Source organism: Cetorhinus maximus, unplaced genomic scaffold, assembly GCF_964194155.1.
Source record: "Cetorhinus maximus unplaced genomic scaffold, sCetMax3.hap1.1 HAP1_SCAFFOLD_1205, whole genome shotgun sequence".
NCBI classification, from domain to species: domain Eukaryota; kingdom Metazoa; phylum Chordata; class Chondrichthyes; order Lamniformes; family Cetorhinidae; genus Cetorhinus; species Cetorhinus maximus.
Genome location: NW_027597147.1, coordinates 4791 through 76879, shown reverse-complemented (window position 1 = coordinate 76879; position 72089 = coordinate 4791). Strand labels below are relative to the sequence as shown.

Here is a 72089-nt window from a genome sequence, read left to right as displayed (position 1 = left end):
GAGTTTAAGATCTAAAGTTGTTGAATTCAATATTCAGCCCGGAAGGCTGTGAAGTGCCTAGTGATTTGTGATTTGCGACAAATGATTTGTCGTGTCTTAAAAACATGCTGGGAGCTGAGAAGAATTCAATGCAGAGTCAGCACAGAGTAAGTAAAGGCTGTAATGATGACACACAGAGAGTGGGTAGCAGGCAGAAAATAATAAGCAGCCTTTGGCAGAGCCAATATTAATTGGGGCTGTGACAGATCACTCCTGGGCACCATTTCATCTGGCTTTCATTATCTAGCGTAGGGAGCTTTTTAAAGCAGAGCTGAATTATTCAGTGCTTCCCTCCTCTCGGCAGCTTCATTCAGACTTTTCTCCCCTCCTCGCTGACCACAGCAGAGCTTGGCTTTGATGCCCCACTTCCTCCCCACGCAGCAGTCTCTGTCCGCCAGGAAAATGCGGCATTTTCTTCCCTTTCTGCTTCTCCTTTCCTTCCCCCACCCCCCCCTCCCTCCTGAAGGTGCGAGTCACCGCCCTGGGGGTGGGGGAGGAGGGCGAGGGAGTTTCCCACCTGGGTCGAACTGCCCTCTGTCCCCCCCACACAACCCTGGGCAGCGAGGTAAACTCCACCAGTCTCCACCTCTTCTTGCATAAAGTCACCCGATCCACGCAGATTGGGGGGTTTGACTCGTCCGGGTGACTTTGGGCACCAACCGGGTTGGGCACTGAAGCAATGCCTCCCCCATTTGCCAGCTCACCATAGCTCCCTAAGCTGCCCCAGAGACTAGAAACAGCTACCTGGCGAGAGAGTAGACTCAGCACTGTCACGATCCGGCGTGTGGGGCACTGGATGGATTTTGTTGCCCCCTCCTTCACTCACAAGGGAGATCAGGATAGGTCTGAGTCGAGAGCCCTGACCACATAACCCAGACCAGCACCCCCCACCCCCAGCACTGAGGGAGCACAGCACGGTCCGATGAGACATTAACATAAATAACATCATTTGAAAACGACCAGGGGAGTTCTCCCCAGTGTCCCGGCCAATATTTAATCACTTAAAAATGATGAAAAACAGATTATCTGCTCATCATCACATTGCTGTTTGTGGGATCTTGCTGTGCACGAGTTGGCTGCGCCATTCCCCACATTACCACAGTGACTACACGCTGCAAAAAGTACACGATTTGGCTGTAAAAGGGTTCTGCAATGCCCCGTGGCTGTGAAAGTAACTATATAAAGGCAGGTTGTTGTTGTTGTTGCAGAGCTGGTGCGTACGTAACTGAAACTTACAGAGCGGTCGATAAATGAAACAGCTCCCTGGCTAGAATTGCAATCGAGCTGAAAGGCAGCCCCCATTTACTCAGCGGTCATTGTTTGGATCCGACATGTTTACATCATTGTTCCTGAGTGAGTGACATAGTGTGATAAACATCAGCCCCTCTGAGCTCCCGTCCTCCTCACAGCAGGTTCCTGTTGACTTGGCCAGGGGTTGAATGGCAGCTTTCAAACCCAGCCAGCTAATTTTCTTTTATTAAAACCATATTTTTCATAAAGGGAAAGATACCACTGTTGATAAGTGACATTTTTTTTTGCTTTTACATACACTGTCCCAACAAACACTCCCAGGACAGGTGCAGCACAGGGTTAGATACAGAGTAAAGCTCCCTCTACACTGTCCCTATCAAACACTCCCAGGACAGGTGCAGCACAGGGTTAGATACAGAGTAAAGCTCCCTCTACACAGTCCCCATCAAACACTCCCAGGGCAGGAACGGCACGGGGTTAGATACAGAGTAAAGGTTCCTCTACACTGTCCCCATCAAACACTCCCAGGACAGGTGCAGCACGGGGTTAGATACAGAGTAAAGCTCCCTCTACACAGTCCCCATCAAACACTCCCAGGGCAGGTACGGCACGGGGTTAGATACAGAGTAAAGCTCCCTCTACACTGTCCCCATCAAACACTCCCAGGACAGGTGCAGCACTGGGTTAGATACAGAGTAAAGCTCCCTCTACACTGTCCCCATCAAACACTCCCAGGGCAGGTACAGCATGGGGTTAGATACAGAGTAAAGCTCCCTCTACACTGTCCCCATCAAACACTCCCAGGTAGGTACAGCACGGGGTTAGATACAGAGTAAAGCACCCTCTACATGGTCCATTCAAGAGCCAGGGAAAAGATGGAGGGAGAAATGAATCTCCCCCGACCCCCCATCCCAGTCCTCTTCCCGCCTACCGTGCCGACAGCTCACGTGTCTTTTGGGCCTAGGTACAATAGTGGTTTTGAATCCTGGATTTGCAGTACAAAGCAGGCAGCCTCTGCAGAGACTAACTCTCAGCCTGATGTGCTGACTCAGTTTCCCTTGGGCCGAGATCCAGTATTGAAGGCACCCAGTCGGCAGAAATCACTGCCGTTGTTTTCCTGCAGGTCGCCCATTTCCGTTTTTTAATTACCTGCCTTTGCCAAGAGCTAACTAGCCATTAAGACCAGCATCTAGGAACCTAGCAACGATGACCAAGGCACAGTGGATGAGGTTCAAAATGACCCATGATTGCCACTTCTGCACTGGCCTGTGTACAGGGATCATTCCTGGGTTGGCACGTCCTGATTACACATCACAGCAGAGGCATAGATTCTGTCAGTTATAGCTCACGAGTCTTGGTTGTTCTCCAGCAATGAGCAAGGGGAATCCTCGAGAGCCTGGTCTCCATCTCACTGCCCTGGCGGGACATCAACTGACCTTCATTCCTGAAAGAGGGACTCATACTGATGCACAGCCCAATCATTTTTATTCTTCATTCTTTCATGGGCTATGTGAGCATTGCTGGCAAGGCCAGATTTGGTTGCCCATCCCTAATTGCTCCTGAACTGAGTGGCTTTCTAGACCATTGTAAAGGGCAGTTAAAGAGCAAGCCACATTGCTGTGGGTCTGGAGTCACATGTAGGCCAGACCGGGTAAGGACGGCAGATTTCTTTCCCTAAAGGACATAAAGTGAGCCAGATGGGTTTTTACGACAATCGATGATAGCTTTATATTCCAGATTTATTAATTGAGTTTAGATTCCACCAGCTGCTGGGATTTTGATTGGGACCCATGTACCCACAGCACTAGTCTAGGCCTCTGGGTTACGAGTTCATAACCACTATGCCACCATCTCCCCTCTTGCTCCACTCCGAGGAACAAGCCCGGTTTGCCTCTCTCTAACGCCAGGCATCAGTCAGAATCATTCCAATCACCTAGTGCTGTGGACTGGGTCCTTAACACTCTGGGGTAACTTTGAAAGAGAGACCCTGCATTTGTACAGCGCCTTTCACAAAAAGTGTTGAGGTGGTGGGTGGGTGAATGGGACTTAGTGAAAGGGTGGAGGTTAATGGAATGTTGGCTTTTACCTTAATGGGGCTGGAATACTAAAGGGAGAGAGTAATGCATCAGTTCTAGAGTCTTGGTCGGTCTCGATCTAGAGTAAACGTGTTGTTTTGGACACTCCATCTGAGGAAGGAGATATTCTGTACCGAAGGGTATGAGGAACAGTAGATTTACCGGTATGATGCCAGGATTTGAAGGGTTAACTTACAATGACGGATATGTATACATTTGGTTTGTCAAGTTTAGAAGGTTGAGGGGTGATCTGCTTGATGTCCAAAGAATGATAAAGGATTTGTGGGTGGGGAAGTTGAGAACAAGGAGATCAAATCTTAAAATTAGAGCTAGCCTGTTCAGGGCAGAGGTCAGGAAGCTATTCTTCACAGAAAAGGTAGTGGGAATCACTCCAACGGCTATGGTACTGAGGCCAATTAACATTTCTAAAACTAAGGTGGGTAGATTTTTGTTGGGCAAGGGCCTCACACCATATGAAGCAATGATGAGTTAGTGGAACTAGGACAGTTCAGCCCTGTGCTAATGGAATTGCTCAGCAGGTTCGAGGGGCTGAATGGCCTCCTCCCATTCCTATGATGCACTGGGCTGTGAAAGCTCTCATGGATTATGATAGCTCTGTTAGTCTGGCTCCTGTCCATCTCCCAACTCCCTTACACTTCATTAACAGACAGATGGTGAGCTGCTGCACAGACATTACACTATCGCTGCGAGTGTGCTAAATTGCAAGGTGGATCTGAGAGAGTTCGAATGCCACGTTTAAATTAACTTTGAAACCACCACATGACTTAAATACAGATTTTGTCCTAAAGTTGGTTTGTGCCTGGAGAGTATTTTGAGCTGAATAATGGTAGGGTAAAGTACTAAAAAAAAACGAGTGAAAGAGTTGCATTTCTATATCACCTTTAATGATGACCACATGTCTCAAAATGCTTTATAGCCAGTGAAGTATTTTTGGAAGCGTAGTTATTGTTGTAACATAGGAAATGGCCAGTGTAGATGTGATGGGCCAAATGGCCTCCTTCTACGCCATAACAGTTCTGTGATTCTGTAAAGCACAGCAGCCAATTTGCGCACAGCAAGCTCCCACAAACAACCATCTGATCATTATCAGGTAATCTGTTTTACTGAAGTTCGTTGACAGATCAATATTGGCCAGGACACCAGGGAGAACTCCCTACTTTTCCTTGAAATACTACCATGGGATCATTTACATCCACCCAAACACACAGATGGGACCTTGGTTTAACGTCTCATCTGAAAGATGGCACCACTGACAATGCAGCACTCTGATCAGTACTTCACTCGAGTATTAGCCCTGGTATTTTTGCTTAAGTCCTGCAGTGGACCCTAAACAACAGAACCTTGTGGGTCTGAGGCAAGAGCACTGCCCACTGAGCCATGGCTGACTTGGCAACACAAGATATCAGTGGGCACGGGTCTGCCACTGTATAACACAAGGTATGGTACTGGTGGGGACAAGTCTGTCACTGTATAACACTGGGGTACAGTACTGGTGGGGATAGGTCTGTCACTGTATAACACTGGGGTACAGTACTGGTGGGGACAGGTCTGTCATTGTATAACACTGGGGTACAGTACTGGTGGGGATAGGTCTGTCACTGTATAACACTGGGGTACGGTACTGGTGGGGATAGGTCTGTCACTGTATAATACTGGGGTACAGTACTGGTGGGGACAGGTCTGTCATTGTATAACACTGGGTTACAGTACTGGTACGGACAGGTATGTTGCTGTTTTCTTTGAGATGGTGAATTAATGGAACTCTAATGTGTTGCTTGGATTCCTTCCAACATGGACTGGAATATACCCAGTGATATGACACTCAACGAACATTTTACAAGAATGTTTCTGGCTCATCCTTCGATTAAAATGCTTTTCGGATCCTGCTCAATATGACTCAGACTCTGAGGGTGATAGATTCCTTCCAACTGTGAGAAAAGTCCGTGTGAAATAAGATTGTGTATCTCAGTCCGGCCCCAGGAACATGAACCCACAGTACAAAAGTGACAGTAATTTGGCATTCACACTCAAAGGCCACAACACGCCCAGCCAGAGAATTAGAAACATTTAAAACCAATACTTATGACTGAAAAACATTGTTGGACAGTATTGAGGGAGTTTGACTGTTTCAAGCCGGGAGGAGCTACCAACCACAGATTTATGCCATCCTAAGGCCGCCTATTGTCACCTTGGTAACTTTACCCCGTCTCAGCTCATCTGCTGACGAAACGCTCATTCATGCCTTCGTTACCTCTAGATTCGACTGTTTCAACACACTCCTCCTGGCTAGTCCCCCACATTCTGCCATCTGTAAACGTCAGCTCATTCAACAACTCTGCTGCCCGTGCCCTAACTTGCACCAAATTTCGTTCATGAATCAGAACTGCGCTTGCTGACCTACATTGGCCAGCTAATTTTAAAATTCACCTCCCTGTTTCCAAGTCCATCCATGGCTTCACCTCCCCCGATTCACTGTAATCTCCTTCAGTCCACAACCCTCTGAGATGACTGCACTCAGCTCATCCTGGCCCCTAATGTATCCCCAATTTTAACTGCGCCACCATCGGCAGACCCTGAATTCTGAAATTCCCTCCCTGCACCTCTCCACCTCACATTCCTCCTGTAAGACACCCCTTATAACCCAACTCTGACCAATGTTTTGGTCACTTGATCCAATACCTCCTAATGTGCTCGGTGTTATACTTTGTTTGATAAAGCTCCAGTGAAGCACCTTGGGCTGTTTTATGATGTTAAAAAGTGCTATATAATTATAAAATAACAACAGAAAATGCTGGAAATAGTCAGCAGGTCTGGCAGCATCTGTGGAGAGAGAACCTGAGTTAATGAAACATTAACGCTGTTTGTCTCTCCACAGATGCTGCCAGGTCTGCTGAGCTTTTTCAGCATTTTCTGTTTTTATTTCAGATCCCCAGCATTTGCAGTATTTTGCTTTTATTTTCTTATATAAATATAAACTGTTGCTTCTGTTGTATCTAACTCTGTGCTGTATTTGGCCTAGGAGTGTGTGATGGGGACAGTGTAGAGGGAGCTTTACTCTGTATCTAACCCCATGCTGTACCTGCCCTGGGAGTGTTTGATGGGGACAGTGTAGAGGGAGCTTTACTCTGTATCTAACCCCGTGCTGTACCTGCCCTGGGAGTGTTTGATGGGGACAGTGTAGAGGGAGCTTTACTCTGTATCTAACCCCGTGCTGTACCTGTCCTGGGAGTGTTTGATGGGACAGTGTAGAGGGAGCTTTACTCTGTATCTAACCCCGTGCTGTACCTGTCCTGGGAGTGTTTGATGGGGACAGTGTAGAGGGAGTTTTACTCTGTATCTAACCCCATGCTGTACCTATCCTGGGAGTGTTTGATGGGGACAGTGTAGAGGGAGCTTTACTCTGTATCTAACCTCATGCTGTACCTGTCCTGGGAGTGTTTGATGGGGACAGTGTAGAGGGAGCTTTACTCTGTATCTAACCCTGTGCTGTACCTGTCCTGGGAGTGTTTGATGGGGACAGTGTAGAGGGAGCTTTATTCTGTATCTAACCCTGTGCTGTACCTGTCCTGGGAGTGTTTGATGGGGACAGTGTAGAGGGAGCTTTATTCTGTATCTAACCCTGTGCTGTACCTGTCCTGGGAGTGTTTGATGGGAACAGTGTAGAGGGAGTTTTACTCTGTATCTAATCCCGTGCTGTACCTGTCCTGGGAGTGTTTTATTCTGAAACTGGCTGCTCAAATTGGAAAGTAATCCAGCCCCAGCATTGAACAACCAGCCTGTGATAAAAGCAAAATCCTGCGGATGTTGGAAATCTAAAACAAAAACAAAAACAAAAACAAAAATTGCTGGTAAAACTCAGCAGGTCTGACAGCAGCTGTGGAGAGAAAGACATAGCTAACGTTTCGAGTCCGTATGACTCTTCATCAGAACTAAAGAGTAGTACTGTGGTGAAATATAAGCTGTTTAAGGGGGGGTGGGATAGGTGGAGCTGGATAGAGGGCCAGTGATAGGTGGAGGCAAAGGAGAGATTGCCAAAGATGTCATAAACAGCCTGTGATAAAACTTTTTACATGTGTTTTGTGTTTAAAATGATCGAAAATTAAATTTGGGGGAGGAGAGAGCAGAGTATGACAATTAAGGCCTGTCTGTTTTCCTGTCTACTCGAAATAACTCATTTTCAGTTTTAAAAGACATTTCCCTCTGGCATGGTGACAGGGTGGAGTATGTATCATTTTAGAGCTTGCTTCTAATTTTCTCTGTTCCCCCCAACCAACCCCCACCCCTTGGTTACAATGCCAAATGTAATGTCTGGTGTTTTGCAGAGCCAAACACAACAACAGCTTACATAGCACCTTAGATATAAAAAAATGTCGCAAGGTGTTTCACAGGAGCATTATGAAACAGAATGTGACACAAAGTCACTTAAGGAGCTATTTAGTTAGGTCAGATGAGCAATCACAGTAAAACATTCAGCTCCAATCCTGGTCAGCACTAAGTTATCTGACCCAGACTGGTCTGGGCTGGCCTAGTCAATATGGACTGGGCTGGGCTGAGCTGAGGAAGGAAAAATTAGACGGAAATCTGTCGGATTCCCTGTTCCTGATTGACAGTCAGTGACCACCAAAGAGGTGAATGCACGATCATACTTGGGGGGGGGGAGAAATCTGGCATGACTGTGATGCCACATGTAGTTGAATAGCTCATCAATATTCACTGGCCCAGGCTCACACAGAAGAGTTAGGCAAAGTATATTTGAGTGGGGACGAGCGGATGGTGGAGTGTTGTGACAAATCCAAGGAATCGAAAGGGTTCAATTTTGAAGAAAGTATTTCTCAGTAAAGTTAGAATCCACAGTGGTGGACCACCATCGCTATGACAACAGACTTCCATGCCCGGTGGGTCAAGTTCCTCCATCCACTAAGGTTAACATTGCTAATAACTCACTCAATGCGAGGTGGGGGGGCTTGTCTTTAAATTTCTTGGTGGTACCGAAAGCTCTCTCTTCTCCCTGACCCTGTCACTGCTGTTGAATACAGTATTTATCCCGCTGTTTCCCTTTTTGCCCACCCTCCTTCCACTTTTGTGGCCTCTTCGCTCACGGGGTTTGCCAATCGGTTTCTTGTTGCTGTCCACCGCCCCTGCGCCACCCTCGCCACAATGTGAGTGCCAACGGGCTATTGAACCACAGGGGCATCGCTCCTGTCCTGAGCCGGGGGTGTGAGGGAGAGCGGGCACACCCAAAAAAGTCATTTGAATGAAGTGCTCGGTAAGCAGGGACAGGAACATCAGCTGGACCTCCCCACGCCACCTCAGGGCAGAGGGCATATGACAGGGGACCAGTTAACTCTCCACAAACACATACATACGGGGTGGGTGGGGAAGCCAGGACCCACCTTGCTTAAACCTTGCACATTGGACAATTAGAGGAGAGAGCCCCCCCGAACGATTTTAATCCTATCAATGCAATTGAAACACATCACCATTTGACTCCTTGCCGCATTGGATGATCAGCAGAACGGGTGCGAAACCAAGACACAAAGAATCATTCACACTGCAACAATTTTAAAAGTAGGACAGCTCCCCCCCAACCTCCCCCCCCACCCCCCGCACCAGCACCAAAAAAAAACCACAAACTAGAAACAGGAGAGATAAGGATAGGTCGGGATTTAGAAGACAGTTGCGATGATCTTATGCATCTGCGACGCATTATATTCCACCAAACTGTGGTACAGATACACTGACACATCTCAGCACTGGCACCCACCCCCACCCCCCCGACAACACGGCAATGTGTGTGCAAGGTGGGGTGGGAGAGAGGGATCCTGTTGGGAATGTTTGTACCCTCTACCCTGGGAGGGAGGGAGGGAGGGCGGGGTGGGGGGTAAGTGCTGTGTCCTTACCTGGGCTCCAGCTCAGCACTGAGTCTGAAACGGACGCTTCCTCCGCCACAGGGATCCTGCCGATTTGTTACATTCCCCAGTGGAACTTTGATACATTCCCCGCTGGTCTGTTACATTATGTCAGGCTCTGTGCGTCATGACCTCAGCACGCAAACCTCAGGGTCCTGACCATATTAAGGAGGGGGCGCGGCTGGGAAGCGGGGCAGTCCGCAGAAGTCCTGACAGTTATTTTAACTGTTGCCATGGAAACAGTGTGTGTTACAGATCACTCAGGAACACGCTGGGGCAACATGCACCTACATGTCTGTTGCTGTGCTTGATTTATCCCTTGTTTTTGTTAATTTAGTTAATTGTTTTAACTCTACAAGAGTTACATGTCTGTTGCAGCCCGGAGCTAGGGATAGTGATAGGAGAGGGTTCAACTTTCTTTCCACCTCATGGCTGACCAGGAATCTCTCCCACTCTTACTGCCTGCCATCCGCGTGTGTTGGAAGGATTTGCAGGTTGATGATTAACCTGCTTGACCACATTTGGATGCACCAGCTGTGGCTCAGTTCATAGCACCCTCGCCTTTGAATCAGAGGGTTGTGGGTTCATGTCCCACTCCTGGAAACCAAGAACTGTGATTGTACTCGAAAGAGTTGCAATCTGTGACTGTTGATAACTCGAAAGAGTTTCCATGGTCATCAAGTCCTGGGGTGGGAGTTGAATCTGGAGGTTTTGGCCCAGAGGCAGGGACTCCACCCACTGCACCACAAGACCTCCTGGAAACATTGTATATGTATCTGAAAAATAATATTCAGAAATATTAATCACCGGCCCTCCCCCCCCCACCCAGGAATTCAAAGTTACAATACAATAAGGAGTCTGTCATTTAAGATAGAGGGGAGGAGAAATGTTTCTCTCGGAGGGTCGTTAGTTTTTGGAACTCCCTTATCCAGAGAGCGGTGGATACTAGGTCACTGAATATTTTTAAGGCTGAGATAGATGGATTCTTGATTAAGGAGGGAGTCAAAGAGTATAGGAGATAGGAAGGAAAGTAAAGTTAAGGCCACAATCAGATTAGCCATGATCTTATTGAATGGCGAGTGGGCAGGCTTGAGGGGATGAATGCCTACTCCTGATCCTAATTTGTATGTTCATTTGTTCGTACATCCTCAGCACATTTCAAAACACAAAAAGCCAATGTGTAGCTACAAGAGCAGGCCAGAGGCTAGGAATCATGTGACGAGTAACTCACCTCCCGACTCCCCAAAGCCTGCCCACCATCTACAAGGCACAAGTCAGGAGTGTGATGGAATACTCCCCACTTGTCTGGATGAATGCAGCTCCCACAACACTCAAGAAGCTTGACACCGTCCAGGACAAAGAAGTCCGCTTGATTGGCACCACATCCACAAACATTCACTCCCTCCACCATCGACGCACAGTAGCAGCAGCATGTACCATCTACAAGATGCACTGCAGGAATTCACCAAGGCTTCTTCGACAGCACCTTCCAAACTCATGACCACTACATCTAGAAGGACAAGGGCAGCAGATAGATGGGAACATCACTACCTGGATGTTCCCCTCCAAGTCACTCACCATCCTGACTTCTTGTTCCTTCACTGTCGCTGGGTCAATATCCTGGGAACTCCCTTCCTAACAGCACTGTGGATGTACCTACACCACGGGGACTGCAGCGGTTCAAGAAGGCAGCTCACCACCACCTTCTCAAGGACAACTAGGGATGGGCAATAAATGCTGGCCCAGCCAGTGAAGCCACATCCCATGCATGAATTTTAAAAAAAGCACTTATGAAGTGTAGTCACTGTTTGTAATGCAGGAAACAGCACAGTCAATTTGCGGACAGCAAGCTCCTTCAAACAGCAATATGCTAATGAGTCTCTTTTAGTGCTATTGGCTGAGGGAGGAATTTTGAACCCAGGGCATGGGGTAAAATGCCTCACTCTTCTGCGAGATAGAGCCTTGGGCTCTTAAACAAGCATCTGAAAGGTAGCACCTCCGACAGTGCAACACACACTCAGTAATGCACTGTCAGCCTAGATTACTCCCCAGGAGCAGGATTTGTACCCATAACCTTTTGATTCAGAGGCAAAATTGCTACCCACTGAGTCGTAGCTGACAATTTGATGACAAACTAAGATCTCGGCTTCAATACCTAAAGGGTTAATTAACGCCACTTTTCCCACCGAGAATTTGATGCTTACTATGCAGTTGCAGACTGACAGACCCCACACACCCCCCAACAGCTTCTCAACATCCCCATTGTGTTCCTGCTCTGAACAGCTGAACCCCTCAGTCACACAGCTGCTCAGCACTGTGTTATGAAGAGATATTAATATATATAATGTTATTGGAAATTATTTTAAAATCGGATTCGTAGTAGGGTCTGTGTCTACGTGTGTGTCTATGTGCTGTTTAATTGGATTAAAGACAGCTAGCCTGTGTGCTTTGATGTATAGTAGTTTTGAGATGTTAATTAGATAACCGTAAGGAGTTAGAAGGTAAAGAGTACATTTGCATTTGTTGAATAAACCATTCAAAAGAATGGTTAAAATATTGCACCTAGCTAGGAGACACCAAGCAATGTGTTTATAATACTAACAAAATTGGTGGAATGAGGGGATTATTGTTAGGAAAGGTAAAATTAAAAAACACCTAGTAATACAATGGAAAATTTACATTCAAAGGGGAAGCTAGGTATAAACAGAAAGGAGTTTGTTAGAGGCATCTAAGATCTAACCAGCCTGTAACTGTGAAAAGGAACCAAATTAAAAGGAACCTCATTTTTAACTTGTATGGTCAAATGTGCTTTGCCTGGTGTCTGTTTAAGTCTATGGCTTATTGTTGCCTTGGTGAAGATTTACCTGGGAGTGATTCATTTGGGAATTTGTTTAATAGTTATTATGGTAATAATTTGCAAACATGTGTATGTGTTTAATTAGTTGTTAAATTAATAAATGTTTAATTTAGCTTCATAGAAAAAACCTCTTGAGGATTGGTGGTTTTATTCCTGAATTCAGAGCTGCATCTCAAACATACCAATTGAAAATAAAGGTTATGACAGTTGTTCAAGTTTCCCTTTGGGATTTAAACAACTCAGCCTTTACCATCTGCTGTGTCATAACAACTGACATCGGAACAGTGTAACTGGGCTGTGTTAGGAACATCAGGACAGGAGGAGACCATTCAGCCCCTCCAGATTGTTCCACCATTCAATGAGATCATGGCTGTTCTGTGACCTAGTTCCATATACCTGCCTATGTCTCATATCCCTTAATATATTTTGTTCACAAACTCTATAATTTTAAAAATGACAATTGATCTAGCATCAAAAGCCATTAGTGGAAGATGGTGTATAAGGTTGTTGCTACCCGTGGTGTGTGTTGTTTAGACACCATTAAGTCATCTTGTAGAAGTTATCAAGAAGTTTTTAATAACATTACTAAACTATGTAATATTTACAGTCGAGGTTTTGGGTGTGGAGAGGACTCCATAGCACGTTCTTACATGTTGCCACCTAGTTCTACACTGTTGACCTAAGCTCTGGGTCAGGTGCCTTCTTACATCACTGGTGGGCGGTACTGTACTCGGTCCCAGATTAACCCTTAATGTGCCAGATCCTTCGACTACACCTCCCCCCAAGTCTTTACCCACTGGATATAGGCTGACAATAGTTACTTATAATTTGATTCAAGTCTTGTGTTGTCATGAGGCTTGTGTAATTATCTTCAGTGTTGCAACTGTAACTACTCCCAACTGCTTCATGATTAACATTACAACTTTAACAGCATGCATTAACAGAGTTCATCAACTCCATCTCCCCCTCTTCAAGTCTTTGAAATCAGGGTTTGAGGCGGTCTGGAGATCTCGTACCCCTGCCACCTCTCCTTTGTTGTCCGGTCGGGAGAGCGGTAGGATCTAGGGCTTGGCCGGGTTGCCGCGGGGGTGGTTTGGCACTGTGACTGGTGGACGTTTCTTTCTGGGAGGACGAGAGTGCTGTCCGTCCGGCTGTCGGTTCTGTACCTTCTTTTCCTTCTTCCGCCTTTCCCAGCGCCCGGAAGCCTTCTGGGGTTGAGGGGGTGCTGCCCTGTGGATGGAAGAAGAGTGCAGAGGCGGCTTCACCTTTGTTGAGTGGAGTTTGTGTCAGGCTGCTACCTGGTTCCAGCGGACTCTGTGGTTTTGTCACACTGGCCGGTAATGTAGGGCATCATCTCAACTGACTGCACCGTGGTGGCTGGTGGAGGCCGAGGCTCTGCTGGGAGTTCTCCTGGCTCTGGCGTCATCTCCACTGGGGGCGCTGTGGTGACGTCCTGCGCTGTGGGTTGGTCGGGCCCTTGGTTCGGTTGAAAGGCCTGAACAGGAGAAGAACAGACCAGCTCCGTGAACAGAGGGGGAGAGGCTATAAAAAAAGTCAACATTGGGTTAAAAGCAAAATACTGCAGGTGCTGGAAATCTGAAATAAAAACAGAAAATGCTGGAAAAACTCAGCAGGTCTGGCAGCATCTGTGGAGAGAGAAACAGAGTTAACGTTTCGAGTCCTGATGACCCTTCTTCAGAGCTGAAGAGAAGTGGAAATGTGATGAAATTTATACTGTGTAAGGGGGGGTGGAGCAGGTGAAGCTGGATAGAAGGTCAGCGATAGGTGGGGGCTAAGGAAAGATTGACAAAGATGTCATGGACAAAAGGACAAAGGGAGTGTTAATGGTAGTGGTAAGTGCTAAGAAAAGGTGCTGATTGTGTCGTAAAGGTAAGAAAGCAGAATGTGATAATAGCAGAACAAGGAAAACATTGAGTGAAAGAACAACATGGAACAAGTAACAGACAGCCCTGTAGGGGATGGGGTGGGGAGAGGGGGCAGTGGTGGGGAAAAAAAGGATAGAAAATGGGATAGAAGGGGGGATTTAAAAAGGGATAAAACCACGGATAAATGAATAAAAATAAAAATAAGTGGATAAAAAATAAAAATGAATAGAAAAAAGGGGGCTTAAAAAAAAGGGGGTGGGGTTGGAGGAGAGAGTTCATGGTCTGAAGCTATTGAACTCAATATTCAGTCCGGAAGGCTGTAAAGTGCCTAGTTAGAAGATGAGGTGCTGTTCCTCCAGTTTGCGTTGAGCTTCACTGGAACAATGCAGCAGGCCAAGGACGGACATGTGGGTTGAGAGCAGGGTGGAGTGTTGAAATGGCAAGCGACAGGAAAGTCTGGGTCATGCTTGCGGACAGACCGAAGGTGTTCCGCAAAGCGGTCACCCAGTCTGCATTTGGTCTCTCCAATGTAGAGGAGACCACATTGGGAGCAGCGAATGCAGTAGACTAAATTGAGGGAAGTGCAAGTGAAATGCTGCTTCACTTGAAAGGAGTGTTTGGGCCCTTGGACGGTCAGGAAGGAGGAGGTAAAGGGGCAGGTGTTGCACCTTCTGCGGTTGCATGGGAAGGTGCCATGGGAAGGGGGTGAGGTGTTGGGGGTGATGGAGGAGTGGACCAGGGTGTCCAGGAGGCAACGGTCCCTGCGGAATGCTGACCGAGGGTGGGGGGTGGTGAGGGGAAGATGTGTTTGGTGGTGGCATCATGCTGGAGTTGGTGTAAATGGCGGAGGATGATCCTTTGAATACGGAGGCTATGGGGTGAAAAGTGAGGACAAGGGGGACCCTATCATGGTTCTGGGAGGGAGAGGAAGGTGTGAGGGCAGAGGCGCGGGAGATGGGTCGGACACGGTTGAGGGCCTTGTCAACCACCGTGGGTGGGAAACGTCAGTTAAGGAAGAAGGAAGACATGTCAGAAGCGCCATTTTTGAAAGTGGCATCATCGGAACAGATACGACAGAGGCGAAGGAACTGAGAGAATGGGATGGAGTCCTTACAGGAAGCGGGGTGTGAGGAGCTGTAGTCGAGGTAGCTGTGGGAGTCGGTGGGCTTGCAATGAATATTGGTGGACAGTCTATCACCAGAAATGTGGACGGAGAGGTCAAGGGGCTCCACCTCCAGCTCCACCTGCCCTACCCCTCTTAAACAGTATAAATTTCATCACATTTCCATCTCTCTTCAGCTCTGAAGAAGGGTCATAAGGAATCGAAATGTTAACTCTGTTTCTCTCTCCACAGATGCTGCCAGACCCGGTGAGTTTTTCCAGTGTTTTTGGTCAACATTGGGTTGTTGCGATCGGGAGGACGTGTTCCTGGCTGCGGACCATGGTTGGCTTCACATCTTCTGCCAGTTGATGCAGGTCGAGAGCTATGTAGGAGTCTCTACTGAGGAGTGAAAAGGGCTGATTTCACACGATGTACATAACTCCTGTGATCTGTTTCTCGCTGTACCTTAATGACTCTTGAATCGTTCCAATGGCCAGGAATTGGACTCCGCCCCCTGCATCGTAGAGTGGGGTGTCCGTGGTTTGGACCCAGAGGCCTTGGATCCACGGTTCTTCGTCTGATAAGACGGTCACTCCAGCGCCGAAATCTAACTTGAAGTTGGTTAGATGGCCATTTACTGAGATGTCCGCCTACCCGAAGGAGGAGTCGCATTGTCTGATGTCACCCAGCAAGAAGGGCTGCGTGTCCCCTGGTTCAGTAACCCTGGCTCTCGGATTGTCCACACGGTGCGGAGGGCGTGACTGGCATAGCCTGCTGAAGTGGCCCTGTCTGTGACAGTGGAAGCATTACACTGGCCAGACATTCCTCCGGGTGTGTTTCGCCCTGCAACACTGGCACGGTTGCTCGGCAGGGCGGTTGGGGGTTGGCTTAACCTAGCTCGGACGGTCTCTGCGCTTCTGAGGGCTAGACGTGGTGGACCGAAGCATGGCTCCTGCCCCATGAAGTGCTGTCACCTCTAAGAATGGTCTGATGTCGGCCTTGCAGCTCGGACAGCCTGACTAGCTGGACAACCTCGTCGAGGGTGAGGTTTTCCTTGGCTTGGAGAAGGTCGGAGAGTGAATCGCCCGCGACACCCACCACGATTCTGTCTCAGATGAGTTCTGATTTCGGATCTCCCGTATTCACATCCTTCCAACATGCGGTAGAGGTCGTTGATAAACAAATCGACAGGCTCCCCAGGCTGTTCGACTCTCCTGTTCCATTTGGCACGTTCCAAGGCCTTGTTGGGATCACAGGTTGAAAAAGAAGTCAAAAGATTTTAAAACATCTTCAAACTTAGCAGGCGATTGATCGGTGGCTTGCCTGGCAATGACATTGTTTGCAAATGGCCCAGCTGAATAAAGTAATCTGCTGGCTTGTTCTGCCTCTGACCTTTGACTCAAGCCTGCAGCTGTGCTATATCTGAGGAACCTTTTTCACCAATAACTCCAATTGCGAGATGGTCCGGGCCATAGGTAAGGCACATTGGGGGGTGGCAATGAGGAATTGTGATCCATGGTTGAAAAATTTTAAAGTGTGGGTGTCCCTGTAAGAAATCGGAGGATTTTAAAATGGTGCCGCCGGTATTACCAAGGAGAAGATTTTCGCCGGCTTTCCGGACTTTTGGCGCAACTTTTAAAATGGCGGCGACGGTCCGCGATGAGGAAGGAGTTGGGTCGCGACTGTGGGCCGCGGGATGGAGTCGGCATGCTGCGGATTGGGTCCGTGCCGGGAGGGCAGAGGCCTCGCTGGCCGGGAGGCCTAAGATTTGCGAGACGCTCAGGCTCTAGATTAAATGGGATTTCCCCGCGTTCACCGGGTTTTCTTTTGCTCCTTTGGGGTGCTCTGGACTCGGGGAGGTGAGGGGCACGCGGAGAGGGCGCCGAGCCGGAGATCAGGCTAGCGACAAACACGCAACTGAATTTTCTGCCTTCCTGGGTTTTGAAAAGAAACAGTTCCCAGGGCTGACTTCCCTGGGGCTTCTTATAAGAAGGGATCTGATCCCACCCAGCAGGCCGCTGGGTGCTCGCTCTGCTTTCTTGAAGCTGCTTCCACAGGGATTCAGTGGAGACTTTAGCTTAAGTTGAACTTGCGTCTTTCGTTCTGCTGCCTGGACCTTCTTTCTCTGGAGCTCTCCGTGTGCATTTTCTCAGCTTCTTGTGTCTTGGGTGAGGTTTCCAGCAGAAATTCATTGCTGGTGTTTTTTTCTTGATTTCTTCAGTGTTTATACAGGAGATGCGGAATTATATCCCACCGCTGACACCATGGTGTATTAGGTTGTCGCTATCCATGGTGTGTGCTGCTTACACACCATTAAACAATATTGTAGAAGTTACCAAGACATCTTTATTGACATTACTGAACTATGTGCATATTTATAGCACAGGAGGACACCATAGCAAGTCCTTACGTGTTGCTACCTAGCTCTGCACAGCTGACCTAAGCTTTAGGTCAGGTGCCTTCTTACATCACCGGTGGCCGGTACTGTACTCAGTCCCAGGTTCACCTTTAATGTACCAGATTCTTCTGGAACGGAAGAGAGTTCTAAACTTCTACCACCCTTTGTGTGTAGAAGTGTTTCCTAATTTCACTTCTGAAAGGTTTGGCTCTAATTTTTATACTCTTCCCCCAGTCCTACACTCCCAAATCATTGGAAATAGCTTCTCTCTATCTACTCTATCTGTTCCCCTTAATACTTTGAAAACTTCAATCAAATCTCCCTTAACCTTCTAAATTCCAGGGAATACAACCTTAGTTTGTGCCATCTCTCCTTGAAATTAAGCCTTGGAGCCCAGATATCATTCTGGTAAATCTACGCTACACTCCCTCCCTCCAATATATGCTTCCTAATGTGTGGAGCTCAGAGTTGCTCCCAATAACTCCAGGTGCAGTCTAATTAGGGCTTTCAACGGGCTTTCCCATTGGATCCGGAAGATGTGGCGGAGGCATTGCCGATGGAATTTCTCTAGGGCTCTTACGTGTCACTGATACACAGTCCGGCTCTAAGTGAAGTACAGGACTGTGGTAATGAGAACTGCTCTGTACACTAGGACTTTTGTTGACTTGCGGAGATCTTTGTTGTCAAACACTCGCTGCCGTAGAAGGCTCAGCTGGCACTGTTGACCCGGTGTTGGATCGCCACGTCAATGGTGGCCTTTTGAGAGAGGTGGCTGCCAAAGTATGAAGCCAGCTTCACCAGCATTCAGGGAAAGCTTCTGAAAAGTCAAATTTGATGGATCAGACACTGTGTCCGGATGGCCGAAAAGCGTCCACTTCCTGTTTTCTCAACTCCCAAATGGCCAATATTCTAGGGGAGGATAAAGAAAATGCTTCTCATCTGAGGCAGAATCACGCTGGGTGTTGCGGGCAATTCACTCTCCGACCTTCTCCAAGCCAAGGAAGACTTCGCTCTCGATGAGGCTGTCCATCTAGTCAGGCTGTCCGAGCTGCGTGGCCAACATCGGACCATTCTTAGAGGTGAGAGCACTTCATGGGGAAGAAGTCATGCCTTGGTCCACCACATCTGGCCACCGAAGCGCTCTGTAACACTCTGAAGCTCTCCTTGAAGCACGGCAGCATGGCAGTAATGACTCAGAGGATTTTGTTCCCAATTGTTCAAAATGGCGACAACTTGTCCATCAAGCTGCATCACACTTTGAGTCACAACGTCTTCATGACGAGGCAGAACAGCAGCAAAAAAGGAACAAAAATGAAGCAAATCCTGCAATCTGGATCCCACTACCTCATGAGATTGTCCTGCCCCAAGTGACCAAAGGTCTGCGGGTTGAGAATCGGCCTGTTCAGTCACATGAAGGCCCATGGCAGAAACTCGTGACCCTGAGTAGCCGTCACCCCCGAATCAAGGGACATCTGATGAACTAGGGCTTTGTATATCTGAATTATGACTTCTACCCCCTTGTATTCTAGTCCTCTAGATATAAAGGCCAGAATTCCGTTAGCCTTTTTGATTATTTTATGTACCTGTCCACAACACTGTAATAGTCTATATACCCCCAAGACTGTGTGGATCTCCACCGTTAATAACTTTTCACCACTTAGGAAGTACCCTGTTCCATCCTTTTTAGTTCCAAGGTGCATGACCTCACCATTACCTCCATTGAAATCCATTTTGTCCATTCACTTAAGCTAGCAATATCTCTTTGTAATGTTACTGTTCCATCTATACTGCTCAGAAGGCCATCTATGTTTGCATCATCAGTAAATGTCAATATGTGGCTCTCTGTGCCATCATCTAAGTCGTTAGTTAGTATGGTGAATATTTGAGGTCCCGGTTCCTTGCAGCATCCTTACTACTCACCGCCTGCCAATTAAACTACCTGCCCAATATCCTTACTCACTGTCTGCAGCCACCCAGCTCATTTCCTGACCAGGTCAATAAAGTACCATCAGTTCCATGAGCTTCAACTCTATTTCCTTTTCTGAGGGACTTCATTAAATGCCTTCTGAAAGACTATATAAATACCATTCATAGACATTCTCTTGTCCATTGCTTTAGTCACCTCTTCAAAAAACTCAATCACGTTCATTGGGGGTGGTCTGTCCTTTACAAATCCCAGCTGGCTCTCTCTGATCAGCTGAATATTTTCAAGGTGTTTAACCACACATCGACATGAGCAATTTCCCTGATAACAGATGTTCAGCTAACTGGTCTATAATTCCCTCCACATGCACCTTTCTCAAATATTGGATTCTCCAATCTAATGGAACGGTTCCTGAATGGAGAGAACTTTGGAAGATTATAGTTAGGGCGACTGCAATATTCTCACCCATTTCCTTGAAGTTCCTGGGATGGAAACCATCTACTCCTGAGGTCTTGTCACTCTTCAGTGCCATTATTCTCCTCATCGCTTATTTTAGCGATCCCCCTCCCTGACTCAGTATTAGTTTCCTTGACCTCTTCCTGTACTGAAATATTGTAAATACTGTAATACTGTAAATACTATAATTCTGTAAGTACTGTTACACCATAACATTGTAAACACTGTAATACTATAAATACTGTAAATACTGTAATTCTGTAAATACTGTAAATACTGTAAAACTGTAAATACCGCAATTCTGTAATAATGTAAATACTGTAATAGTGTAAATACTGCAAATACTGTAATACTGCAAAAACTGTAATTGTAATACTGTAATACTGTAAATACTGTAATACTGTGATATTGTAATATTGTGAATACAGTAATTACTGTAATACTGTAAATACTGACACAAAGTAATTATTCAGATGTCCACCATTTATTCTGTCATCCAATGGGACATCAATCCACCATATCACAGGTCAGTCCTGCTGCCCTCTTACTGACTGCCACTCCCCCCAAAAAGTGCTTTGGGACACCCGGGCGTTGAGATAAGTGCTATAGAAATGCAAGTCACACATGAGTGAGTTTTGTGCCAAACCTCCACAAAAGTTACCACAGCAAATGGGAGATAGCCAATGAAATACTTTTGAAGCACAGTCACTTGTAATAACCCCTCTATTCAAGGAGGAAGGGAGGCAGAAAACAGGAAACTATAGGCCAGTTAGCTTGACGTCTGTCGTGGGGAAGTTATTAGAATCGATCATTAAGGAGGTCATAGCTGGGCACTTAGAAGAGCTCAAGGCAATCGGGAAGAGTCAGCACGGTTTTGTGAAAGGAAAATCATGTTTAGCTAATTTATTGGAGTTTTTTGAAGGAGTAACATGTGCGATGGATAAAGGGGAGCCTGTAGACATACTGTACTTGGATTTCCAGAAGGCATTTGACAAGATGCCACATCAAGTACGGAAAATAAAAGCAGATGGTGGAGGGGGTAACATATTAGCATGGATAGAAGATTGGCTGGCTGGCAGAAAGCAGAGAATATACATAAATAGGTCTTTTTCAGTTTGGCAGGATGTGATGAGTGGAGTCCCACAGGGATCTGTACTGGGCCCTCAACTTTTTATGATTTATATCATTGACTTAGATGAGGGGAGTGAAGGCATGGTAGCTAAATTTGCAGATGACAAAAAGATAGGTAGGAAAGCATGTTGTGAAGAGGATATGAGGAGGTTGCAGATGGATATAGATAGGTTGAGTGAGTGGGCAAAGATCAGGTAAATGGATAAAAGCAAAAAACTGCGGATGCTGGAAATCGAAAACAAAAACAAACATTTTCTCTCCATCAGGTAAATGGAGTTTAATGTGGGAAAATGTGAAATTATTCATGTTGGCAGGAAGAACAAAAGCAAAGTATTACTTAAATGGAGAATGGCTGCATAATTCTGAGGTGCAGAGGGATCTAGGTGTTTTAGTACGTAAGTCACAAAAAGTTAGTATGCAGGTGACTAACAAGTAATTAAGAAGGCTAATGGAATGTTATCCTTTATTACGAGAGGGATTGAACATAAAAGTAAGGATGTTATGCTACAGTTATACAGGGCATTGGTGAGACCACACCTCGAATACTGTGTGCAGTTTTGGTCTCCTTATCCAAGGAAGGATGTAAATATATTGGAGGCGGTTCAGAGGAGATTTACTGGATTGGTACCTGGAATGAGCGGGCTGTTTTAAGAGGAAAGGTTGGACAGACTGGGCTTGTTTCCATTGGAGTTTAGAAGAGTTAGGGGTGATTTGATTGAAGTATACAAGATCCTGAATGGCCTTGACAAGGTGGGCATAGAAAGGATGTTTCTTCTTGTCGGTGAGTCCAGAACTAAGGGGCACTGTTTTAAAATTAGGGATCGCCCTTGTTAGGCAAGGGAATCAAAGGTCATCGGGGTTAGATGAGAATGTGGAAATCAAAACACCAGAAGATCAGCCATGATCTTATTGAATGGCAGAGCAGGGTTTGAGGGGCTGAATGGTCTACTCCTATTCCTATTTCTTATGTTCTTATGTGATATAGGAAACACGGCAGCCAATTTCCACACAGCAAGATCCCACAAACAGCAATGTGATAATGAACAAATAATCTGTTTTAGTGATACTGATTGGGATAATAAATATTGGCCAGGACACCTGAAAGAACTGCCCTGCTCTTATTCAAAATAGAAGCATTTTAAAAAATCTTTCATGGGATGTAGGCTAGGCCAACATTTTTTGCCCATCCCTAATTGCCCTTGAGAAGGTGATGGCGGTGAGCTGCCTTCTTGAACTGCTGCAGGCCCTGTGGTGTAGGTACACCCACAGTGCTGTTAGGAAGGGAGTTTCAAGATTTTGACCCAGCGGCAGTGAAGGAACGGCGATATATTTCCAAGCCAGGATGGCGAGTGGCTTGGAGGGGAACTTCCAGGTGGTGGTGTTCACATGTGTCTGGTGCCCTTGTCCTTCTAGGTGGTAGAGGTCATGGGTTTGGAAGGTGCTGTCTAAGGAGTCTTGGTGAATTGCTGCAGTGCATCTTGTAGACGGTCCATATTGCTGCCACTGTGCGTCGGTGGTGGAGGGTGTGAATGTTTGTGGATGTGGTGCCAATCAAGTGGGCTGCTTTGTCCTGGATGGTGTCGAGCTGTTGAGTGTTTGGAGCTGCACTCATCCAGGGAAGTGGGGAGTATTCCATCACACTCCTGACTTGTGCCTTGTAGATGGTGGACAGGTTTTGGGGAGGCAGGAGGTGAGTTACTCACCGCTGGATTCCTCACTTCTGACCTGTTCTTGTAGCTACAGCATTTATGTGGCTGGTCCAGTTCAGTTTCTGGACAATGGTAATCCCTAGGATGTCGATAGTGGGGGATTCAACAATGGTAATGCCATTGAATGTCAAGGGGAGATGTTTAAATTCTCTCTTGTTGGTGATGGTCATTGCCTGGCACTTGTATGATGTGAATGTTACTTGCCACTTATCAGCCCAAGGCTGAATATTGTCCAGATCTTGCTGCACTTGGACACGACTGCTTCAGTATCTGAGGAGTCACGAATGGTACCAAACGTTTTGCAATCATCAACGAACATCCCCACTTCTGACCTTTTGATGGAAGTAAGGTAATTGATGAAGCAGCTGAAGATCATTGGACCTAGGACACTACCCTGAGGAACTCCTGCAGTGGTGTCCTGGAACTGAGATGATTGACATGCAACAACCACAACCATCTTCCTTTGTGTTAGGTATGACTCCAACCAGCGGAGAATTTTCCCCCTGATTTCCATTGACTCCAGTTTTGCTAGGGCTCCTTGATGCCACGCTCGGACAAATGCTGCCTTGATGTCAGGGCAGTCACTCTCACCTCCCCTATTGAGTTGAGCTCTTTTGTCCATGTTTGAATCAAGGCTGTAATGAGGTCAGGAGCTGGGTGGCCGTGGTGGAACCCAAACTGAGCATCAGTGAGCAGGTTATTGCTGAGCAAGTGCCGCTTGATATCATTGTCGACGACACCATCCATCACTTTGCTGATGATCGAGAGTAGACAAGTGGGCAGTAATTGGCTGGGTTGGATTTGTCCTGCGTTTTGTGGACAGAACATACCTGGGCAATTTTCCACATAGCCGGGTAGATGCCGGTGTTGTAGCTGTACTGGAACAGCTTGGCTAGGGGGGCAGCAAGTTCTGGAGCACAAGTCTTCAGTACTATTGCCGGAATATTGTCAGGGCTCATGGCCTTTGCAGTATCCAGTGCCTTCAGCTGTTTCTTGATATCACGTGGAGTGAATTGAATTGGCTGAAGACTGACATTGGTGAGGCTGGGGACCTCCAGACGAGGCTGAGATGGATCATCCACTTCTGGCTGAAGATTGTAGCAAATGCTTCAGCCTTGTGGTTTGCAAAAATGTACTGGGCTCCCCCATTATTGAGGATGGGGATATTTGTGGAGCCTCCTCCTCCAGTGAGTTGTTCAATTGTCCATCACCATTCATGACTGTATGTGACAGGACTGCAGAGCTTAGATCTGATCCATTGGCTGTGGGATCGTTTAGCTCTGTCTATCACTTGCTACTTATGCTGCTTGGCATGCAAGTAGTCCTGTGTTATAGCTTCACCAGGTTGACACCTCATTTTTAGGTATGCCTGGTGCTGCTCCTGGCATGCACTCCTGCACTCTTCATTGAACCAAGGTTGACCCGCTGGCTTGATGGTAATGGTGGAGTGGGAGATATGCCAGGCCATGAGGTTACAGATTGTGTTCGAGCATAACTCTGCTGCTGCTGATGGCCCACATCGCCTCATGAATGCCCAGTCTTGAGTTACTAGATCGGTTTGAAATCTATCCCATTTAGTACGGTGGTAGTGCCACACAGCACAATGGAGGGTATCCTCAACGTGAAGATGGAACTTCATCTCCACAAGGACTGTGCGGTTGTCACTCCTGCCAAAATTGTCCTGGACAGATGCATCTGTGGTGGGCAGGTTGGTGAGGATGAGGTCAAATATGTTTTTCCCTCTGTTGGTTCCTTCGCCACCTGCCGCAGACCCAGTCTAGCAGCTATGTCATTTAGGATTCAGCCAGTAATGGTGCTACTGAGCCACTCTTCGTCATGGACATTTAAGTCCCCAGCCCAAAGTGTACATTCTGCGCCCTTGCTACCCTCTTCCTCCAAGTGGTGTTTAACATGAAGGAGCACTGATCATTAGCTGAGGGAGGGTGGTACGTGGTAATCAGCAGGTTTCCTTGCCCATATTTGACCTGGTGTCATGAGACATCATGGGGTCCGGAGTCGATGTTGAGGACTCCCAGGGCAACTCCCTCCCGACTGTAAACTACTGTGCTGCCACCTCTGTTGAGTCTGTCCCGCTGGTGGGACAGGACATACCCATGGATGGTGATGGTGGTGTCTGGGGCCTTATCTGTACAGTAAGACTCTGTATGACTATATCAGGCTGTTGCTTGACTTGTCTGTAAGACAGCTCTCCCAATTTTGGCACAAGACCCGAAATGTAAGGAGGACTTTGCAGGGTCGACAGGGCTGGTTTTACTGTTGTTGTTTCCAGTGCCTGTCCGGTTTCGTTCCTTATTAACTTTTCTGTAGTGGTGTGATACAACTGAGTGACTTGCTAGGATATTTCAGACAGCATTTAAGGGTCAACCTGTGGTCTGGAGTCACATGTCGACCAAACCACAGGTAAAGATGGCCGATTTCCTTCCCTAAAAGACATTAGCCAACTGGATGGATTTATACAACAGTCAACAATGGTTTCAGTGTCACCAAGGGATCTTTTACATCTATGTGACAGAGCAGATGGGGCCTCAGTTTAAAGTCACATCCAAAAGGCCCCATCTCCAACAGTACAGCATTTCCTCAGTACTGACTTAGATGAGGGGAGCGAAGGCATGGTAGCTAAATTTGCAGATGACACAAAGGTAGGTAGGAAAATATGTTTCAGACAGATATAGATAGGCTCAGTGAGTGGGCAAAAATTCGGCAGATGGAGTATAATGTGGGGAAATGTGAAGTTGTTCACTTTGGCAGGAAGAATAAAAAAGCAGAGTATTACTTAAACGGAGAACAGCTGCATAATTCCGAGGCGCTGTTCTAGTGCGTGAGTCACAAAAATTTAGTATGCCAGTACAGCCTGCAGTCAAGAAGGCTAATGGAATGCTATCCTTTATTATAAGAGGAATTGAACATAAAAATAAGGATGTTGTGCTTTGGTTACGGGGGGCATTGGTGAGACTGCACCTCGAATATTGTGCATAGTTTTGCTCTCCTTATTTAGGGATGTAAATGCAATGGAGGTGGTTCAGAGGAGGTTTACTAGATTGATACCTGGAATGAGTGGGTTGACTTATGAGGAAAGGTTGGACAGACTGGGCTTATTTCCACTCAAGTTTAGATGATGAGGGGTGATTGGATTGAAGTGTACAAGATCCTGAACGGCCTTGACAAGGTGGACGTGGAAAGGATGTTTCCTCTTGTGGGTGAGTCCAGGACTAGGGGGCACTGTTTTAAAATTAGGGGTCGCCCTTTTAGGACAGAGATGAGGAGAATTTTTTCTCTCAGAGGGTTGTGCAACTTTGGAACTCTGCCTCAGAAGGCGGTGGAGGCGGGGTCACTGAATATTTTAAAGCGGAGCTAGATCGATTCTTGTTAGGCAAGGATCAAAGGTTATCATGGGTTATTGGGAATGTGGAATTCGAAACATAAACAGATCAGCCATGATTACTGAAAGGCAGAGCAGGCTCGAGGGGCCGAATGGTCTACTCCTGTTCCTATTTTGTACGTCTGCCCAAATCATATACTTGACTGTCTACATTGGGGTTCAAACTGTCTGACTCTGAGGTGAGACCCACAGAGCCACACCTGACAAAGCAAACTGACAATAGACAACATATTGAGTGTAGCCTCTGCTGCTGGCTATTTATACATCCACTCCCAACCACAGTGTAACGACTCCAAGTCTCATTTCCCAAACCATTGGGTTATTTACAGAGCTTTCGGTGTTGACTCTGCAGACGAGCTCCATGTGCAGGGACACACAGCAGCCAGCTACAAACCTCACCCACAACTGAACTGATGCTCAGCACCACAATGGAACTGCAGCTCACAAGACGCTTGCAGCATTTCAACCAAAGATTATTCCAGTTTGTGGCACCGCGACAAACCAGGTAAGAGGAGGAAAAACCAGCCCGAGTGAATGCCCACCCTGGATGCTTATATTCAGCTGGGCAGCTACAGCACAGGGTTAGATACAGAGTAATGCTCCCTCTACACTGTCCCCATCAAACACTCCCAGGACAGGTACAGCACGGGGTTAGATACAGAGTAAAGCTCCCTCTACACCGTCCACATCAAACACTCCCAGGGCAGGTACAGCACGGGGTTAGACACAGAGTAAAGCTTCCTCTACACTGTCACCATCAAACACTCCCAGGGCAGGTACAGCACGGGGTTAGATACAGAGTAAAGCTTCTTCTACACTGTCCCCATCAAACACTCCCAGAACAGGTACAGCACGGGGTTAGATACAGAGTAAAGCTCCCTCTACACTGTCCCCATGAAACACTCCCAGGGCAGGTACAGCACGGGGTTAGATACAGAGTAAAGCTCCCTCTACACTGTCCACATCAAACACTCCCAGGGCAGGTACAGCACGGGGTTAGATACAGAGTAAAGCTTCTTCTACGCTGTCCCCATCAAACACTCCCAGGACAGGCACAGCACGGGGTTAGATACAGAGTAAAGCTCCCTCTACACCGTCCACATCAAACACTCCCAGGGCAGGTACAGCATGGGGTTAGACACAGAGTAAAGTTCCCTCTACACTGTCCCCATCACACACTCCCAGGACAGGTACTGCACGGGGTTCGATACAGAGTAAAGTTCCCTCTACACTGTCCCCATTAAACACTCCCAGGACAGGTACAGCACGGGGTTAGATACAGAGTAAAGCTCCCTCTACACTGTCCCCATCAAACACTCCCAGGACAGGTACAGCATGGGGTTAGATACAGAGTAAAGCTCCCTCTACACTGTTCCCATCAAACACTCCCAGGACAGGTACAGCACGGGGTTAGATACAGAGTAAAGCTCCCTCTACAGTGTCCCCATCAAACACTCCCAGGACAGGTACAGCACGGGGTTCGATGCAGAGTAAAGCTCCCTCTACATCGTCCCCATCAAACACTCTCAGGACAGGTACAGCACGGGGTTGGATACAGAGTAAAGCTCCCTCTACGCTGTCCCCATCAAACACTCCCAGGACAGGTACAGCACAGGGTTAGACACAGAGTAAAGCTCCCTCTACACTGTCCCCATCAAACACTCCCAGGACAGGTATAGCACGGGGTTAGACACAGATTGCCATTTTCCCCCCCGTTACTTCAGATTGCACTCTTTCTGTGTTTAAATAAATGGTTAGTGTTTCTCCCATGCAGACACTGCTTGTGCCGTTTTGCTGCCATTTCATCCTCGCATTTCTGTCTGTTTCTAGCATTCTAACCCAAAGCATATTACACACAAGTAACTCAATCCATTGTCTCCTGGTCCGTAGCTTTCAGTCGTTTTTACTTTTCCGATGGTTTGAGTGTGGCTCTGTGAGTTTTTGTCCTTCCTTGGATTCTGCAGGCACGGCCCATCATGCCCCATCAGCTTTTCCCCCCTCACTGGGGCCCTAACCAGGTCCCATCCAAATATTACATCCGGGTACATGCTCTGGGTTTATTGCCTCACGGTTTCAATACCCGGAAGCCTCTCTCTTTACCGAAACTGTGATGCCCGTGCGCAGATAATTGAAACAGAATAATCACTGGTGGAATCTGGAGCAGAGGGTGTTGAGACAGGACAGTTGAATAATGGGAATAAATCACACATCTCACATCATAAAATAACACTTTATTATTGGATCTAAACAGTGAAAAATGTATTCAAAATATTGACGGCGGATTAGTGTTGAACTTTGTGAATGAATTGCTGGTTTGTCAGGAGGTGAGATCGGACAGGTCACATGACTGCTATGGCCTTTGTGCTGATCCCAGGGCAGAATTGATGGTGTTGGGGTAAGGGCAGGGAGGCGGGCCCCTTGGTATCTTCTCCCAGAATCCAGCTCTACATTGTCCCCGTCAAACACTCCCAGGACAGCTACAGCATGGGGTTAGATACAGAGTAAAGCTCCCTCTACACTGTCCCATCACATACTCCCAGAGAGAGCTTGCACTGATGGGCTGAATGGTCTCTCAGTGCTGGAAAATGCCATACTTCTAATCTTGGACCAATCAAATAATGGTAAAAGTCACGTGACTAATCAGGTTATATCAACCAAGGAATGGATGACCCTATTCAATCACAGTTTGCGCATTGTGTCACATGACTCATTACATTATTCATGACATTTTACATGTCAACTTTAAATATCATACCTGTTGCCCATTTTCGACACAAAGAGCGATTTGTGCAGTCATTTGTCATTCAAGGGTTAAAGCCAAAGATCTAAATGGAACCAAACAGGAGGAGCAGCCACAGCTGGAGTGTCCAAGGCAAAGGTGGCTCTTCTGGCTCCAATGAGAGCCGTCCCAAGCAGAGGCCTTGGCCTTTAAATCCGGGCAGAATGGGAAGAGAGCGCGAGAAGATGGTGCTTCATGTTTCATGAGGTGAGGGTGTGTTTCTCCCACCCATAGCCAAACACCACCAGCAAGACTCCTAGTGGCAATAGTTGGATGACAAATGCACCCCTACCAAAGACTGTTGGCCATCTTGTCTGTTGTCATGGAAACGGTTAAGATTAATGGTTAAAAAAAGTTTTTTTTTTGCTGAAACAAATCATCAAATAACTCCAAACTCCCTGGCGGGGTGGGAAATAGAGTGATGCCACAAGGTGTTTTGTAAAAACAGACCAACAGGAAAGACTAGTTTTGGTCAAAGAAGCCTAGTGCAGGCCTCAGGTCATCTCCATTGACCGCTCACTTGACAACTGGGGTTGCCAACCCTCCAGAATTGCCCTGGAGTACCCAGAAAGTAAAGATTCATCTTCCGAAACACGAATCTTGCAAAACTCAGTGAGAAAAATCACTGAGGTCATAAAATAAATTGTGTTATTCAAACATTTTCTTTAAAAACATCTGTTCATTAACTATAATGATATAGGAGGCAGTTTGACTAACAGTTAGGAATCATTCAATTAGGTCACAAAGAGTTCAGTCACTTTCTGATTGGCTGTGCCAATGACAGATGCGTTGGGTGACCAATGGCAGAAGCTTGGGGGCGGGGCAGCTGGAGGTCCCAGGATAAACCTCCAGGGATGTCCAGTTACAGTTGGCAACCCCTACTCTTGACTTAAAATAAAAACAAGTAAAAGCAGAATTTTAATGTTAAAACGAAAACACATACAGCAAAACTTGAAAGATGAAATATCTCTGCTCGGATGTCCTTCCTGAGGCGGAGTTCTCCCAAGAGGTTTCAGCCTGTTGTTTCCCCTGACACCTCTTCGTGAAGCATGGTTGAGTGAAAAGGGTTTGATTTGGTGGAAGATCGAGTGAGGGTCGGGGGGGGGAGGGTGAGGACTGGGGTTCAGTGCCCTCGGAGACGGCGTCGGGGACGCCGGTGTTTCCTTGACATCAGGGGTCCCTCCCAGGCCGACTCCGGGCCCACTCTGCGAAGGGGAGCTCTGCTGGTGGTGACCGGCGGCAGCGAGATGGTGGGCATACCGGTGGTGCTGGGCGCAACCGCTTTTGGCACCAAATGGAAGTCCACCTGGGAGGAGATTAGATTTTCACAACTCAGGGCGAGGCTCAACGGCCAAGCTGAAGAAGCAGGAGTTAATTTTTTTTTCTAATCAGAAAGCTAGAAACCAACAACTTGCATTTATATAGCGCCCTTAACGTAGTAAAACGCTCCAAGGGCACTTCACATGAGCACTCGAACAAAGCATGACGCCGAGCCATTCGGGTGTGACCAAAGACTTGCTTTAAGTTGCGTCTTGAGGAGGAACGTGAGGTAGAAAGTTTGAGAGGTTTAGGGATGGAATTCCAGAGCTTGGGGCCTCAGAAACTGAAGACTCGGCCAATGGCGTCACGATTTAAAATTGGGAAGCCAGAATTAGAGGAGAGCAGAGATGTCAAAGGATTGTGGGTTGGAGGGGGGTTACAGAGATAGGGAGGGAGCAGGGCCATGGAGGGACTTGAAAATAAAGATGAGAATTCTAAAACCGAGGCACTGCTGGAACAGGAGATAATATAGGTCAGCGAGCCCGAGGGTGAAGGGTGAATGGGACATGGTGTGAGTAAGGACATGGGCAGCAGAGGTTTGGATGACCTGAAGGAAGGGGAATTGCACCAAGTCATTATGTTCATTCAGAGAGCCAGTGCAGACATGATGGGCCAAATGGCCTCCTTCTGCACTGCAACATTCTGTGATTCTGTTTATAGAGAGTAGAATGCGAGAGACCAGCCGGAGGGGGAGGCGGGGTGGGGGGCAGGATGGAGGTGTTGGAATAACTGGTAGCTCTGTATTAAACATTGTTTGATCATAATACTGCAAAGTGCTTTGGGACATCATACTGCATTAAAGGTGCTATATAAATGAAAGTTGCAGCTGTGCAGTGGAGAATAATAAATATTGGGAAGAGAGACTCACCCGTGTTGGTTCATCGGTACCAACATCGACAAGAATGGCTTGATCCTGGTAACCGGGCGCCGACGCTGTGACCACGTACTTTCCCGGCAACAGTAGACGGAAATAGTCCCCGCCAATACCTCAAAACAAAACCAAATAACCTTTACCCAAATATATCCTTCTCATTGTTATGTAAGTATATAAGAAATAGGAGCAGGAGTAGGCCATTCAGCCCCTCAAGCCTGCCCCGCCATTCAATAAGATCATGGCTGATCTGTCCCAGGCCTCAACTCCTCTATCGTGCCAGTTCCTCATAGCCCTCAACTCCCCGATATTTCAAAACTCTATCTACCTCTTCTTTAAATACTTTCAGTGATCTAGCCTTCACAACTCTCTGGGTTAGAGAATTCCAGACATTCACTTCCCTCTGAGAGAAGAAATTCCTTCACATCTCAGTTTTAAATGAGTGTCCCCTTATTCTGTAACTATGTCCCCTAGTTCGAGATTCCCCCACTAGTGGAAACATCTTCTCAACATCTACCCTGTCAAGCCCCCTCAGGATCTTTTACGTTTCAATAAGATCACCCCTCACTATTCTAAACTCTAACGAATAAAGGCCTAACCTGTTTAGCCGTTCATGATAAATCAACCTTTTCATCCCAGGAATCAGCCTAGTGAATCTCTTTTGAACTGCCTCCAATGCCAGTATATCCTTTCCTAAATATGGGGACCAAAACTGTACACAGTACTCCAGGTGCGGCCTCACCAACGCCCTGTACAGTTGTAACAGGACTTCCCTATTTTTAAACTTCAACCCCCCTAGCAATACAGGCCAAAATGTCATTTGCCTTCTTAATTACCTGTTGTGCCTGCATGCAAACATTTTGTGTTTCATGCACAAGAACACCCAGATCCCTCTGTGCTGCACTTTTTTGGAGTCTCTCCATTTAAATAATAGTGTCCCTTTTGACTCTTCCTACCAAAGTGCATGCCCTCACACTTTCCTACATTAAACTCCATCTGCCAAGTTTTTGCCCACTCACTCAACGTGTCTATATCCCCTTGCAGATTCCTTATGACCTCATCACAACATGCCCTCCCACCTATTTTTGTATCATCAGCAAATTTGGATACATTACTCTCTGCCCCCTCCTCCAAGTCATTAATATAGATAGTAAATAATTGAGGCCCTCGGACTGATCCTTGTGGCACTCCACTAGTTATGTCTTTCCAACCTGAAAAAGACCCATTAATCCTGACTCTCTGTCTTTTGTGTGTTACCCAATCCTCAATCCATGCTAATACATTACCCCAATACTGTGAGCTCCTATCTTGTGCAACAGCCTTTTATGTGGCACCTTATCGAATGACTTCTGGAAATCCAAATATACTACATCTACCCATTCCCCTTTATCAACTCTGTTTGTTATATCCTGCAGGAATTCACTAAGGCTCCTTAGACAGCACCTTCCAAACCCACGACCACTACCATATGGAAGGACAAGGGCAGCAGATAGATGGGAACACCACCACCTGGAAGTTCCCCCCCCAAGTTACTCACCATCCTGACTTGGAAATATATCGCCGTTCCCTCACTGTTGCTGGGTCAAAATCCTGGAACCCCCTTCCTAACAGCACTGTGGGTGTATCTACACCACATGGACTGCAGCGGTTCAAGAGGGCAGCTCACCACCACCTTATCAAGGGCAACTAGGAATGGGCAATAAATACCAGCCCAGCCAGTGAAGCCCACATCCCGTGAATGAATAAAAATAGAACTCTAGCAAATTTGTCAAACATGATTTCCCTTTCACAAAACTGTGTTGACTCTGTTTGATTGCGTTAAGCTTTTCTAAATGTCCTATTTCTTCCTTAATAATGGACTCTAGCATTTTCCCAACTACAATGTTAGGCTGACTGGCCTATAGTTTCCTGCTTTTTGTCTCCCTCCCTTCTTGAACAGGGGCGTCACATTAGCGGTTTTCCAATCTGCTGGGCCCCTCCCAGAATCCAGTGGGTTCTGGAATATTTCGACCGATGCCTCCACTATCTCTGCAGCCAGTTCCTTTAAAACCCTTGGATGCAGGGCATCAGGTCCTGGCAACTTGTCTGTCTTTAGTCCCATTAGTTTGGCAAATACTTTGTCCCTCGTGATAGAGACTGTTACAAGGTCTTTCCTCCCATTAGCTCCTTGCTTATCTGATATCTTTGGGATGTTTATAGTGTCCTCCACAGTGAAGACGGATGCAAAATATTGGTTTAAATTATCTGCCATTCCTCTGCTCCCCGTTATCAATTCTCCAGTCGCATCTTTTTATATACCTGTAGAAGCTCTTGGTGTTTGTTTTTATATTTCTTGCCAATTTACTTTCATAATCAGTTTTCTCCCTCTTTATTAGCTTTTTTATTCTCCGTTGCTGGTTCCTAAAAAATTCCCAATCCTCTGGCCTACCAATAGTTTTAGCTGCTTTGTATGCCTTAGTTTTTGATTGGATACTCTCCTTGACTGTCTTTGTTATCCACGGGTGGTTCATCCTTCTCATCGAGTCCTTCTTTTTGACTGAGATAAACTTTTGCTCAATGTTATGAAATATCTGCTTAAATGTCTGTCACTGTTCATCCACTGAGTCTATTTTCCCAGCCGCTTTAGACAACTCTTTCTTCATACCTCAGTAATTGCCCTTATTTAAGTTGACACTGGTTTGAGACCCGAGTTGCTCACCCTCAAACTGAATTTGAAATTCTACCATGTTGTGATCGCTACCCCCTAGAGGATCCTTAACTACGAGATCTCTTATTAATCCCACCTCATTACACATTACCAGATCTAAAATAGCCTGTTCCCGGGTAGGGTCTGCAATGTGTTGCTCCAAGAAACAATCCCTGATGCACTGTACAAATTTGTCTTCCATGTTACCCCTGCCAATCTGATTTGTCCAGTCAATATGCAGATTAAAATCACCCATGACAATTGTAGCGCCCTTCTTACATACCTCCATTATTTCCCGATTTATACTTTATCCTATAGTGCGCAGCTCTTTGGGGGCCTATAGACAACTCCCTCCTGTGACTTCTTCCCCTTGCTATTCCTTATTTCCACCCAACCTGATTCCACATCACGATCTATTGCACCTATATCACTACTCACCACTGCACTGATACCTTCCTTTATTAATAAAGCTACCCACCAACTTTTTCCGTGTTTCCTATCTTTCTGGAATGTCAAATACCCTTGAATATTGAGTTCCCAGTCTTAGTCACCCTGCAACCGTGTCTCTGTAATATCTATCAAGTCATATTCATTTATTTCTTTATTTATTTATTTGTGCCGTCAATACATCTACCTTGTTACAAATGCTGCGTGCATTCAGATAAAGAGCCTTAAGCTTCGACTTTTTACCATTATTACTCATTCTGGTTCTGATTTCTGCTGCACTTTTCTGCTTATATTTTCTGCCCCTCCTGTCACACTTTGATTATCGTTCACCTCTTCACTACCCTGCACCGCTTCTCTCTCGTTTCTTTTTGATTTTTTAAACTTCCCCTCAATTGAACCCTCCCCCCACTAATTAGTTTAAAGTCCTATCTACAACGGTAGTTATACGATTTTCCAGTACACTGGTCCCAGCATGGTTCAAATGAAGCCCGTCCCAACAGAACAGCTCTCTCCATCCCCAGTACCGGTGCCAGTGCCCCATGAATCGGAACCCATTTCTCCCACACCAATCCTTGAGCCACATATTTACCTCTCTAATCTTATTGACCCTACGCCAATTTGCACATGGCTCAGCTAGTAATCTAGAGATTATTATCCTTGAGGTTCTGCTTTTTAATTTAATTCTGCTCTTAGTCCCTCAGCAGAAGCTCTTTCCTAGTCCTACCTGTGTCATTGGTAACTACGTGGACCACGACAGCTGGATCCTTCCCCTCCCACTCCAAGTTCCTCTCCAGCCCATAAGAGATGTCCTTAACTTTGGCACCAGGGAGGCAACACAGCCTTTGGGACTCTCTGTCTTTGCTGCAGAGAGCAGTATCTATTCCCCTAACTATGCTATCCCCTATTACTACTACATTTCTCTTTCTCCCCTCACTTGAATGGTGCTCTGTATCATGGTGCTGTGCTCAGTTTACTCATCGACCCTGCAGTCTGTGTCCTCGTCCACATTGGGAGCAAGAACCTCGTACCTATTGGACAAGGGCACTGGCTGAGGCTCCTCCAAAGCTAAATTCTGGATCCCCACACCTGCCTCACTCGCAGACACACCCTCCTGTCCCTGACCACTGTCCAATTTGATGTAATTAATCTAAGGGGTGTGACTGGCTCCTGAAACATGATGTCCAGGTAACTCTCTCCCTCCCTGATGTGCCACAGTGTCCAAGCTCACACTCCAGCTCATCAACTCTGAGCCGAAGTTCCTCGAGCAGCCAACACTTACTGCAGATGTGACCGCCATGGATCGCACCGGCCTCCACCAGTGCCCACGTACTACAGCTGCAACACATCACCATCTGTATTCTATTTAATTAATTTGGATGTTAAATATTTTAAAAGTGAATTTCTTAACTGTACTCTTCAGCTGTAATAACGTCTCCTGATTTAATCCACTTGGCCAATCAAAGGAGACACGGAAGAGATACCCACCAATCACCTACCTGTTCTCCTTTGACGTCACACTTTTGGCTCTGACAGGTAGAAACAGATTGAAGGGGCTCCCTGATGCCGGTTTTTATCTCCCATCGCCGCTGCTGTCCTTCTCACACAGGTCCGCTCTCCTCTAGGTGTTGCTGGCTGCCGGTCCCAGGGTCCTCCTCTCGCACTCTCCTCCGGGTAAGGAGGCTCATCGCATCACAAAGACCTGAGGGAAAATTCCCAACTTTGGCCAAGAATAACTACGAACATATACACGAACATATGAATTAGGAATAGGAGTCGGCAATTCAGCCCCTCAACATTGCTCCAGTATTCAATAAGATCATGGCTGATCTGATTGTGGCCCCCACTTTCCTGTCTATCCCCCTTTACTCTTTTACTTCCTTGTCAATCAAGAATCTATCTAACTCTGCCTTAAAAATATTAATTAACCTTGCCTCTACTGCTCTCTGGGGAAGAGAGTTCCACCGACTAACAACCCTCTGAGAAAAAAAATTCTTATCATCTTTGTCTTAAATAGGAGACACTATATTTTTAAACTATGTCCCCTTGTTCTAGTCTACCCACAAGGGGAAATATCCTTTCAGCATCCATCCTGTCAAGTCCCCTGAGGGTCTTATATGTTTCAATAAGACCACCTCTCATTCTTCTATACTACAATGGACACAAGCCCAACCTGACTAACCTTTCCTCATAGGATAATCCCTTCATCCCAGGAAGTGGTCAAGTGAACTTTCTCTGAGCTCTTCGAATGCAATTATATCCTATCTCAAGTATGGATGGAGACCAAAACTGTACACAGTTACTCCAGATGTGGTCTCACCAACACCCTGTACAATGATAGCAAAACTTCCCTACTTTTATATTCATCCCCCTTACAATAACCAACAAGATCCCATTTTCCTTCTTAATCACTTGCTGCACCTGCACACTAACTTTTCATGATTCATGTACAGGAAACCCAGATCCCTCTGTACCTCAGAGTTCTGCAATCTCTCTCCATTTAAATAATATGCTCCTTTTATTTTCTTCCTGCCAAAGTGAACAAGTTCACATTTTCCAACATTATACTCCATCTGCTAAGTTTTTGCCCACTCAATTAATCTATCTATATCCCTTTGCAGACTCCTTATGTCCTCTTCACAACTTACTTTCCTACCTATATTGTGTCACCAGCAAATTTAGCAACCATCCCATCCATCCCTTCATCCAAGTCATTGATATAAATTGCAAATAGTTGAGGCCACAGCACTGATCCCTGTGGCACTCTACAGGTTACATCTTGCCATCCTAAAAATGACCCATTTATGCCTACTCTCTGTTTCCTGTTAGCTAACCAATCCTCTATCCATCTAATATGTTACCCCCTACCGCATGAGCTCTTATTTTTTGTGGTAACTTTTGACGTGGCACTTTGTCAAATGCCTTCTGGAAATTTAAGTACAGCACATCCACAGGTTCCCCTTTATCCATGTTGTTTGCTACTTCCTCTAAGAACTCCAATAAATTAGCCCACCATGATTTCCCTTTCACAAAACCATGTTGACTTTGCTTAATTGCGTTGAGATTTTCTAAGTGCCCTGCTATAACCTCCTTAATAATAGATTCCCGCAATTTCCCTATGACAGATGTTGAACCAACTGGCATGTAGATTCCTGCTTTCTGTCTCCTTCCTTTCCTGAGTAGAGGAGTCACACTCGCCATTTTCCAGTCTGACGGGACCTTTCCAAAATTTAGGGAATTATAGAAAATTAAAACCAATACATCTACTATCTCAGCAGCTACTTCTTTTAAGACTGTAGGATAAAGTCCACCAGGACCTGGGGACTTGTCAGCTTTTAGTCCTAATAATTTTCTCAGTACCTTTTCCCTGGTGATTGTGATCGTTTTAAGTTCCTTCCTCCCTTCCACCTCCTGATTCATAATTATTTCTGGAATGTTATTTGTATCCTCTACATTGAAGACAGACACAAAATATCTGCTCAATTCATCCGCCATTTCCTGATTTTCCATTATTAATTCTGCCGTCTCAACCTCTCAGGGACCAATGGTCAATTTACTCTTTAACTTTTTAAATACTAATGGAAACTTTTACTACCTGATTTTTATATTTCTAAGTAACTTTCTCTTGCTCACTAATTTCTCTCTCATTATTTTATCAGTCATTCTTTTCTATTTTTTATATTCCATCCAATTCTCTGACCTGCTGCCCACCATTACAGAATTGTACAGGAATTTCAATTTGATATTATCTTTAACTTCCATAGTTAGCCGCGGATGATGCCTCCTCCCCAGGGTCTTTCTTTCTCAATGGGATGTATCCTGGCCGAGCGTTATGAACCATCTCTTTAAATATCTGCCACTGCACCTCAACCGACTTACCCCATAAATACCAAGCTCGGAATTTCCCTCCCTGGCTTTGTCCCTCAACCTGCAAACTCGTCCTCCTCCTGCCTTTCAATGTGCCAGGACTAACCACCTTGTTTCCTGCTCTAATTCATTCTTTTTCCAATTAAGAACAGGTTTGAGACCTGCACACTCTGGTGGTGAGCTGCCTTCTTGAGCTGCTGCAGTCCATGTGGTGTAGGTACACCCACAGTGCTGTTAGGAAGGGAGATCCAGGATTTTGACCTAGTGACAGTGAAGGAACGGCCGATATATTTCCAAGTCAGGGTGGTGAGTGGCTTGGAGGGGAATTGCAGACAACGGTGTTCCCATGTGTCTGCTGCCCTTGTCCTTCTAGATGGTAAAAGTTGTGGGTTCGGAAGGTGCTGTCGAAGGAGCCTTGGTGAGTTTCTGCAGTACATCTTGTAGATGGTACACACACTGCTGCTACTGTGCGTCAGTGGTGGAGGGAGTGAATGTTGAAGGTGGTGGATGGGGTGCCAGTCAAGCGGGCTGCTTTGCCCTGGATGGTGTTGAGCTTCTCTTCCGGTCCAGATCAAATGGTGGCCACACAAACCAGGGGTCAAGTCATCAACCAGAGAGACGGTGAAATGGAGACAAGGGAGGTAATTCTACAGAAGAATGAAGAACGAAGTATTGAAGCAAATGTCATGAATCTGTTGTCATGGCACCCACCTGAGGTAACATCATGGTTGATTCCAAAAACTGAAATGGTAGCCTTGGAAATTCCATTGTTATTTTCATCCAAGACCATCCCCTTAATCCCCTTGTGAACCTGACACAAATCAAAAAAGATACAGATCACAATCGCTTGTTGTCGGACAATTGGCAAATCCACACAGGACACAGAGTAAAGCTCCCTCTACACTATCCCCATCAAACACTCCCAGGACAGGTACAGCACGGGGTTAGATACAGAGTAAAGCTCCCTCTACACTATCCCCATCAAACACTCCCAGGACAGGTACAGCACGGGGTTAGATACAGAGTAAAGCTCCCTCTACACTGTCCCCATCAAACACTCCCAGGACAGGTACAGCACGGGGTTAGGTACAGGGTAAAGCTCCCTCTATACTGTCCCCATCAAACACTCCCAGGACAGGTACAGCATGGGGTTAGATACAGAGTAAAGCTCCCTCTACACTGTCCCCATCAAACACTCCCAGGACAGGTACAGCACGGGGTTAGATACAGAGTAAAGCTCCCTCTACACTGTCCCATCATATACTGGCAGTGAATAGAAAGTGTCATCTTACCACAATTTAAGAAGTGTGTTTGTGAGTACTGTACAGAGTTTGGGGCCAACAATCTCAGTTCAAGTTCGTCAAATTTTGATGTTTATAACAATGGAAAATTGTACCATCGTTCACATTGTCTCCCACATTCCAATAGGAATGGATCCTGTGCTGCCACCTTATTCGCTGCTATTGAAGTAACATATTACACCCAGATTACAGGACAACATTCTCAATTGATCAGTTTATAGCAAATCATCTGACATGATACCTCCAGGTGGAGAAATAGGATTACTTTGGTCTTTGGCATTCTCGGTTGAGAATTTGCCTAGATTGGTTATACTTCAAAGAGCCTGATAGTTATCCTACTGGTAAGTATATAGGTCTATAACTTGCTGACAACTTGGTGTTGATAATAAAACCGGTGAGTTGTAATAAAACCGGTGAGTTGGGTTATCTCTGGTCTCTGAACCGCATAATTTGGAGTAATCAACCTGGTAGGTCTAACAACCCAGAGCCATGCGAGAGTCTCACCTCCTCCATGAAGGTCAGCAGTGCCTCTCGATTTCCATACCACTCTCTCTGAAGCTCGCTCTCTGGTGGGAATTTCTTGCAGCTCAGTTCCAGTGTGATTTCAAAACAGTTGGTGTGTAGATAGTTGAAGTCCTGCATCCCTGCGCCAACAAGGTCCGAAGGGGGAGAAGAGCTCGATAATCGAGGCACAGCGGAAATGTGAAGATTGAAGATGACAAAACACACAAGCACACACAATTCAACTCAATGCTCCTGCCACGACGATCACCTCAAATTCCGCTCATGGCGTGGGTTTGAGCCAATGGGAAGATGGCATGGAAATGGATCATGCGGGTCAGGAACATGAGGTTTGATGTCATGTTGGTGTCAGGGGTACAACTGGCCTGAGGCCCCCTGAACTTGGGGGAAAAACAAGATTGCTGGATGAATTGTGGGAAACGCAGGGACTGCAGGTTCGAGGCTGCTGGGAGTGGAGGATTACAGGCTTAAAGTGGAACCACTCCGATGGGATCACGTGCCGAGGGAACACACCAGCTCAGCTAACTGGGCTGCAGATTGATTTCGGCAGTGGGAGGTCGGTGGGATTTTATTGCCCCATCCCCTTACACCGCAGATCCTGTTCGGGGGGGGGGGGGGGGGGGGGGCGGGGGGGCGGCGGCGGGGGGGGGTTTGGGCCGGGTGCGTGTACAGGCTTTTCAAGGTGACCTTCAGAATCCCAACAGACACACCCAGAACTAACCCAATGGGACACAACGCCTGCAAAGGCCTGGGCCTGAATTTTATCCTTTGGTGGGCGGGCGGGCGCGATCGGTGGGACCGGGAATGGCCGGGAAATGGACCGCTGACTGTCGATCGGCTCCCAACCGCAGCTTGGCGCTGCCTGGCCAATTAACGGCCGGCCAGCGTGAAGTACGCGCTGAAAAGCTCAGGGCTGCCGGGGTTGGGGGGGGTGTGGGGAAGAGGCCGGGCGATGGGGTTTCCGCAGGTCCGGGCTGAGCGCTGAGAGAGAGAGCGCCCTGAAGGCTGAGAGCTGCTTCAGGGAGCGACAAACATTCAAATGATGAAATAAAGGTTTAAGAAGCTGGAAAAAAATGTCCACGCATCACAATCAAGCACCTGAAAATATACCTCATAAAAATGCCGTCCGCAGACATTTAATTTTTATTTCACAACACGGAGGTGGTGGTGTAGTGGGATTGTCACCGGACCGGTAATCCAGAGACCCAGGGTAATTCTCTGGGGACCCGGGTTCGAATCCCACCACGGCAGATGGTGGAATTTGAACCCAATAAAAATCTGGAATGAAGGCCAGGATTTTCCCCTCGGCGATGTGGGGGCGGGGCTTGGTTGCCGAGGGGAAAATGACGTCTGGGTGAATCCCCGATGTCATCCTTGGAACATTTAAATTTTTAGGAAGGCGGGCGGACAGCGAAATCAGCTGTCCGCCCGCCGACCTGTCAATGGTCAATTGAGGCCATTGACAGGCTAGTTAAGGTACTTAAAGACCCTGCCCGGCCAACCTTAAGGCTGGTGGGCAGGCCAGGAGCCCCAGTGGGCTCCTGATTATACATGAAACCTCATCCACTGGCGGGATGAAGTTTTATGTCCGTTTTGAACAAAAATAATAAAGTTTGTGTGTTCTTTATTAACATGTCCCGCCTCGTGTGACATTGTCACATGAGGGGGACAGGTTAATAATTTTTTAATGTTTCTATTTTTAAAGTTTTTAACCACTGTTGGTAATCTCCCCGAGACAGGGCTTTGCCTCAGGGAGCAGTGCGATCTTTCGCACACATGCATGAAAGAGCTCACTCTGACAGATGGGGATTCCCTCCCACGCCCCACAGGAAGCGCATAGCCAACTAAGGCCCGCCCACTTAAAATGGCGGCGGGCCCTGTTTGAGTGGCGGGGTGGGGGGTCGGCTGCCCACCCACCACCAGAGGGCGAAATTCTGCCCTAAAAGTCTCATGGTGACCCTGACCATTGCCGATTGTCATTCTAACGTCCATTAGGGAAGGAAATCTGCCGTCCTTACCTGGTCTGGCCTACATGTGACTCCAGACACTTAAACTGCCCTCTGAACAAGGGCAATGGGGGATGGGCAATAAATGCCGGCCTAGCCAGTGACACCCACATCCTGTGAACGAATAAATTAAAAACTTCATCCCATCCTTGGAAAGGGTTTGAGGAAATGCAAAGGCCGCCTGGCCGATTCACCCGTCCGCCACCAAGAATCGGAGACAATTGCGTCGTGAGTGGCTCTTAATTGTCAGACTTGCTTCAGAATTGTGCGCGCCCGCCGAGTGAAATATCATGTGGGTGTGAAATTTTATGCCCGATCGGGTTGGGCATGTGCCCACCTGTGGGGCGTGAAATTCTGCCCCTGGACTCACTACCCTACCACTGAGCTCAAAACACTCAAAGTTTAAAAGCCAATTGGCAATTCCTCTCAGGGAGGCTTCACTGCTCTTTGGGCAGTAACATGTGGCTCCTGATTTTGTTCCGAGTCCCCCATGCTCCTTTTCCACCACCACCCCAACCCCCCCAACTCCACCTCTGCCCCCCAGGTTCTGTGGCTCAGGTTTCTAAGGTGGGGGGCAGGGGGTCCCCTCCCCTTCCATTGTCTACACGACTCTGTCCCCCTGTGGTCTGGGCCACGGTCATTGCGGATGGGAGCTCTTCCTCAGCACACTTCCAGAAGGAGCTGTTGTATCGCTGGGATCTCCACATTGATGATCCATAAGGATGAGCCAGTGCTGACGTGCGGCACGATGGGCTGAATGGCCTCCTTCCGCGCAGCAAGCTTTGTGACTTGCTGATGCACTAGGCGTCTGTATGAGGATGTTGGAGAGAGGATGAGGTGAGGTGAATGTCTCACAGCCGAAGCGGGTAGACAAAGAGATCGACACCTTTCCAGGAGCTGAGGAGGGAACCCAATGCAGACTGAACACTCGATCCCCCAAACCCTCACTCAGAGACAGAGACAGAGACAGACAAGGGCACAGACACGGGGGCAGGTGTGGGGGCAAATTGGTGGGGGGGGGGACAGATGACGGTGGACAGACGGGGAGGACAGACAGGGGGGACAGACGGAGGGGTGCAGATGGGGGGTGCACTTGGGGGGAACAGACGGTGGGGGAGAGCTGGGGGGGACAGATAGGGGTGCAGACAGGGGGTGCAGACGGGGGGGGTGTTGGGGGGGGATAGGGGGGCAGACGGGGGGCAGACGGGAGGGGAGCAGACAGGGTGGGGTGGTGATGTGGGGCAGACAGGGCCTTACCTCTCGAAAGCGAATACCAACTGGCACCATTAGTGATCCCCTCAGGAAAATAGTCTCCGCAGTTGGCCCCACTGTGCATCCACCCATGAGAATAGGAGTAGACCTTAGCAAGCTGGAATGAGAGAGAAATGGAGAGAGAGAAAACAGAACTCTAATAATAATAACAGCATTTCTAGATTTCCATCAAACATATTCTGAATTCTCCAAAGTTGAAAATCCTTTCTTTGTATGATTTCCCTTCACTGAGAGTCTAGATTATCACAAACTGCCCCACTCGGGTCCTGCCATCAAAACCCACAAACTGCATTACAGCTGCTCCCTCTGGTGGGCAGTAGTAATATAACAGGCATAAAAAAAACACTTTGCGAAATGTTTGAACTAAATACTTCAACAGACACTGTAAACCAAAGTCAAAGTGAACAGAAAAGGATCTGTTACTCTAAATATAAACCCCCCAAGCCCTTGATTAGATTCCAGCCTGTAACTCACTCCCGGGTATCTGTTATTCTATATATAAACCCCCCCGAACCCCTCGATTAGATTCCAGCCTGTAACTCACTCCCGGGTATCTGTTATTCTATATATAAACCCCCCCGAACCCCTCGATTAGACTCCAGCCTGCTGTGCACGGTGTTTATGAACCATCCAAGTTCTCCCTTGATATATTGTGTGAGTGTGTAATCGAGGCTGACACTCCTAGTGCAGCACTAAGGGAGTGCGTCACTGTCAGAGGTGCCATTTTTTCAGATGAGATGGTCCCATCTATCCTCTCAGGGTGAATGTAAAAGATCCCATGCCACTATTTTGAAGAAGGGGAGGGGAAATCTCCCCCGATGTCCTGGGCCAATATTTATCCTTCAAATCAACATCACTAAAAAAGATTAACTGGTTATTATCACACTGTTGTTTGTGGGATCTTGCTGTGTGCAAATTGGCTGCTACATTTCCTGCATTACAACAGTGACCACACTTCAAAAGTACTTCATTGGCTGTAAAGCCATTTGGGAAGGCCTGAGGATGTGAAAGGTGCTATAGAAGTGCAATTCTTTTTTTTTACCTTCTGAAAGAGTTTGTGGTCGGGTGTGACGGAGGTGGTTGCTCTGTATGGGCCTCGGCCGTAGGGTTGCTGGGCCTTGTCAAACGGGTAATTTGCCACCACTGCTCCTCCATGCATGTTGGCAGACAGGACAAAGTTGTAACTTTGCAGCCAGCGAATGACGGCGTAAGTCTCCTGCTCAGCCTGGGAGAAATGAATCGACTGAAGGCTGGGTGACCAACCCCACCCCCGCCACTCCCCCTCCCTCTCCCCCACCCCCACCCCGATCCCCTTCCCCACCCCCACCCCCTCCACCCCCACCACTCCCACTCCCCCTCCCCCACTCCCACCCCCACCCCGATCCCTTACCCCTCCCCCTACCCCACCCCCTCCACCCCCACTCCCACTCCCACTCCCCCACCCTGATCCCCTCCTCCACCCCACCCCGCCACTCCCCCTCCCCCACCGCGACCCCGATCCCCTCCTCCACCCCACCCCGCCACACTCCTCCCCCTCCCCCACCCCGACCCCCTCCCCACCCCACCCCACCACTCCCCCTCCCCCACCCCGATCCCCTCCTCCACCCCACCCCCACCACTCCCCCTCCCCGATCCCCTCCTCCACCCCACCCCCACCACTCCCCCTCCCCCACCCCGATCCCCTCCTCCACCCCACCCCACCACTCCCCCTCCCCCACCCCGATCCCCTCCTCCACCCCACCCCCACCCCCCTCCCCCACCACTCCCACTCCCCCTCCCCCACTCCCACCCCCACCCCCGATCCCCTACCCCTCCCCCTACCCCACCCCTCCACCCCCACTCCCACTCCCACTCCCCCTCCCCTCCCCCACCCTGATCCCCTCCTCCACCCCCACCCCGCCACTCCCCCTCCCCCACCCCGATCCCCTCCTCCACTCCACCCCCGCCACTCCCCCTCCCCCACCCCCACCCCGATCCCCTCCTCCACTCCACCCCCGTCACTCCCCTCCCCCACCGCGACCCCGATCCCCTCCTCCACCCCACCCCGCCACACTCCTCCCCCTCCCCGACCCCCTCCCCACCCCCACCCCACCACTCCCCCTCCCCCACCCCGATCCCCTCCTCCACCCCACCCCCACCACTCCCCTCCCCGATCCCCTCCTCCACCCCACCCCCACCACTCCCCCTCCCCCACCCCGATCCCCTCCTCCACCCCACCCCCACCACTCCCCCTCCCCCACCCCGATCCCCTCCTCCACACCACCCATGACACACCCCTCCCCCACCCCCAACCCCACTCCGATCCTCTTCTCCACCCCACCCCCACCACTCCCCCTCCCCTACCCCCACCCCCACCCCGTTCCCCTCCTCCACCCCACCCCCGCCACTCCCCCTCCCCCACCCCGATCCCCTCCTCCACCCCACCCCCGCCACTCCCCCTCCCCCACCCCCACTCCCACCCCGATCCCCTCCTCCACCCCACCCCCGCCACTCCCCCTCCCCCACCCCCACCCTACCCACACCCGCCACTCCCCCTCCCCCACCCCCACTCCCAGCCCCGATCCCCTCCTCCACCCCACCCCCGCCACTCCCCCTCCCCCTCCCCGAACCCCTCCTCCACCCCACCTCCGTCACTCCCCCCTCCCACCCCACCACTCCCCCTCCCCCACCCCCACTCCCACCCCGATCCCCTCCTCCACTCCACCCCCGCCACTCCCCCTCCCCCACCCTGATCCCCTCCTCCACTCCACCCCCGCCACTTCCCCTCCCCCACCCTGATCCCCTCCTCCACCCCACCCCCACCACTCCCCCTCCCCCACCCCCACCCCGATCCCCTCCTCCACCCCACCCCCACCATGGATCTGGGCCAAGCATTCAACCAAATATTCTCTATTCATAGAGGAGTCGCCTCTCACACACCCCCCCAGTATTAATCTCTCCTCCTCTGGTGCCCATGTCTCCAACTGCCTCGACCTTAAGCTCTGGAATTCCCCACTCTAAACCTCTCCTCAAATTGCTCCTCAAAACCTAGCTCTTTGTCCTAGCTTTTTGTCACCTTCCTAGTCTTTGCTTATATTACTCGGTGTCAAATTCTGTCTGATAAATGCTCCTGTGAAGGACCTTGGGATGTTTCTCTCTGTTAAGTGTGCTAAATAAATGCAAGATGTTGTTGTTGAATAGAACACAAGAAATGGGAGCAGGAGTAGACCACACGGCAAATCGAGCTGCACCACCATTCAATGCGATCATGGCTGACCTTGGGCTTCAAGCCCACTTTCCCACCTCCCCATATCTCTTAATTCCCTGAGACACCAAAAATCTGTTAATCTTAGCCTCAAATGTATTCAGTGATGGAGTATCTACAACCCTCCAGTGTAAAGAATTCCAAAGATGCAGCATGGTGTTAGACACAGAGTAAAGCTCCCTCTACACTGTCCCCATCAAACACTCCCAGGACAGGGTTAGAACTTAGTGTCTGCTCCCATCTCACATTTCCATTGGTCAAACAGAGCTGCGGCCTCATGGTCTGTGGGACTGACCTGTTCCTGCCAGTTGGGGGCGAGTGACATGTGATGGTTTCTGTTCTTCTGCTTCTGGAGGGCCACATGAAGATCGGGAAAGTTTCGGTTCAGGTCCACCCCACGTGCGTTCGCACGGCCTGTCAGGTAGATGTTTGCCTCTGTGACCTGGGGAGTGAAACATAGAAAGACCAGCCAGAAAGAGAAAGGGATGTGGGGCAGAAGGCAGTGTTGAAATACACCAAGCTAAACTCCACATAGCTCCTAGCACCTCCCCACCCTGCTCACCGATGTACCCTGGCTCCAGGTCCTGCAGCATCTCAATTTTAAGATTTGCCATAGAGCAGAGAGGGTTAAGGGAAGGTTTGCTAGAATAGTACCAGGGACGGGGACTTCAGTTATGAGAGACACTAATTTCTATAGCACATTGCATAAGCTGAGGACGCTGCAGCATTTTGTAAAGGGTAATCATTGTGAAATGTAGGGAATGTGGGAGCCAATTTGCACACTGCAGGCTCCCACAAACAGCAAGTTAAAAAATCTAATTTTGAGCTGTTGATTGAGGGATCAATAGTGGTTCAGGACACTGGGGAGAACTCCCCTGTTCCTCTTTGAAATAGTGCCATGGGACCTGTTCCGCCCGCCTGAAAGAGCAGAGGGGACCTCAGTGGAATGTCACGTGAAAGATGTAGGAAGATTGGAGAAACCAGGGCTCATTGCTCCACAGTAGCAAGGAAAGGGCAATTTAATGGGTGTTCAAAATTATGAAGAGTTTTGATCAAATAGAGGAGGAGAAATTGTCTCCTGTGCAGAAGGGCTGGTGCCAGTGGACTTAAAAATAATTGGCAAAAAAATCTTAGTTGGGGGGGAATGAAGATAATTGTTTCTTTAAAAAACACACCGAGTTGTTGTGATCTGGAACACGCTGCCTGAAAGGTCAGTGGAAGCAGATTCAACAGTAACTTTCAAAAGGGATCTGGATAAACACTTGAAAAGGGAAAATTTGCAGGGCTGTGGGGGAAAAGCAGGGGAGTGGGATGAATTGGGTGGCTCTTACAGAGAGCCAGCACAGGCACAAATGGTCTCCTTCTGCTTTTCGATGGTAATCCCCTTCACAAAAAATCCTTGCACTCATACAGCACTTTATCCCAGCTCTTGGAAACACTGCATAACGCAGGTCTAAAAGCTCATTCTCAGGATGTGGGCGTCGCTGGCTAGGCCAGCCATCCCTAATTTGCCCTCGAGCAGCTGGTGGTAAAAGGGAAAGGTAGGGCAAACAAATCCAGAGCTCCCTGGGTGACAGAAGAGATAGAAATTCAGATGAGGAGGAAAAAGTGTGCTTACGACAGATGTCAGGTAGAAAATAGATTTGAGAACCAGGCTGGAGGTCAAAGGTTGAGAGGGGAGGTGAGAAAGCAAATAAGAGAAGCAAAGAGGATGCATGAAAAGAGACTGGCAGCAAACATAAAAGTGAATTCCAAAGCCTTCTTTAGCCAGATAAATATCAAAAGGTAGTAAAGGAGGAGTAGGGCCGATTAAGGACCAAAATGTGGATTTACACATTGAGGCAGAGGATGTAGCTGAGATATTAACTGAACTGAGCTGGTGCATTGGTCTTTACCAAGGAAGAAGATGCCACATAGAAAGGGGAAGTAATTCAGATACTAGATGGGTTTAAAATTGATAAGGAGGAGATATTGGATAGGCTATTTGTACTTAAAGTTGATAAGGCACCAGGACTGGATGCGATGAGCCAAGTGTACTGAGGGAAGTGAGAGTGGAAATTGTGGAGGCACTGGCCGGAATTTTCCAGTCTTTCTTAGGCTCAGGGGTGGTGCCAGGGGACTGGAGAATTGCAAATTTTGTTCAAAAAGGGTGTAAGGATAAGCCCAGCAATTACCAGCCAGTTAGCTTAACTTTGGTGGTGGGGAAACTTATAGAAACAATAATTAAGGACAAAATTAATAGTCCCATGGATAAACACGGGTTCATTCAGGAAAGCCAGCATGGGTTTCATAAGGGACAAATGTGTTTAACTAACTTGCTTGAGTTTTTTGAAGAAGTAACAGAGGGTTGATGAGGGCAATGCTGTTGATGTGCTGTGCATGGACTTCCAAAAGGCATTTGATACAGTGCCACACAATAGACTTGTAAGCAAAGTTATGGCTCATGGAATAAAAGGGACAGTAGCAACATGGATACGGAATTGGAGAGCAGTGGTTAATGGATATTTTTTGGACTGGAGGAAGGTTTGTTGTGGAGTTCCCCAGGGCTTAGTGTTGAGACCCTTGCTTTCCCTGATAGATAAATGACCTAGACCTTGGTGTACAGGGCACTATTTCAAAATTTGAGGGTGACATGAAACTTGGAAGCATTGTGAGCTGTGAGGAGGATAGTGTAGAGCTTCAAAAGGACAGAGACAAGTTGGTGGAATTGGCAGACAAGTAGCAAATGAAGTTTAATGCCGAGAAATGTGAAGTGATGGATTTTGGTAGGAAGAACATGAAGAGACAGTATAAAATAAAGGGTGCCCCTCTAAAAAGGGGTGGGTGGAGGGGGTGGGGGGTGGTGTAGGGCCAGAGGGACCTGGCTGCATAAAACATTGAAGGTGACAGGACAGTTTGAGAGCGGTTATTAAAGCATACGGTATCTTAGGCTTTATTAATAGGGACATAGAGCACAAGAGCAAGGAGGTTATGTTGAACTTATATAAGTCACTAGTTTGACCTCAGCTGGAGTATTGTGTACACTTCTGTACACTGTACTTTAGGAAAAATACGAAGACATTGGAGGGAGTGCTGAAAAGATTCACTAGAATGGTTCCAGGGATGAGGAACTTCAGTTATGAAGGTAGTTTGGAGAAGTTAGGACTGTTCTCCTTGGAGAAGAGAAGGTTGAGAGGAGATTTGATAGAGGTATTCAAAATTGTGAGGGGTCTGGACAGAATAGACAGGGAGGAAGGGTTCCCATTGGTGGAAGGATCAAGAATGAGAGGATACACAATTAAAGTAATTGGCAAAAGAAGCAAAAGCAATATTAGGAAAAACATTTTCACGCAGAGAGTGGTGAGGGTCTGGACTACACAGCCAGAATGTGTGGTAGAGGCAACTTCAATTGAAGCATTCAAAAGGGAATTAGAGAGTTATCTGAAAAGGAAGAATGTGCAGGGTTACTGGGAGACAGCAGGGGAATGGCATTAGGTGAATGCTCATTTGGAGAGCTGGAGCAGACACAATGGGCCAAATGGCCTCCTTCTGCACCATTACAATTCTATGAACTCCCTCCATTTGTCCTGGTCTCATACACACAAGTCTCCCCCTTTCCCCCTCTCTCTGCTGCTTTCTGCCTCTTTTTCATTCTGTTTCTCTCACTGCCCTTCCACCTCTCTTTGAACCTCTCAAATGCTGTCTCTCTTTCGCTCTCTCTCTCACATTTGGGCTCCCTATCCCTTTCTTGCTCACTATATGTCTCTCCCACACACATTCTCAAACGCTCTATCTCTCCTTCTCCGGCTCACTCTTCATCTCCCATGCTTCCCTCACTTGCCTCTCTCCGTGTTCATTCTCTAATCCACCCCCTCTTCCCCCTCTCTCCGTGTCTACTTCCTCTCTGTCCCTCATGTTGTTTTCCTCACTCTATACCCCTCCACCTCCCCCTTCCCAATCTCCCTCCATCCATCCCTTCAATGCCTGTGTCCCCTTCATGTGTCACCAACGCCCTCCCCACCGCCTGCAGCCCATCTTCCCATCGATCCATCCCCATTGTCTCCTCCTCTCTCCCCACCGCCTGCAGCCCATCTTCTGTCATTCCTCCCCACCCCCACCTCCTCTCTCTGTTACCACTTCCCAATGCTCAGTCTGGGAGTGCAGTGTCACTCAGGGTCTGTTTGTCCGTAATTCATTCCCAGCCTCAGCAAACAACTGATTGAAGAACGAAAATCACAGAGTCAGCTCTGCAGCTCCTGATATTATGAAAATCTTATTCATCTCCTTTTTATTCTCCTTCTCAGAGGAAAACCTTCAGCAGAAGCACCCAGGCTGCTATTTAACTCTGACCACATACTGGAGACAGCTTGAACATATTTGGCTGTAAGTTAAACCTGTCATTTTAGAACTGCATTTAGAACGTTGTGTAAGAGAGGAGCTGGGTGCTGCAGTGGGATAGACCAGGATTTCATCCACGTCAGCGACATCCAACTGAGACTGACCAGATCAAAGTTTGAGTGAGCTGCATGAAAGACCAGTGGAAGAATATTGACGGGGACAGTGTAGAGGGAGCTTTACTCTGTATCTAACCCCGTGCTGTACCTGTCCTGGGAGTGTTTCATGGGGATGGTGTAGAGGGAGCTTTACTCTGTATCTAACCCCGTGCTGTACCTGTCCTGGGAGTGTTTGATGGGGACAGTGTAGAGGGAGCTTTACTCTGTATCTAACCCCGTGCTGTACCTGTCCTGGGAGTGTTTCATGGGGACGGTGTAGAGGGAGCTTTACTCTGTATCTAACCCCGTGCTGTACCTGTCCTGGGAGTGTTTGATGGGGACAGTGTAGAGGGAGCTTTACTCTGTATCTAACCCCGTGCTGTCCCTGTCCTCCAAATGTTTGATGGGGACAGTGTAGAGGGAGCTTTACTCTGTATCTAACCCCGTGCTGTGCCTATCCTGGGAGTGTTTAATGGGGACAGTGTAGAGGGAGCTTTACTCTGTATCTAACCCCGTGCTGTACCTGTCCTGGGAGTGTTTAATGGGGACAGTGTAGAGGGAGCTTTACTCTGTATCTAACCCTGTGCTGTACCTGTCCTGGGAGTGTTTGATGGGGACAGTGTAGAGGGAGCTTTTCATTAATGGGCACAATGCAAGAATGACTTTGCTTCAAAAGTAATTCATTGGTTGTCCAAAGGTTACAAAAGGCAATGAATAGATGCAAGTTTTTTCTATTTACTGGAGGTCAGAACAATGAATGACCTGCGTCTGGTTGATCAGAGACCTGGAATAACTGATAGGATTTGTTGAGTGGTCCCAGTGAGGTGGGGTACAGACCCATGGATTTGGGGAAGGGGAAGGTGTGGTGGAGGGGGGTTTCAGTACGTTCTAGAGTTTGGTTCCCCCAGTGAAAGGTGAGCTACAGATTGATGGTGCCATGAGTTTTGATTAGTGTGGTGTTGTTTATTTGGTGTTTTGGAAGAACTGGAGAAGTTGAAGTGAGGATAGTATTTGTGATGAGGACAGGACAAGATGGGGCGAGTTCGGAGGCTGGAGGCAAGAGCTGGGGACAAGGCTTGTTCTTAATAATCACTCCCCTCTTGCCTCTGAAGTGGAAGCTCCGGGTTAAAGTCCCCCTCTAGGACTTGACGGTCAAGGAGGGTGCATTTAGGATGTGGCCAAATAGGTTGAGAATCAACCTGCAAATCCTTCCAACACACCTATGGCAGGCAGTAAGATTGGGAGAGATTCCTGGTCAGCCAAGCTTGATGCCAAGTGGTGCCCCTCAAGCCATAGCTTCTGGCTTCAGCTCAGTGACCTGTTCCAGGAAGAACGAGCTATGGAAAATGGACGTAAATGTATGCTTAGTCTGTCTCTTGCATCTCTAGACATGGGAAATCTTTGAAGTCTCACGCCAGGAGCCTGTCAGCCACACTGGTCGAAACAAACAATTACCTGATCAGCTGCCACCTCATAACCATCAGGGTTCATGGAGGGCAGGATGTGTATGCGAGTCTGGTGGATGAGGTGGGTGATGCGTGGGTTCCTGAGGTTGTACTCCTCACACAGGTACTGTGCCAACTGGATCAGCAGCTCACGCCCGAGCACCTCGTTACCATGCATATTGCCAACGTACTTAAACTCCGGTTCCACTGCAAACACAGCAAGTTATACACCGTCAGCAGCAACCCTCCCCTGTTAGTGTGTTGCCAACTTTCTCCCCTCCCCTAGAGAGTCTCACAGCACAGAAGGAGGCCATTCAGCCCATTGTGCCTTGTGCCTGTGCTGGCTCTTTCAAAGATCTATCCAATTAGTCCCACTCCTCTCTGTTCTTCCCCCATAACCTGCAATATTTTTCTACTCCAGTATTTAACTAATTCCCTTTTGAAAGTTCCCATTGAATCTGCTTTCACTGCCCAGGTCACAACAACTCGCTGTCTAAAAAATTCTCATCTCCTCCTCTGGTTCTTTTGCCAATTTTCTGAAAACTGACGCCTGGTTATGGACCCTCCTGCCACTGGAAATAGTTTCTCCTCATGTGCTCGATCAAAACTCTTCCTCTATTAAATCTCCCTTTAACCTTCTCTAAGGAGAACAACTCCAGTTTCTCCAGTCTCTCCACATGAACTGAAGTCTCCCATCACTGGTACCACTCTAGTAAATCTCCTCCGTGTCTCTGCAATACCTTCACATCCTTCCGATAATATGGTGTCCAGAAATGGACCCAACCCTCCAGCTGAGGCCTAACTTGTGAGGTGACATGCGTAGTGGGTGGGGTTGATGGGGAGTGAGGGATGAGGCCTAGAGGGCCTAAAATGTAACCAAATGTCTGGGGCAAAGTCTTGGAGGACTGAGGCGAACCTTTTCATGAGGCTGCCTGCTGCAAGGTCAGGGATATAGATGGGATGGTCAAATGGGCAGATAAGTGGCAGATGGAATTTAACCCTGAAAAGTGTGAGGTGATACACTTTGGAAGGAGTAATTTGACAAGGAAGGATTCAATGAACGGAATGACACTAGGAAGTTCTGAGGAACAAAGCGACCTTGGCGTGTGTGTCCATGGATATCTGAAGGCGGAGGGGCATGTTAGTGGGGTGGTGAAAAAGGCATATGGGACACTTGCCTTTATCAATCGAGGCACAGATTACAAAAGTAGGGAGGTCATGTTGGAGTTGTATAGAACCTTAGTGAGGCCACAGCTGGAGTACTGTATGCAGTTCTGGTCGCCACATTATAGGAAGGATGTGATTGCACTGGAGGGGGTGCAGAGGAGATTCACCAGGATGTTGCCTGGGATGAAACATTTAAGTTACGAAGAGAGGTTGGATAGACTTGGGTTGTTTTCGTTGGAGCAGAGAAGACTGAGGGGTGACCTGATCGAGGTGTACAAGATTATGAGGAGCATGGACAGGGTGGATAGGGAGCAGCTGTTCCCCTTAGTTGAAGGGTCAGTCACGAGGGGAGTGGTGAGGGGCAGGAGGTTTAGGGGGGGGGATGTGAGGAAAAACTTTTTTACCCAGAGGGTGGTGACGGTCTGGAATGCGCTGCCTGGGAGGGTGGTGGAGGCGGGTTGCCTCACATCCTTTAAAAAGTACCTGGATGAGCGCTTGGCACGTCATAACATTCAAGGCTATGGGCCACGTGCTGGTAAATGGGATTAGGTAGGTAGGTCAGGTGTTTCTCATGTGTTGGTGCAGACTCGATGGGCCGAAGGGCCTCTTCTGCACTGTGAGATTCTGTGAGGTGCAGCAGTCCTGACTCTAGCCCACACCCGTCTCCCTCCTCCCCCTGCCCCGGAGCAAAGATGATGCCATTCAGGGCACTTTCTATTGAGGTGGGTGGGGCAAGCCGGGACATTGCCCGACTTGAGGTACCTGCTTCGGTAGCAAAACTCCGGCCTCAGAACTAGGATCTCAGGATAAGGGAGAGTCTGTTTCGCTCCGTGGATGCTGCAAGACCTACTGCATATTTCCAACATTTTCCATCCTTACCCCATCATAAGGGGCCAGCCATTTTGGAGGACGAGGAGGAGAAATTTCTTCACTCAGGAGGTTTGTGAATCTTTGGAATTCTCTACTCCAGAGACTTGTGGATGCTCCATCACGGAATATATTCAAGACAGAGAGGATAGATTTTTGGACATTAAGGGAATTAAGGGATATGGGGATAGTGAGGGAAGGTGGAGTTGAGGTAAAGATCAGCCATGATCTTTCTGAGCGTGGAGCTGGGTTGAGGGGCCGAATGACCACCTCCTGATTCTATTTCTTATGTTCTTGTGAACTATTCCTCCAGTGAGATTCCAGACGTTAAAAATAAGAGTTTCTGTGGTCATCCCTAACCTCTGTGACTGTCTACCTCAAATCCCAACAGAAGGGGAGCAGGTAGGGTGGGGGTGGGGGTTGCTGCAGAGCAACAGACAGGTAGGGCCTTTGTGTGGCATTGGTTTCCTGCCAATCTGCGCCGGCTGTAGACACCAACAGATTCATTCACAGACAGTGAGCCCTTTTTATATGAGGCACACTAAGATTTCACTGCAGAATTCCGGAGCAAAAAAGCCACGAGCTTGCCTGAGACATCCCACAGGCTCACTACAGCTGGAGGGCAGCTTGGAATCTGAGGGTTTTTAAAAAAAAAATTCATTCACGGGATATAGGGCTTCACTGGCTGGGCCAACATTTATTGCCCATCCCTAGTTGCCCTTGAGAAGGTGGTGGTGAGCTGCCTTCTTGAACCGCTGCAGTCCATGTGGTGTAGGTACACCCACAGTGCTGTTAGGGAGGTGGTTCCAGGATTTTGACCCAGCGACAGTGAAGGAACGGCGATATATTTCCAAGTCAGGATGGTGAGTGACTTGGAGGGGGAACTTCCAGGTGGTGGTGTTCCCATCTATCTGCTGCCCCTTGTCCTTCTAGATGTAGTGGTCGTGGGTTTGGAAGGTGCTGTCAAAGGTGACTGGCCAGCCAACCAGACATGGAACACGGGAGGCCGAAATATCCCGTGTTAAAATAAAAAAAAGACACAGCTCAACCTCTGCCCTCCTAGTGACTACCAGCACCATCGGGTGTCATGCTGGCCTTTTACAGAGCAGGGTTTGATTTCTGGGGGTCCACGGTTGAGTTGGCCTGGGTGCCTGGAGACAATGCACCAATAGGGATTCAGCATTCCTAGGCTAGGAATCCTTATCAGTTGCCATTCTCCTGGTTAGACTCCAGTGTTCCCTGATAGATAGCACATGCAGGTGGGTTTTGAGGGGGTTGCACCCTGGATTGAGCTTGGTTTAGGTCAAATGCTCTGCTGGCAGTTTTCATGTAACTCATTGTGTAATTGTTGGTCACATATCAGGCAAGGTACCTGGTGAAGCCCCTCACATCTGAACATAAGCCTGTCCTCAGGATGCACTCAATTCCAACAACAGTCACAGACTGCACTCCGGAGTTCCCTCACTTTTTCCCAGGAGATTGAGATGCAGTGTGACAACACAATCATGCCCGGCAGCTGAAGTCACCTAACTCACAGCCATAGGTTTGAATAGAGCACGGCAAACACAACTGCCTGTAGCAGAGGTTGATCACACAGGACACTCAGAGCTGGACTGCACTCTGAGTCCATGGCACCCACTCAGTGTCAGACACATGCCAGTGTGCAAATCAATCCAAGGCTTCAAATCCCAATCTACCGGTCAGAGCACTGGTTAGCAAGAACTGTTACCCACTCACCTCTGCCCTCTCATGCCCCCGTCCTTTCTCACCTCTCTATTTTTATCAGCATGGCCCCTGCTTCTCACACAAACAGCCCTTTCAAATTGGCGAATAGTACTAACCATTCACCACCACTGCAGGGACTCGATTAGAAAGGCACCATTTATATTACAGGACCTAATTAGTGATATTTCACAGGGACCCATATTGGGGCCTCAATTATTCTCTAGGCATTACAACTTAGATGATGGAATGGAGAGTCACATATCAAAATTTGTGGGTAACGTAAAGATAGGCAGCTTTGCAAGCAGTGTAAAATTGGGCAAAACTGTGGCAAAAGGATTTCAATAAAGCTAAGTGTGAGGTAAACCATTGTGGATCTAAACTGGATAGAACAGGTACTTTCTGAATGGTGAAAAATTAGAAACAGCGGAGGAACAAAGACTCTTGGGGAGGGGGGGATGGGGTCGGTGTGTGTGTCAGGGGAGGAGAGGGGGGGCGTCCAAATCATTAAAATGTCATAAACATGAACAGGAAATAATGAAAAAGGCGAATGCAATTCTAGCATTTATATCTACAGGATCAGAATCAAAGGGGGTAGAATTCATGCTTCAGCCACACAAAGCCCTGGTTAGACCACAGTTGTTCCTGTGAGCAGTTCTGGGCAACACACCTGAGGAAGGATTTATTGACCTCGGAAGGAGAACAATGTAGATTTAGCAGAATGATAATCAGGACACCTTGGGTTAAATTAAGAGGAGAGGTGACACAAACTAGGGTTGTATCCTCTGGAATTGAGAAGGTGAAGGTGTGATTTGAGTATTTTTGAAGATATTAAGGGAACAGGTAGGGTAGATGGAGATAAACTATTTCTGCTGGTTAGGGGAGTCTAGGATTAGGGGACACAGTTAAAAATTTAAGCCAGGTCTTTCAGCAGTGAAATTAGGGAAAACTTTTACACAAAGTGTGATAGAAGTTTGGAACTGTCTTCTGTAAACAGCAATTGATGTTGTCAGTCTTCCCCAGCATCTCCATCCAAGAGAACTCCACCCCCCCTCCCCGCACTCCACCCTGAGAGTATTTAAAACCCAACCGTGGTGATTTGCTTCATATCTTTATAATCACTATAGTGGTGGAACTCTGGAGCTCTCCCCCATCAGCGAGCTGCTGAAGCTGAGGGTGAATTGAAAATTTCAAAACTGAGAATGACAGGTTTTTAGTTAAGTAAGAATATTTAGGGTTACAGAATCAAAACAATTTAACTGTCAGCTACGACCTAATGGAGTGATAGAACAGGTTCAAGAGCCTGAATGGCCTCCTCCTGTTCCTATGCAATAGGCTCAAGGGGCTGAATGGTCTCTTCCTTTTCCTACACAATGGGCTGGAGGGACTGATTGGCCTCCTCCTGTTCCTATGCATTAGGCTTGAGAGGCTGAATGGCCACTTCCTATTCCTATGTAATAGGCTCAAAGGGCTGAATAGCTTCCTCCTGTTCCTATCCAGTAGACTCAAGGGGCTGAATGGCCTCCTCCTGTTCCTGGGATTTGCATTTGACCCTTGATCTAGATTTCTCAATGGCAGAATATCAATAGTTTTGCAATCTGTTGTTAGAATCAGCTACGCAGAGACTAAAACTGTTGTTTCAGCGGTGAACTGATGGAATCTACCCTTCTAACAGCTGCTTCTGAGAACCACATTGAACTCGGGCCACTTTGAAGAACATCTGTGGGGGGCCCCCTCGAATATGGACTGAGACGCCCAGCTCATTAAAGTTGCCTGTTCTTGCACTGTATTGGCGGTGGATGTGCTGCCGTGACTGGGTCACACTCCCTATCTCACTACCCCCTCCCTCACAGCTCCGAGCCCGGATCTATCAGCCCCTCTGCGGGGCAGAGGCTGGGTCAGAGGGAGGAGAAAACAGTGCTGAGGGTGGGAGAGGGCCAAGGGGTCACTACTACTCTCTGCATGGAGTTGAAGTTCAATGTGATACAGCCAGTGGCCTGGAGGGGGCAGTGCGGAGGAGGGTTACCTAAAATAACTAAAGGACAATTGGGAATAGAAGAAAAAAGCCACAGTTGACCCAGATGGGTGCTCAAAGAGGATTCAAGTGAACAATGTGGGCATTAGGGATAAGGGAAAAGGGGGACTCCCTGTCACCCAAAGGAAATTCCAGGTCTTAAAGGAAATTCCAGGTCTGGAAAAAGTTACCAGAGAAAAAGACTGAAGTATGAATGGGCTCAATAGGCAGATGTACTTCCAAAGAGAGAGAGAGAGAGGGGATTGAGGGACACGGGGTTGGAGAGGGGGGGACAGGGCTGGGGGGCAGTCGGTGGGTGTGTTGGAGGGTCTGATGATGGGGAGGACGGTGGGAGTGAGGGGGAGATGGAGGGGGGTGAGGGAGGGTGGGGGTGGTTTACGGTTAATGGTCTATCCCTCTCCCATTCCCCCCCCCCACTCCCGGTGCCCCCGGTGCCCCCGGTGCCCCCGGTACTCACACAGCTCATGGAGGCCGGGGTTGTCGCTCAGCTCCAGGACGTAGAGGTGCCGACCCTGGGCGCTGCGGCCGATGCTGTAGAGGTGGCTGATAAAGGGACAGTCCCTCTGCACCCCGAGCAGCGCCTTAACCAACTCATTGTAACGGTGATGCTGGAAATCGAGAGGCAGAGCGAGGTGCATGAGCACAGAGAGCAGCCCCAGGTTAAAGAGACCAGCCATATGGTGCAAACTCTCAGCTCCTGCCTGCCTGCCTGTCCAAACAACCCTCCCACTAACCATTGACAGGAAACTAGTTCAACAATCACAGGGGAAGGAAGCAAGTAAACTCCTCCCTGGCACGAGATAAAGAGGTGAATGCGGGGGTGGTGGGTGGTGGTGGGGGGGATTTGCAGGTCCCTTTATTTAAAGGGACAGCCTCAAAAAGTGACACAGGGCACCTGGCAACCCACTGCCTTGAATCTCTACCCCCCACCTTGGCTTTCACCCACCGCGTTGATGAGGGAAAGGATTCCCCCCTCTCCTTCACTCTCACTCCCATCCAACTACTTGTATTTCGATAGCACATTTCACTCAGTACCAACCTGCCAAGGTGCTTCACAGGAACGAGTGTAAAACTAAACCTTACACAACACACATTAGAGACATTAGGACAGGTGGCCAAAAGTGGGGTGAGAGCTAACTGGTAAGGAGTGACTTAAAGGAGGGATGAGGGCTGGAGAGGTTTATGTATAGAATAACTGATACCCGGGAGTGAGTTACAGACTGGAATCTAATCGAGGTGTTCAGGTGCTTTATATGTAGAATGACAGACGCCCAGGAGTGAGTTATAGACTTGAATCTAATCGAGGGGTTCGGGTGGTTTACATATAGAATAACGGATAACCGGGAGTGAATTACAGGCTGGAATCTAATCGAGGGTTTTGGGGGATTAATATATAGAATAACGGATACCCGGGAGTGATTTGGGGGGCTGATGGCCGAGAGGCATTGTCGTTGGACTATTAATCCAGAGACTCAGGGTAATGCTCTGGGGACCTGGGTTCGAATCCTGCCACAGCAGATGGTGAAATTTGAATTCAATTAAAATCTGTAATTAAAAGTCTAACGATAACCATGAAAAACCATTGTTTACAACGATTGTTGTAAAAGCCCATCTGGTTCACTAATGCCCTTTAGGGAAGGAAACCTGTCATCTTTACCTGGTCTGGCCTACATGTAACTCCAGACACACAGCAATGTGATTCACTCTGAAAAATGGCCTAGCAAGTCACTACAAAGTCACAAAAAAAGAATGAAACTGGACAGACCGCCCGACATTGACCTAGGCACTGGAAACGACAATGGCAATCTCAACCCTGTCAACCCTGCAAAGTCCTCCTTACTAACATCTGGGGTCTAGTGCCAAAATTGGGAGAGCTGTCTCGCAGACTAGTCAACCAACAGCCTGACATAGTCAACCTCACGGAATCATACCTTACAAATAACGTCCCAGACACGACTATCACCATCCCTGGGTATGACCTGTCCCACTGGGAGTCCTCAACATCAACTCTGGACCCCATGAAGTCTCATGGTCAAACATGAGCAGGGATACCTCCTGCTGATTACTATGTACCACTCTCCCTCAGCTGATGAATCAATGCTCCTCCATGTTGAACATCGCTTGGAGAAAGAACTGAGGGTGGCAAGGGCGCGGAATGTACTCTGGGTGGGGAGTTCAATGTCCATCACCAAGAGTGGCTCGGTAGCACCACGAGTTCTAAAGGAGATAGCTGTTAGACTGGGTCTGCAGTAGATGGTGAGGGAACCAAGAAGAGGGAAAAACATATTTGACCTCATCCTCACCAACCTGCATACGCATCTGCGCATGACAGTATCGATAGGAGTGACCACCGCACAGTCACCAAGTCTCGCCTCAAGGTGAAGGATACCCTCCATCGTGTTGTGTGGCACTGCCACTGTGCTAAATGGGAGAGAATTCGAACAGATCTAGCAACTCAAGACTGGGCATCCATGAGGTGCTGTGGGCCATCAGCAGCAGCAGAATTGTACTCAAACACTATCTGTAAACTTATGGCCCGGCATATCCCCCACTCTACCATTACCATCAAGCCAGGAGATTAACCCGGGTTCAATGAAGAATGCAGGAGGGCATGCCAGAAGCAGCACCAGGCATACCTAAAAATGAGGTGTCAACCTGGTGAAGCTACAACACAGGACAACTTGTGTGCCAAACAGTATAAGCAACAAGTGATAGACAGAGCTAAGCGATCCCATAATCAATGGATCAGATCTAAGCTCTGCAGTCCTGCCACATCCAATGGCGAATGGTGGTGGACAATTAAATAACTCAATGGAGGAGTAGGCTCCACAAATATCCCCATCCTCAATGATGGGGGATCCCAGCATATCAGTCCAAAAGGTAAGGCTGAAGCAATTGCTACAATCTTCAGCCATTAGTGCTGAATAGATGATCCATCTCAGCCTCAGCATCACAGATGCCAGTCTTCAGCCAATTCGATTCACTCCACATGCTATCAAGAAACAGCTGAAGGCATCAGATAGTGCAAAGGCAATGGGCCCTGACAATATTCTGGCAAAAGTACTGAAGACTTGTGCTTCAGAACTTGCTGTGTCCCTAGCCAGGCTGTTCCAGTACAGCTACAACACTGGCATCTACCAGGCTATGTGGAAAATTGCCCAGGCATGTCCTGTACACAAAAAGCAGGACAAATCCAACTAGGCCAATTACTACCCCATCAGTCTACTCTTGATCATCAGTAAAGTAATGTAAGGGATCATCAACAGTGATATCAAGCGGCACTTGCTTCGCAATAACCTGCTCACTGATGCTCAGTTTGGGTTCCGCCAGGGCCACTCAGCTCCTGAGCTCATTATAGCCTTGGTTCAAACATGTACAAAAGAGCTGAACTCAATAGGGGAGGTGAGAGTGACTGCCCTTGACTGAGTGTGGCATCAAGGAGCCCTAGCAAAACTGGTGTCAATGGGAATCAGGGGGAAAACTCTCCACTGGTTGGAGTCATACCTAGCACAAAGGAAGATGGTTGTGGTTGCCGTAGGTCAGTCCTCTCAGCTCCAGGACATCATTGCAGGAGTTCCTCAGGGTAGCGTCCTCGGCCGAACTATCTTCAGCTGCTTCATCAATGACTTTCCTTCCATTATAAGTTCAGTAGTGGGGATGTTCGCTGATGATTGCACAATGTTCAGCACCATTCGCGACTCCTCAGATACTGAAGCAGTCCATGTCCAAATGCAGCAAGACCTGGACAATATCTAGGCTTGGGCTGACAAGTGGCAAATAACATTCGTACCACACAAGTGTCAGGCAATGACCATCTCCAACAAGAGAGAATCCAACCATCACCCCTTGATGTTCAATGACATTACCATCATTGAATCCCCCACTATCAACATCCTGGGGATTACCATTGACCAGAAACTGAACTGGACTAGGCATATAAATACTGTGGCTACAAGAGCAGGTCAGAGGCTAGGAATCCTGCGGTGATTAACTCACCTCCAGACTCCCCAAAGCCTGTCCACTATCTACGAGGCACAAGTCAGGAGTGTGATGGAATACTCCCCACTTGCCTGGATGAGTGCAGCTCCCACAACACTCAAGAAGCTTGATATGTCCAGGACAAAGCAGCCCGCTTGATTGGCACCACATTCACAAACATTCACTTCCTCCACCACCGATGCACAGTGGCAGCAGCGTGTACCATCCACAAGAAGCTCTGCAGGAATTCACCAAGGCTCCTTCAACAGCACCTTCCAAACCCACAACCACTACTATCTAGAAGGACAAGGGCAGCAGATAGATGGGAACACCACCACCTGGAAGTTCCCCTCCAAGTCACTCACCACCTTGACTTGGAAATATATTGCCGTTCCTTCACTGTCGCTGGGTCAAAATCCTGGAACTCCCTCCCTAACAGCACCTTGGGTGTACCTACACCACATGGACTGCAGCGGTTCAAGAAGGCAGCTCATCACCACCTTCTCAAGGGCAACTAGGGATGGGAAATAAATGCTGACCCAGCCAGCAAAGCCCACATCCCATGAATGAATAAAAAATAAGTTACCAGCTAGAATCTAATCAAGTTCTTCGGGTGGTTTATATACAGAATAACAGATACCCGGGAGTGAGTTACAGACTGGAATCTAATTGAGAGGTTTGTGTGGTTTATATGCAGAATAACAGATAACCGGCAGTGAGTTACAGGCTGGAATCTAATCGAGGGGTTCAGAGGGGGGTTTATATATAAAATAACAGATACCTGGGAGTGAGTTACGGGCTGGAATCTAATCAAAGGGTTTGGGGTGATTTATAGGTAGAATAACAGATACCCGGGAATGAGTTACAGACTGGAATTTAATCGAGGGATTCAGGTGATTGGTGCATGCCCTAACTGTAATTATTTTATGTGTTGTTGACTCCACTGTATAACCGCGATTACCTTGCGGTGCAAGGCTGCCAGGAATGACGTTGCAATGAGTGTTTCACAACCTGTAGGTTCAATGGTCGGCTGATGGACTGAACTCATCTTCACAACTGAAAATTTAACCCTTTAAGGCCCGCAGCCAATCAATGGCAATTTCTAAAATTCAGTGCTAAACGTTCGAAGGACATTGTGCGAACAATGGGGCATCACAATGCGTGTGTGCCTTGACAGAATATCATCGAAACATCACCCTCAGGGTGTTCGCTGCTCACTCTGTCTCAGTTGTGTCGCACTCCAGTCATATTGTGTTGCGTAGTTTGAACTATATGTCTTTTCATCATAACAGCTTATAGTGGGTGCTAGATGTGGCTCAGTGGGCATCTCTTTTGTTTCCAAGTCAGAATGTGTGGGTTCAAGTCCCACTCCAGAGACTTGAGTATAAGAACCAGGCTAACGCTCCCACTGCAGTACTGAGCAAGTGCTGCACACTCATAGGTGCCATCATTCAAATGAGATGTTAAACTCAGGCCACACCTGCCCTGTCAGTTGGGTATAAAAGACCCCTTGGCACTATTTTAGAGAATAGCAGGAGAGTAATCCCCAGTATCTACACCAATATTTATCCCTCATTACTAAGAAAATGACCTGGTGATTTTATCTCATTGTTGTCTGTGGGATGTGCTGTGTGCAAATTGGCTGCCATGTTTCCTACAGGTAAACATTGACTGCACTTCAGAAAGTACTGCATTGATGGGGAAGCACTTTGGAACATCCTGAGGTAATGGAAGGTGCTATAGAAATGCAAGTTCTTCCTTTCCATCTATCATTCTACCTCAGCAGGACTAGTAACATCTCAAACTTGTCCAAATCTCACTTACCCTTCAACTCTGACTTACCAGGTTTTTCCCAGTCCAATTTTACCCCGCCTATTGGTGTGGGTGGTGGGGGGAGGTGTAATCACAGTGTTTAAGTTTATTCATTCATTGGTGTTATTGACAGAGCTGGCATTTGTTCCTGTCTTGACTTCCCTTGAGAAGCTGGTGATATGCCAGAGAAGGTGAGTAGCAACTGTTAGTATAACTGAGTGACTCATTTCTTTCACTCACTCTGGTGATGCAATCATCAGTGAGACACTGCTGGAGGGTTATTGATGTTGTGAAGGTGATCCTACAGTGCTGTTAGGGAGGGAGTTCCAGGATTTTGACCCAGCGACAGTGAAGGAACGGCGATATATTTCCAAGTCAGGATGGTGAGTGGCTTGGAGGGGAACTTCCAGGTGGTGGTGTTCCCATCTATCTGCTGCCCTTGTCCTTTTAGATGGTAGTGGTCGTGGGTTTGGAAGGTGCCGGCTAAGGAGCCTTGGTGAATTCCTGCAGTCATCTTGTAGATGGTACACACATTGCTGCCACTGTGCGTCGGTGGAGGTGGCAGTTAATGTTTAAGCTGGTGGATGGTGTGCCAATCAAACGGGCTGCCTTGTTCTGGATGGTGTAGAGCTTCTTGAGTGTTTTTGGAGCTGCACTAGGAACATAAGACTTGGAAGCAGGAGTAGGCCATTCAGCCCTTCAAGACTGCTCCTAATTCAATAAGATCATGGCTGATCTGATTGTGGTCTCAACTCCACTTTCCTGTCTGCCCCCATGACCCTCGACTGCGTTAACTATCAAAAATCTGTTTAATTCAATGACCCAGCCTCTACTGCTTTCTGGGGAAGAGAATTCCACATACTAATGACTCTTTGAGAGAAAAAATTTCTCCTCATCTCTGACTTAAACAGTAGATCTCATAAATTGTGTCCCCTGGTTCTGGTCTCTCCCACAAAAAGAAACATCCCCCCCGGTATCTACCTTATCAAGTCCCCTCAGGATTTTATATGTTTCAATAAGATCACCTCTCATTCTTCTAAACTCATTCAGACAAGAGGAGAGTATTTCATCAAGCTCCAGACTTGTGCCTTGTAGATGGAGGAGTCAGGAGGTGAGTTACTGGCTGAAGAATTCCCAGCCTTAAGGAGTGACAACATTACATAGGCAATTTCCATTGTAACTGTTTACATAGAAATTCATAATAGAAATACATTTTCAGAAAGTGTCTAACTATTTCAGAAAACATTGTAGGTCAGCACTGCTTGGAAAGAAAACAGGAATTTTTTCTTTGCATAGCAATTGTAATTTTTATTTATTTTTCTTACAAAATATACATATTTGGATGGCTAAGCATTTATTCTAGCACAGCGAAGGAAATTCTCGCACGATGAAATTACTGAATGAGCTCAGTAGATGATCGGAACAGTACATGCCGTCACGAACACTTGTATGCGGTTCGTTAGTGAGATTCAGGGTGCAGGGGAGGTAGCACGGGAAACAGCCATACTGCGGATTCACTGAGAGCCTTGGCAGAGACGGGTGTTTTACACGTGCATCTCGTGAGAGCGAGTGCAGTTGGTTGGGTGGCGGGGGTGTTGCATGGTCAGGAATGGAGGGGCACAGCAGCAGGAGCCTGCGCTTGGATCTTTGCATGGAGACTTGTGCATCAGAGTGCGGTGATTTATTCATCGGTTGAGGGGAGGGATGGGAGTGGCTCTAATGTGACCTCATGGCCGATCTCACCAGACAGACCGTGAGAGATTTTTGCAGGGGTTTTAAAGGTAAGTGTAGCATCTGCCTGGAGAAGAAGGAGAGGATAATTCCAGGACGTGCAGGAGAAAAATGACAGGACTACCTCACAGAATTAATGCACTGCACTCTTAAAAAGACCATGCACTCTAGTTAACCCACTCAGACAACGCCCATGAATGAAATCATCCCTCCGATCAAAGGGACTCTGTGATTACACCCCACTTTATCTCACTGGTCCAGAGTACATCCTGCTGATCTCCTCAGATCATCCAGTGTCTCTGGGCTATTACAGTGAGCGATCACATCAGATACGGCAACTGGGAAAGGTGAAGATGCATCAGACATTTGCCTAGTGCAACTGGAAAGTACAGGCCCCTCACTGCTCCCCATGGAAACACACCAAACAATCAGCAGAGGAGGTGAACTTCCTCGTTTCATCATTTATGTTTTGCTCAATTTAGCTTTCATGATACTGGAAAATGGAAAACTCCTGCACTACAGTGCCCCGGGGTTAGATACAGAGTAAAGCTCCCACCACACTGTCCCCATCAAACACTCCCAGGACAGGTACAGCACGAGGTTAGATACAGAGTAAAGCTCCCTCTGCACTGTCCCCATCAAACACTCCCAGGACAGGTACAGCACTAGGTTAGATACAGAGTAAAGCTCCCTCTACACTGTCCCCATCAAACACTCCCAGGACAGGTACAGCACGAGGTTAGATACAGAGTAAAGCTCCCTCTGCACTGTCCCCATCAAACACTCCCAGGACAGGTACAGCACGGGGTTAGATACAGAGTAAAGCTCCCTCCACACTGTCCCCATCAAACACTCCCAGGACAGGTACAGCACAGGGTTAGATACAGAGTTACGCTCCATCTACACTGTCCCCATCAAACACTCCCAGGACAGGTACCGCACAAGGTCAGAAACAGAGTAAAGCTCCTTCTACACTGTCCCCATCAAACACTCCCAGCACAGGTACAGCATGGGGTTAGATACAGAGTAAAGATCCCTCTGCACTGTCCCCATCAAACACTCCCAGGGCAGGTACAGTATGGGGATAGATACAGTATAAAGCTCGCTCTACACGGTCCAAATCAAAGACACCCAGGACAGCTACAGCATAGAGTTAGATAAATAATAATGCTCCCTCTACACTGTCCCCATTAAACATTCCCAGGACAGGTACAGAACAGGGTTACATACAGAGTAAAGCTCCCTCTACATGGTCCAAATCAAACACTGTCAGGACAGGTGCAGCATGGGGTTAGATACGGAGTAAAGCTCCCTCTACACTGTCCAAATCAAACACTCCCAGGGCAGGTGCAGCACGGGGTTAGATACAGAGTTTAGCTCCCTCTACACTGTCCCCATCAAACACTCCCAGGACAGGTACAGCACAGGGTTAGGTACAGAGTAAAGCTCCCTCTACAATGTCCCCATCAAACACTCCCAGGGCGGGTACAGCACGGGGTTAGATACAGAGTAAAGCTCCCTCTACACTGTCCCCACCGAACACTCCCAGGACAGGTACAGCACGGGGTTAGATACAGAGTAAAGCTCCCTCTACACTGTCCCCATCAAACACTCCCAGGGCAGGTACAACACGTGGTTAGATACAGAGTAAAGCTCCCTCTACACTGTCCCCACCGAACACTCCCAGGACAGGTACAGCACGGGGTTAGATACAGAGTAAAGCTCCCTCTACACTGTCCCCACCGAACACTCCCAGGACAGGTACAACACAGGGTTAGATATAGAGTAAAGCTCCCTCTACACTGTCTCCATCAAACACTCCCAGAACAGGTACAGTACGGGGTTGGATACAGAGTAAAGCTCCCTCTACACTGTCCCCATTAAACACTCGTTGGACAGATACAGCACGGGGTTAGATACAGAGTAAAGCTCCCTCTACACTGTCCCCATCAAACAGTCCCAGGACAGGTACAGCACAGGGTTAGATACAGAGTAAAGCTCCCTCTACACTGTCCCCATCAAACACTCCCAGGGCAGGTACAACACGTGGTTAGATACAGAGTATAGCTCCCTCTACACTGTCCCCATCAAACACTCCCAGGGCAGGTACCGCACAGGGTTAGATACAGAGTAAAACTCCCTCTACACTGTCCCCATCAAACACTCCCAGGGCAGGTACAACACGTGGTTAGATACAGAGTAAAGCTCCCTCTATGTTGTCATGTAAAACATTTCCTGGCACTGAGAAATCTGTTTGGATTCCAATGTAGTGTAGGAAGGCGGAGCATCATGACAATGGACGAGTCAGGCAACCAATAGGAAGCGTGCGAGTGAAAGAGGTGATTTGAGGCAGGAAGTCATGTGATGAAACCACCAGGCATCCGCCCAACCAGAGATAGCAACCCAACACATCGCACTGTACAGCCTTTACTGAATGGAATCATGGAATGATTGAGCTACAGACGGAGATGATTTCGTCCACCACCACCAGGTCCGTGCTGGCTCTTTCTAAGATTTATCCAATTCGACCCAATCCCCTACTCTTTTCCCCTTAGCTCTGCAAGTTTTTCCTTTTTGAGTAGTTATCGAGTCCTTTTTGGAAGTTACAATTGAATCTGCTTCCACCACCCTTTCAGGTACAGCATTCCTGATCACAGCAACTCACTGTGTAAAATAATATTTCCTCGCGTGGTCTCTGGTTTATTTTTTGCCAATCACCTTCAATCTTTATGCCTCTGCTCACTGACTCTACTGCCACTGGAAACAGTTTCTCCTTATTTACTCTATCAAAAACCCTCGTGATTTTGAACACCTCTATTAAATCTCCTCCCCTCTGAGGAGAACAGTCCCAGCTTCTCTAACCTCTGCGTATAATTGATAACTCACATCATAAAAATATAGAATGGTTACAGCACAGAAGGAGGCCATTTGGCGCATCATGCCCATGTCAGCTCTCGATGAGTCCCGCTCCCATAGCCTTTCCATATAGCCCTGAAGTTCTTCTCTCTTCGTTTGCTTATCCAATTCCCTTTTGAAATCCACAACTGAATCTACCTCCATCATCACACTCTCAGGTAGCGAATTCCACATCCTAACTCACTGCTTATAAAAAGGTTTTTCCTCATGTCACTCTTGGTTCTTTTGCCAATTACCTTAAATTGATATTCTCTGGTTTTCAATCCTTCGGCCTGCTCTGCCTGGACCCCTCATGATCTCAAAACTCCTCTCAACCTTCTCAGAGGAGAACAGCCCCGGCTCCACCAATCTAATGGAAGACCCTCATCCCTGGAATGGCAGAGCAACGCAGCTCAAAACTGTTGCAGTGGTGTTCAAATGTCCGCTTGAAAGGTCCCTAAAGCATTAGCCAGAAAGACTGATCTTAAATTTTCTCTGACACCCTCGTGAGACTGGATAGACTGGGGTTATTTTCCCTGGAGCAGAGGAGATTGAGGGGGAACATGGTTGAGGTGTATAAAATTATGAGGGGCAAAGATAGGGTAGACAGGAAGGAACTTTTCCCCTTGGTGGAGGGATCAATAACCAGGGGGCATAGATTTAAGGTGAGGGGCAGGAGGTTTAGAGGGGATGTGAGGAAGAATTTTTTCACCCAGAGGGTGGTGGGAATCTGGAACTCACTCCCTGAAAGGGTGGTAGAGGCAGAAACTCTCATAACATTTAAGAAGTAGTTGGATGTGCACTTGCAATGCCATGGCATACAAGGGTATGGGCCTAGTGCTGGAAAATGGGATTAGAATAGTTAGGTACTTGTTTGACCGGTGCAGACTCGATGGGCCGAAGGGCCTTTTTCTGTGCTGTAGACCTCTAATGACTATGACCCTTTCATTCATTCCAAGACCCAACCTAAATTCGGCCACTATTTGGTTTTCTGTGTTCATTAACATCAAGGGTCTACAGAAGGCCTTATGGATATATATATAATATATATATATAGATGGATCAGTAGGCCTCGACTGAGACCTCGGTCTATCATGCAGAGCAGGTGCAGGGGTTAGTGTAATGCTAAGGCCTGTGAAAGAGTATGACTGGGAATGCAATAAAATGGTTAAAATTTGTAAACACGCCCAATCAATAATTTGGAAGGCGTTGCTCACCCAAACTATTGATTCGTCTGTCGCAATTCAGGTTAACATTTTGGAGTCCCAAAAATAAGACATGAACCTGAGCTCAACCTTCAAAGCTGGCAGAATTAGTGGAAAACAGAGTTTAAACATTTGTGGGAGTGCAGCTTTCGAAGCTTCTTTTCCTGTTACAAAAGTCAATCCCCAGCTTTGTGTATTAACAGTCCTCCACCAGCCCACCCAGGCAACTTTCCTTCTATTCCTTTCTCTTAGCAGTACAGAGCTTGAATATTACTGAAAAGAGAGACATGTCACTGAGACTTTCCATCTTGGACTCATCAGGACAAACACAAGAATGCCAAATTTCACAACAATTTATACCTCAGGAGAAAAGGGTGCTGATTGGTTGGCGGGTCAATTCTGATTGGCTGAGGCGTTGCCATGGAGAAAGCAATAGGGAACTAGTTTGAAATTTGGCATTCTTGTGTTTATCCTGAGGAGTGCGAGATGAAAAGCTTCGACAACATGTCTCTCTTTTCAGTAATATTCCCTTCTTAACTTCTAGCTTCCTCAGTTTTGACCTGGATCCATTGAGATTGATACACCCTCACGAGAGGGAACAACTTTCCCCCTGATCAGCCTTTACCACTTCTCTCTATCACTTGGCAATGGGAGAGAGCAAATACCCTACCAGTTGATGGGCTACTCTGTCATGATCTTCAATTTGAGAAGTAGGGCTCGGTGAGGTTGGTTACCTGTGAGTGCAGGACTGGGCCTGTAATAGCCGAATGATAAGTCATGCTGCAGCTCTCTGATGGTTCAGTTTTGGCTTTCTTCCATCTCTCCCTACAAGCTGAGGCAATGAGTGCCAGCAGGAGCACGGATGATGCTTAATACAGCCTTTGATGTGTCCTCCATGACTAGACTCTCTGAACTTCTATTCCACAAAACCTCATCTTGAGTTGGATGGTAAAAGGTTTTCTTTGTTTAATAAATACTCAAGGATTTGTCTCTCAATGGGATATGCCTCAATTCTTCAATTTCCCTCACACCAAGCTAGTAATTCTAGCTTGTGCTCAAATCCCTTCATGGCTTCGCTCCCCCCTCTCCCAGCAATCCCTTCCAACCCTCTGAGGTCGCTACCTTCCTCCAATTCTGGCTGGTTGTGCATCCCTCACTTTCTAACTACACCATTGATAGCCGTGCCATCGGCCATCTTGGCCCTAAGCCCTGGAACCCACTCCCTAAACTCCCCCTCCTCCTCCCTCTCTCCCTTAAAACACTCCTTGAAGTCACTTGTGCCAAAGTCTCTTCACGAGGCCCTGTGTCAAATTTTGTTTGGTAATGTTCTTGTGAAGAGTCTTGGGAAGTTCTACTATGTCAAAGGTGCGAGATGAATGCAAGTTGCTGTCATTGTAGCACTAATTTTTTAATTCTCCAAGTAGTGGTCGCCCTTTGCCTAACCAATGCTAAAACCTCCTTTCGAGATACGCATAAATGTTCAATGATATTTCTGAATTCACAATGCATTTCCCCTTTCAGTTAGCTGGGCTCTGACTGATTATAAATCAGCTAACTGCTGTTGCCAACACTGGCAGAGGTCACCGTGTGATGCCGTGAAGGATCCTCTCACATAACAGGTGAGGGTCCTTGAAAACAATTCCAGTAAAATGCAAGACAAATTTAAGATTGTCAAAATGTACAGAAATTTCTGATTAAACTTTTCTTCTTTAGTTTTGTGTTGGTCCAAGTTTCGGGTGTTAGAGAAGGTGATGGAAGCACTTGTTATTTTAAGCACCAAATGTCAGTACTAACACTCCCAGAGGAGGTTCTATAAAGAGTAAAGCTCCCTCTACACTGTCCCATCAAATCCTCCCAGGGCAGGTACAGCACAGAGTTAGATATAGGGTAAAGCTCCCTGCTAAACTGTCCCCATCATACACTCCCAAGACCGGAACGCACAGTGTTAGATGCAGAGTAAAGCTCCCACTACACTGTCCCCATCACACACTCCCAGCATAGGTACAGCACAGGGTTAGATACAGAGTAAAGCTCCCTCTACACTGTCCCCATCAAACACTCCCAGGGCAGGTACAGCACAGGGCTAGATACAGAGTAAAGCTCCCTCTAAACTGTCCCCATCAAACACTCCCAGGACAGGTACAGCATGGGGTTAGATATAGAGTAAAGCTCCCTCTACACTGTCCCATCAAACACTCCCAGGACAGGCACAGTATGAGGTTAGATACAGAGTAAAGCTTCCTCTACACTGTTCCCATCAAACACTTACAGGGCAGGTACAGCACAGGGC

General features: G+C 47.7%; 2 protein-coding genes across 3 annotated transcripts in view; both read right to left on the bottom strand.

Moving 5' to 3' along the window:
- LOC144675864 (dynamin-binding protein-like) overlaps window positions 1-9408 on the bottom strand; it is a gene marked incomplete at its 3' end in the record, with an annotated part of 30668 nt that extends 21260 nt beyond the window's left edge. Inside the window, exon 1 of the mRNA XM_078536423.1 lies at window positions 9287-9408. The remainder of the gene's footprint in view (window positions 1-9286) is intronic.
- An 18961-nt stretch (window positions 9409-28369) lies between these two features.
- On the bottom strand, window positions 28370-58919 carry cpn1 (carboxypeptidase N, polypeptide 1). 2 transcript variants are annotated; one of them, XM_078536424.1, is made up of 9 exons: window positions 58636-58917; window positions 52398-52594; window positions 46766-46912; window positions 44269-44451; window positions 43212-43323; window positions 39931-40070; window positions 38837-38936; window positions 31126-31244; window positions 28370-30243 (listed from the first exon to the last, which is right to left on the bottom strand). In XM_078536424.1, the coding sequence occupies exons 1-9, from the start codon at window positions 58913-58915 to the stop codon at window positions 30061-30063; spliced, it is 1461 nt and encodes a 486-aa protein (XP_078392550.1). In that variant the 5' UTR covers window positions 58916-58917; the 3' UTR covers window positions 28370-30060. The 2 variants fall into 2 exon arrangements, with proteins under 2 accessions (XP_078392550.1, XP_078392551.1); XM_078536425.1 differs by lacking the exon at window positions 38837-38936 and having other exon boundaries at window positions 58636-58919.
- Window positions 58920-72089: the final 13170 nt, after the last annotated feature.

Bases quoted from the DNA above. Each gene is read 5' to 3' on its own strand.
- cpn1 (XM_078536424.1), bottom strand. From the start codon at position 58,915: ATGGTTAGTGGGAGGGTTGTTTGGACAGGCAGGCAGGCAGGAGCTGAG. The intron at 52,595-58,635 runs GTGAGTACCGGG...CTGTGTTTGCAG, and splicing joins CCCCGGCCTCCATGAGCTGT to TGGAACCGGAGTTTAAGTAC. The intron at 43,324-44,268 runs GTAAAAAAAAAG...CTCTCATTCCAG, and splicing joins ACCACAAACTCTTTCAGAAG to CTTGCTAAGGTCTACTCCTA.